This window comes from Equus caballus, chromosome 29 (assembly GCF_041296265.1).
Source record: "Equus caballus isolate H_3958 breed thoroughbred chromosome 29, TB-T2T, whole genome shotgun sequence".
NCBI lineage: Eukaryota > Metazoa > Chordata > Mammalia > Perissodactyla > Equidae > Equus > Equus caballus.
Genome location: NC_091712.1, coordinates 18,678,266 through 18,750,354, shown reverse-complemented (window position 1 = coordinate 18,750,354; position 72,089 = coordinate 18,678,266). Strand labels below are relative to the sequence as shown.

The 72,089-nt window shown below is 46.1% G+C and overlaps 2 long non-coding RNA genes across 5 annotated transcripts; both read right to left on the bottom strand.

The window, feature by feature from the left end:
* Positions 1-12,508: 12,508 nt before the first annotated feature.
* On the bottom strand, positions 12,509-27,556 carry LOC106782756 (uncharacterized). Of its 2 annotated transcripts, none has more exons than XR_001380064.3 (3): positions 27,440-27,556; positions 16,435-16,524; positions 12,509-13,246 (listed from the first exon to the last, which is right to left on the bottom strand). It is a non-coding gene; the product is annotated as an uncharacterized lncRNA (long non-coding RNA). The 2 variants fall into 2 exon arrangements; XR_002804930.2 differs by lacking the exon at positions 27,440-27,556 and adding an exon at positions 17,846-18,255.
* A 9,031-nt stretch (positions 27,557-36,587) lies between these two features.
* On the bottom strand, positions 36,588-62,093 carry LOC138921362 (uncharacterized). Of its 3 annotated transcripts, none has more exons than XR_011433875.1 (3): positions 61,991-62,093; positions 61,663-61,717; positions 36,588-37,326 (listed from the first exon to the last, which is right to left on the bottom strand). It is a non-coding gene; the product is annotated as an uncharacterized lncRNA (long non-coding RNA). The 3 variants fall into 3 exon arrangements; XR_011433876.1 differs by having other exon boundaries at positions 61,612-61,717; positions 61,991-62,085; XR_011433874.1 differs by lacking the exon at positions 36,588-37,326 and adding an exon at positions 51,411-55,163 and having other exon boundaries at positions 61,612-61,717.
* Between the last annotated feature and the right edge of the window lie 9,996 nt (positions 62,094-72,089).

Here is a 72,089-nt window from a genome sequence, read left to right as displayed (position 1 = left end):
TTGACTCTCTTCTTAGCCTCCTCTCCCTGGGCACACCTTATTGCTTCCGGCAGGAGTTAACGGACCAAAGCACACAGGCGCATAAAGACAGTGCTATGGTATCTGGTTAAGGAGTGTGGACATTGTCATCCCTCTTGGCAACCCTGAGTCCTTCCTGTGTGAGAATTCCCCCATCTTGAGTCTTGGTGGGAGACAGACGAGACCAGATTGCTGTTTTCCTTCCTGGACCATACTTTGAGCAGAAGGACACTAGAGAACAGCATGTCCTCAAGTGCTTACTAAGAGCATGGGCCTGTGACCTCGCCCTTCAGACTCCCCGTGCTAGACCTTGAAGACAGAGCCGGTTCTGCAAAGAATAGGGGCCCAGCCAACCACTCTCGCTGGAGGCGGGGGTAGCTGAGCAAGATTCCAGGGGCAGAGGAGGAGCGATGCCAGCAGAGTCAGGTGTAGGCTCCAGACCACTAGAGAGATGGTAGTTCTCTCCTGGGCTGGTCCATGATGAGGCATTTTTTTGTAGCAAGGAAGTCTCTGAACCTGATTCTCAGGTTTCCAATTCTTCCAGCTACCAGTATACTTTCAGTAAATTCCATGTCTGCTTATATGGTTTCTTTTAAGAGCACTGACTTATAAGAGATAGACGTTCATTTGTGAAGATAAGGGCCTCCTTTTCTAGATAAAGAGGGCTACATGTATTAAGGAGGCAGGAAAACCCATGAGATGCATGGAGACTGAGTGCCTGAGAATTGAATCCAAAAAATGATGTTTTCTGCTTTCCTACTACATTCTTTAAGTGTGGACCAATTGATGACTTGATTACACTGGAAGATACTCAGACAAGTCCCAGAGACCTACGGAGTATTGTACACACTGTACTTCTCAACACAGGAAGAGACAGAGCCGTAATCATTTTTTTCACTTTGGACTCTGCTTGATCTGGCACACTAGAACTCAGTCAATCCATCAAAACTATGTATTGAACACCAACCATATGGAGAGTTGGCTACAACTTTGCCCAGTTTGCTCGGCCGAGAATGTCCAAGCCCAGACTCGCATCGCCCCACAACTGGAATCAGTTAGACTGATTTGTCGTCTGTTAGAAAATTTTGAAAAATTAAATTTCTTCCTAAACCTTCTATTCACCCTGTAGTTCTTTTTCCTTCTTGTTGAGTGATGTAAGAAGAAGGAAAGAAATAATGCTCCCTAAAGGGCTTATTCATTGTGACCAGAGATTCATTGTTAAAAACAAAACAAAACAAAAACCACAGAGAAAAAAATTATCCTCTGTTGTCCAGGAATTAGCCACAATTAGTTTTTCCAGTGGAAACCTGACTCGCATTGGCCAGAGGCGTCACAGTTGCACAGCCCGCGGGAGGAGGAACTCCCTCCGGGAGTGTGAGTGATGTTGTTTTTGAGTTGGCTTGTCCTGGCCTGGAACACTCTTGTAAACTTCATAGGAATGGAATCGGTGAGTCCACGGAACAGACACTCTGGTGGAAACTGTCAGCAGGACAGCATCTAGTCCACAGTGGGAATCAGTCATCCGAGATCTGATAACAGAATGGGCCTGCTTCCCTCCTTTCTGGACGTAAATGAGATTTCCCTTCCTATAGAATGACGTCAGCTCACCTCCACAGACTGAGCTCAACTCCACTCGCCTGAGTGCTGCCGTGAGCAGAGGAAGCGGCGCGTCTCGTGTCTTTCTCACATTAGGGATTGGCTGTTTGTGGAGTTTGTGTCTTGCTGGTGCTGAGATACTAGGGTTGGCAAAATGTAGCCTATCAGAAGGATTCTTTTTCTTGGAAACTGTAGGAAAGACAGAACTACTGAATAATTTGAAAAATTTTGCTAAATAATTATATTTGGCTATTGTTGAATAACACCCAATCTTTTTTTAGTAACTTTGAAATACAGTTTATTTGGGGCTTCTGCTTCCTGGAAATTCTGCTGTAATGTTTGGCACCCTAGCAGCCATCTTTTAACCTTGAGGATGCACACCACGTGCTGAGGATGGTGAAGCGGAAAGGCAGAAGGAGACAGTGTCTCTAATGACTTCATAGAGCTGTCCACATCTGGACAGAGGAGAGTAGACCCTGTGTGTTTAAGCCACTGTAACCAGGTTTTCAGCTGAGCACAATTCTTAACTGACAAATGATTGTTTCATGACAGCATTGTTCAAAGGAGAAAAAAGAGTACTTAAATATCCAACAATAAAGCACTGACTAAATAAATTATTCTAATACATGGTTGGCTACCAGGTGGCTCTTCACTCAGCAGTCATTCGTTCATTTGTAAACGATTTCTTAAGTACCCACTGGGTGCCAGGAACAGTGCTAGACTTTGGGGATATGGTGGTAAAGAGGCCGATGTGGTCCTTGCCCTCAACTGAAGAATGTGCAATGGCACAGAAAGGTGTTCCTGCATAGGCGGAGGTCATGTCACATGGTGCTTCCAGTGCCCATCCTGTGGGTAGGGCAACTCCAGTGGCCATCCTGGAGCCCGCCGCTGTGGAGACGGGTAGTGGCATTTCTTATTTTTCTTTTCTGAAACTCATTAAAATTCAATTTTGAAATGCATCTCTGACACTATTCCACAGAACCTATGAAAGTTGCTTCCCGCGCAGCGTCTTCTCCCTGCTGTGATTGTCGTGGGCAGGCCCCACATCTTACTGCCGGGTGTAGGACGGAACGGATTGGAGGAAATAGGGGCACGCTGCCGTGTAGGAGGCTACTGTGATCATCAGGTGAAAAAGAATCACCTGATCAGTAGGGGTGGGAGTGAAGAGAAGGGGACAAAGGGACAAAATGTAACAGAAAAGGAATGTACAGCCGGCACAGACCGTGGATGCGGGCGGGGAGGTGAAGGGGAGACTTCCGCTGGGCTCCGATCTCCAGCGGGAAAGCCTGAGGTGGCCGCGCCAGCAGCTGGGACAGGGGCGGGGAGAGGAGGCACAGTTCTCTGGGGTGAAGGCGAGTTACCGTTGGAGGGAGAAGGGCGGTTTTACGTAGTTTCTTGTGCAAAAGCAAAGCAAAACAAAACCAGTTCAGTCGGCGGCGAGCAACTCGAAAGGCCCTGCTCTGCCCTTCACATGGCGTATTCGGTTAACGTCGTTATCAACCACTGTTGAGGAATAAGTTGTCTACACTCCCCCTGTCCAAACGATTTTTTTTTCTCAAATGACTAAAACTTCTGCTCATTTTGCTATTTTGGATGGAAAATTTTCAAGCCATATTACAGGCTTCCTACCTTGTTGAGAGCTCCATTTAAAACAAGCGCTTTATTCATCTGTATAATCCCCACATCGTTCATAATGTTCTGAGTACGGAAGGTGCTCAGATAGAAGGAAGGAATTTAGCCCTTCCTACCGACCCGGGGACACTGTGACACACGTCGACTACGTCCTTATGATGCTTTACAACGCAGCCAGGGCGCACAGGACGTTCTGTAGAGGCGTGCCGCGTGGGTCTCTCGCAATTTTTTATGATCCCTGGACGCACTTCCCATGACTATCCCTTCCCCCTGCCTTAGAGTGCCAAAGCCAGCCAGAAAGCGAGGACAAGGCTCATTTCAGTAGATTCAGTAGACTCCGAGGGAGAAAACAAGAACTTGTCTTTTGAGAAAAGCCATGAACTTTGGTGCCAGGAGGCAGCACCAGCACCCAGCAGCTTCAGGGAGCAGGTGACAGACTGAGCAGCCACCACACGAGGCCACCCCCAGGTGCTTCCCGAGCTTCTCGATCTGCGGCAGGTGCCGCTGTGACGCCCATTTTGCACAGGAGGAAATGAGACTAAATGAGGTCCCATAGTTAGTAAGTGACACAATCAGGATTCAGACCTCAATTGTTGGTTTCCTAAGGCCGTGCTCTGAGATAGGGTTTTTGATTATGGAGGCCCTTCCACTCTGCCTCTTTTCTCTCTTCTTCCTCCTCCTTCTTTTCTCTCTCTTGCCTTCATCTTCATTTATTTTGATATTCAGCGTTCTATTCCACAGAGACAAAGTTGCCAGAAGCCCAACCTTCAGGTAAGTTATTTCTATACGTTTTTATATTTATCCTTAAGGAGTTTAAAATTTGGTTGAGGACTTGGGGCATGAAATACAAGGTGAGAACTATAGAAGACAATTCTGACTCAGCGATCAGTTGGATGTAATATGTGTTCGTAAGTCTTTAATTCCCACCCCAGTCTGTCTTCACTCCCATTACACGTCACCTCAGCTTTCATATCCAGTCTCGACCGGTTTCCAGGTGTGTGCCGTTTCTTTCCTGGAATGTCCTTCCCTCACATCCCTGTTCATCAGAAATTATATTTAGGCTTCGAGACACAGTTCAGGTGACACCTTCTTCAGGGTGCCTTTCCAAGCTCCAGCTACAATTAGCAGCCTCCTTCTCTGTGTTCCTTTTCTACCTGCTCAGATCTCTCCCCATGGGTCTCTTCCTGTTCGTCTTCTTTGGAGTTTATGATGGTTTGTTTCTCTCCCACTAGGTTCTGCCTGAGAGGTAAGAGCAATGCAAGAGTCTAGGAGGGTGCTGCTGTCCCTTTTGCTGGCTGAAATTTTCATATGGGAAAAGACGATGTCTTCTGGCACAATCATGCATGATATCCAACACAAACAATGCCACACTGGGGAGTTTTCTTCATTCTTGTTCTCCAGCGTCACTACCAGTAGGAAATTGCTTCTAACAACATAAGCCTTGGGATGTGCAAAATTAAGTTGAATTTCTTTGTCCTTTGCATGCTACCACAGGCTAAAATGGTATGACATTTCAACTCTTCTCAGTAAGGTTCAAGATGCTTTACCATTTAAATTAATAGGCCTTCGAAAATCATTTTACTGGGACTTTACGAAGCTTGCTTTAATCTAATACAATAGTCAATGTAAGTGACTTTTTAACTTATTTGCTTGAGAACGTGACCTACACCAAAGATTACAAGCAAGGTCAGCAAAATAAATTAGTGGCTGTACTTAAAGATTTGTGGGACATTGCCCAAGAAAATTCAGCAGTAATGGGGCCAGTATTTTTTATGCTTGCCCAATCAGTATGGGAAAGGTCAACAAGAAGATCTTTCATAATTTGTACTGAAAGTAATCTTCGCTTATTCCTTTTCACAAATAACGATGACCTGTTTAATAATGTGAACTGAAAAAATACCTCAATTAAAATTTTAAAGGTTTGATGTGTGTTATTTACTTGACTAATCCCACAAACACTGAATGTTTACCATGTTCCAGACACAATTCTAGGTGCCTGGGATACAGTGGTATATAAAATAGGCAAAAATCCTTGCCCTCATGGAACCCTTTTGAATGGATCACCTAAGTACTGTGCAAGGAATGTTCACATTCCTTGAGGTGGATTTAATTGTGCTCATTTTATTGATGATAAACTGAAGCTCCGGCAGAACAGGTAGCTTGACCAAGATTCAACAGCCGGTCAACAGACGAGTCTGAACCTGCATCAGTTCTTCTGGTTGCACATCTTGCTCTGCTCTATTGTATTTCCCAAACTTGTGTTCTGTGAGAACTACTCCAGGACGAAGATGTTTCATAAGAATTAATATTCCGTGTTCCAGTAGGTTTGGGAGATTGTTTTTGTCACAGGTTGGGTTCTCCTAGAAGCAGATGCTGAGATGTAGTTTTGCATGGAAGATGATTCTTAGCGCAGGCTCTTAAGGTCAACATCAGAGGAGAGGAAGAGACAGAAACGATTAGACAGGGAGAAGTTGAGTGGCAGTGTAGTCTCAGGGGCAGCCTCAGCTGACACTGCAGGGGTTCTGAAAAGGAGATGACCCTGCAAAGCTGTCCTGAGTTGAGGTGAGACAAGCAGGCCTTTATATGCCCATGCCAATTAGTTTTTGGATGTGGTCTGTCTCCAGAAGGAAGTATGACCTTGGACAAGGTAGCTCTTTTCAGCTGAGCCAATTGCCAAAGGAGGCCAGGAGCTGAGGGGTGGCTCCCAGGGGCACTGCAGCAGCTGGGGCAATGAGCTCTTCATTCCTGAAGGGGCATCTCGGAGGCACTTCACAGCATCCACCAGACCATGTGTTTGTAAGAAAAGATTAAGTAAAACAAAACAGGTGTCTTTACTGCTGTCTACTTAGAGCTTTTTATGGACAAATATATACTGTGAATCTTCAAGAGGGGAATTTACTACGCAGACTTTCCCAACTTTATTTAAGCTCAGAATACATTTTTAGGGGGTCTATATTCTCTGAAAAAATATACTTAGGGTGCCTGTGAACCAGAAATCATAGTGCAATTGGACAAGTGCAAAAAGACGGAGATGCAAACTGCAGTAGGGTATAAAAATTGACTCAAAATGGATCATAGACCTAAAATTATAAAACTCTTAGAAGGAAGCATATATGTAAATCTTTGTGATCTTAGATTAGATAATAGTTTCTTAGGTATAATAACAAAAGCACAAGTGACAAAAGAAAAATTTAAAAATTGGACTTCATCAAAATTTAAAACTTTTGTTCTTCGTGAAACACCATAGAGAAAGTAAAAAAGCAACCTACATAATAGAACATATTTGCAAATCATGTATCTGATAAGAGACTTGTATCTAGAATATAAGAAGAATTATTACAACCCAACAATAAAAAGATAAATAACCCAATTAAAAATGGGCAATGAATTAAAATAGATATTTCTCCAGAAAAGATTTACAAATGGCCAATAAGCACATGAAAAGATGTTCAACATCATTAGCCATCAGGGAAATGCACATCAAAACCACAGTGAGATATCACTTCACACCCACTAGGATGACGTAGTCAAAAGACAGACAATACCAAGTGTTGGTGAGGATGTGGAGAAATTGGAACCCGCATACATTGCTGCTGGGAATGATGAGGAAAATGACGCAGTTGCTTTGGAAAATAGTTTGTCAGCTCCTCAAAAGGTTAAACATAGAGTTACCAGGAGACTCAGCAATTCCACTCCTAGATATGTCCCCAAGAGAACTGAAAACATGTCCACACAAAAACTTGTACACAAATATTCATAGCAGCATTATTAATAACAGCCCAAAAGTGGAAATCACCCAAATGTCCATCAACTGATAAATAGATAACCAAAGTGTGGAATATTCTTTGGCTATAAAAAGGAATGACAAAATGATACATGCTACAACATGGATAAACTTACTCAATGAAAGAAGGCAGACACAAAGGCCACATGTTGTATGATTCCATTTGTGTGAAATGTCCAGAATAGGGAAATTCATAGAAACATATCACAGATTAGAGGTTTCCAGGGGAGGTAATGGGGAGTGACTGCTAATATGCACGGGGTGCTTTTTGGAATAATGAAAATGCTCTAAAATTAGATAGTGGTAATAGTGGCACAACTCTATCAACACGCTAAAAACCAATGTACTTAAAATGGTGAGGTGTACGGTATGTATTGATATCTCCATAAAGCAATAGGGATATAAATGAGGGGGCATGAACTTTGTCTGGGGCACTGGGGAAGCTTGCCAGAGTTCTCAATGCTAGAAAGTGAAAAAAATATCTCAAACCATATTAAGAAAATTTTAAAAGGAGGGGAAGGAGGAACTTATTGGCTAGTAGAACTGGGAAACTGAGAGGTGCAGTTTGCTTCAAGTTCTCACCAGGGGAGACAAAATGGCGCCCAGAAAGCACAGACTCTCCCCCTCAGCGCTTAGCAAGCCCAGTGGAAAGACAGCAGCTTTCCTCCAGCATCCTGATAGCAATCACAGCGAAGAACTTGATTGGCACTTCCTGGGAAACAGACTTACTCCTGAACTAATCGCTGGGTACCTGAGCGCAGCAGTATTCTAATTGGCTGCCCTAGGTCATGTGCCCACCCCCGTGCAGCGGATATTTGGGAGAAGGCTTAGTAATTTGCAGTTTTCCAAAGGAACTAGAACGCGGGCTGGATGTAAAAGGAGAACCGTGTCTGCAGATGAAACAGAATATAGAAAAAATGCTAAGGAAGGGAATTCCAGTTGGAAGATTAGTATGGCACCCTTTCTTTACTTGTGATTTCTACTGCCATTCTCCCTGCCATTACTATCCCTCCTGGAGGACCAGTAGTAAAGAATTGACTATAATTAATGGTGCCACGGTAATTTTATATTCTATAGTGAAGATTAAGAAATCATATTCTAATAGGCAATTATTGGTATAAAACATTAATACAGGTTCCAGCCTAGGATTTAAGCCTTACTCAGAATTTCCTTCTTTCTGGATATTTTGGTTCAGCTAGCCTAGTCTAACCCACCCCATGGTCTTTTTTCTGTCTTTCTTCTCATAACCCTCCTTGGCCATCAAAGAAATAGGCTCCTTTTCCCCACAAATCTGCTCTTCCACATTCCAGGGAGTAGAATGAAAATTCTCCGGTTGGCCAAGACAGAAACTTGAACCACCTTTAACTGCTCCCTCAATATCCAATCTATCAGCAATATCTATCATCAATGACTGGAAATACCGCCTTTTAACGGTCTTGAACACTGCCCTCTCATCTCCATTCCCAATGCCAATGCAGTAATTCACCTCTTCATGATGTCTTGCTCGGATTATCCTGATGGCCTCTCCCAGTCTCCAACCTCCATGCCCTCAGTCCATCCTTTACTGTGGCCGCAGTGAACCTTTCAAAATGCCAGTCTGGGGGTGACTCCACCCAGGCTTAAAATCTTGCTCTCAAGATGTAACCCAGCGTCAGTTCCCTTGGATGTATGTTCCCAAATCTTCTGGACGAATAAAGTCACCCTGACTTTTGGTATGTAAATAAAAATGCCTCATGCCCCATCCCACAGTGATGGAAACCCCACATTCTCTTCATTTCTCTTCTTCATCTTAGAAACCTGAATCGGGCCTGGATCCAACCTCGCCTTAATTTGTCCGTTTCTTATTTGGTCTGAACGCCTTCAATTTAACTATATAGCATATTAAATTGAAAGTTTTGACTGAGTCACCAAGATACAATAAATATCAATTCACAAGTGAGAACTCTAAGAAGAACTAACCAAAAACTGGTTATAAGACTCTCAAGTTCCTCCCTCACTTTGAGACTATAAAAGCACATATGAAGAGGAACGATTTGTGAGCACGATTTCTTTGGCGAGAGCTGTGCTAGGAGGCCGTCCCCTCAAAGCAGGAAAGATGGGGGATGAGTCCCTATCACCTCCAGTAGAGAGCAGGTGGCTTCAGAGACTATAATAGGTGTCCCTGGATTTGGGGTGGGTGGGTAGACTAGACTGGTGTCTAACTCTCTACTGGGGAATCTAAATGGGTGAGTCAGGCTGGCTAGCTGCTGACGGGGTAGAGCCTCTGGGGTTAGCCCGCCTGCCTAGAGTTTGTTTCGATGGATGAAAAACAGGCGGAGGCTGGAGAGAGCTCACGGGCCGTAGCTTGGGGATCCCTGCCCTAGACCGCAGGCTTCCTGAGGGCAGGAGCTCTGCTTGGTTACCATTGTATCCGACATGCCTGCACATTGTAGGTGATAGCGACTGGATGAAAAAACAGCAGCAGCTTATCCACTACCTGTAATGGAGATTTGGTTCAACTCAATTATTCAATTAATCGCTTCTGTTATCTTTTCACAAAGTCTCAAGAGAAAGGAGCTGCTGGGATCCTTAGGGAGAAGAATGAACTAAAAGACATTTGAATACAATCAAAGCAAATCCTTTCTGTGAGGCTGAGCCATATAGAACAGTAGCTTAGCTCAGAGTAGGTAAACTTACACAGGTTACAAAGAGGGCGTATTCTAGCACATTAAATTCTATGCACAGGCTTATAACTAGATCACTAAAATGTAAGCTTCCCATTGGACATGCCTCATCTTCTTTATCTTTTTAAGACTGACCTGGCATGATGTCCTATACATAGAGAATAAAGATAAATGGAAGATAAAAGAAGAACGATTCAATTCAGTGAACAGCCCAAGGAATACCCAGAAATGCATGTATGATTGAAGACAGATCTTTACGCAGTAGATTCTGTTGGTTAGAAGGCATGTTAGCAGAAGGAATACAGATGTTGGGATCAAGCTGGCAGAAAGAAGCACCATCTGATGCCCAAAAGGTAGTTTTATCATTTGAAGGCTATTGTGAATTTATTTTAGTCCAGGTGTGACAGCATGACATCCTGTTAATGATGTATACTTTTTATTGAGGTATTTTTCATTGATTGTGTTAATAGCACAGATATTACTGGCACTGAGCTGCTAAGTTCTCTGGGCTATATAGAAATGCTAGGTTTGTGCTTGAATTGTTCAGATCCAATTAATATTAATTGAATACCCACTATGTGCCAGGCATTGTGTTGGATACTTCCCCATGCGTCATCTGAGCAGGGACTACAGCGTAATGCTGGGTGTGCAGCTCTGAAGCCGAACTGCTGGGAATTGAATGCTGACTCCATCCTTTACTAGCTGTGAGACTGAAGCTGGGTACCTGAGGGTTACTGTAAATAGTCAATAAGAACATGGTTACCCTTCAACCTGTTCCCAATGCAGACAAAGATGAAAAGAAGTCAATCTTGTTAATTTGCTATTTTCTTGTTTAACCTGAAGGGTGACTCAAGGCTCACAAGGATTTGTGAGCTTGTTTTGCAGAAGAAAAAGAATGCCTTTAAGGAAGTTATGATCACCAGGTAACCAACCCCCAGCTGCTGTTGACACCCAGAAGTGTGATTGCCCAAGGGCTTATCTGGAGTGAAAGATTTCCCCTTTCTTTCTCTGAAACTCTTCATCCCAAGCCCCTTAGCTCTACAAAGACCTCCTGCTTTCTTCCTTCATTAACGAGGATTTGAGAGAACCTATCCTGCCACCTTCTCATTTTGGCCAATTCAAATAAACCTTTCTCCACCTCCACGCTCCAGTGTCTCAATGATTGGCCTGTTGCGCATCTGGCACTCAAACCTGAGATTAAGCAGTTTGGTATCAAGGCCTCAAGCAAGTACTTAACCTCTCTGTGCCTCAGTCTCCTTATCTGTAAAATGGTGAGAAAAAATAGTTCCTCCGTTGGAGATTGTTGTGAAGGTTAAACGATGGAATATGGATTAAGCCCTTAACACAGTGCTCAGCACATAGTAAGCGCTCAGAAAATATTATATATTAGTATCACCCAATTTAGCTAATCTTCACAGCATTGCAGTGAGTTTGGTGTGATTATCCCATCTTCCCAAAGAGGGAGCCGAGGCTCAAGCAGTAATGTCCCCTAGGTCACCAGGGGCCAAAAGTCAAGAATAACTGGGTTACGTGCATTACACCAGGAGGTCTCCTTGAGGAGGGCTAAGTCAAATCCCATTGTACATGCATCTCTAGCTTTGGTTCCAAATTTGCTTTAGAAAGGAATTGAACCCCTGCCCTGCACCATTCCCAACTCCTCTAAAAGTTAAAATTATGGTTATGAGAATTTCCAAGTCGATGTCCCATGAAAGTATTAGATTTTCCTCTATAACAAAAAATAAACTATTTTTCAAAAATAACATTGCTTTTTAGGAAGCATAATAATAGTTCTTTTTGTGCCTTTTTATGTAGTGTCCCTGGCTAGTAGTCAAAGCCAAGCCCACTGTCCTTTCATTGTTTTTTCTTCTTTAGATCAGGAAAGACTTGAAATTTGGCTCTTAAAATTTCCTTAATTTGTAAGAAGAAATATTCCCCTGGAAGCCCAGTTGTTATGACCAAAGAGGGAAAACATAGCTGTAACAAGAAATGACCAGCCTTTAAATCACGGGGTTTTCAGAATTAAATTGTTGAATTTATGTCACATCCTTTCTTGGCCATTCTCTAGCTATATCTGCCAAAAGTAACAACAATTGTTGCTCCAAGCGAAAACTCTTCATAGGTAGTGACACTGATAATGCCTCCCCATGCAGAGCCTCAGGGAAGCATCTGGATGGAGCTTAAAGGCAGGGATGTGCTGAATCATCCCCCAAGGAGGGGATTTCTTTAAAGCAGTTCCAGACAGAGGAATAGTCACCCTCTGACCTCTGAACAGCTTTCTCTGACAATTTCCAGAATGTCTGCTTCCAGAAACATTTCTTCCTTTGTTTCATCCCCATCAAAAAGTACTTACAAGGCACCCATTTGCCTCTGGGGAAGCATCAAAGATGCAGGGGAAAAAAAAATCATACATATGGTCCCTATAGCCTTGGGAACTTATAGTCTAGGTTGCAGAGATACATTAAAAGGATACACAGATAGGAAGAGGTGTGTTGTGAATACATGGCCAGACAGTAAACTACAGTATTTATACCATATCCATCTAAACAGTTATTCTTTTCCAGCCTCAGTTTCCTTTTTATAACTCAGGAAGGCAGGGGTTCTACTGAGCTCTGACATTCTGTGAGTTGAGGATGAGTGAACTTGGGAATGAGTGCAAGCCACACAAACCCAAGTATTCTCTGTCCAGGCAGGTAAAGGAAATCTGTGACCTTCACAGATTACAGCAGAGACAAGCCTGCCTACACTGTCAGAATGATAGGGGAAGAGATGGTTTCTGGACTTGAAGTAAGAGACAGGGAAATATAACTTTTAGAAGTTTAGAATAAACACATGTCAAAGCTTTATTTAACTCATTAATGAGGGAACAGTAGAATAGTAAAAGCCAGTTCAAAGAATATTTGAGAAATTGAGTTTTTATATAGAACTGAGGCACAGAATTTTTGTATAAGATTGCCAAGTTAGGTTCAAAAGTGGTTCATGCCCCACAGGACAATTAATCATAACATGTGGAGTTGTCTTTTCTACAGCATAGAAATAATTTCTATCGTTATCAAAAATCTATAAAGTAACACATAACTTCAGAGAGTTTAGGCATCAATCAATGACCCAAACACAGGGGAAGCCCATCAACAATTAAATAATCCTTGGGTGGGCTTGCTAGACATGCTCCTATGGAAGGACATGAGGCCTTCTTTTTCCTCATTCCCAAGTTTTGGATAGAGCTGGTGATCACAAATAATCTCCAAGAATAATGTTTGATCACACATACGAAAAAAAGGCTGTTCCCCCTGTGTTTCTGTCTTGATTAATTTATACAAGCACAGCAAGAGGAAGAGGTGTCAATTACACACATCAGCCTCCTTGAGGATGGTCAGCGAATATAGAGTCGTAGAGTGACACTCGCAGAATTAACTTATGTCTGCAAACTTCACAGGCAATTTGGTTGCTTTTTCAGTAACTTCCGTAGCCTCTATTATTTCAGAGTTTTTCCTTCGTTTTGTTTTGAGATTTTTTTCTTTTTTTCTTTTTTGTTCAGTGGCTCTTCTCTTCCAAGCTAGGAAAACAAATATAAGAAATTAATCTCTGCCTGTTTCACATGCAGTAGCTACACATTTGGGTGAATTCCTTTCTCTCTAGGTCCCCAAAATCTGCTAAGGTTTTTGGCTGCCAAGAAGTGACCTTCTTTATAGGTGGGGACCCTGAAAGCTATAGAACAGATGTTAGAGCAGTTTCTTAGGAAGATTTTGTGGGCCTTAGTCCCATATAGGAAGCACAACTCTTATTCCCTAATTATGAGTTTGACACATCTGATTAAACAAAATCTATTTGTAAAGATTACATTCCAGGTATGACCTTGGTTGTATAATTATTTTGTCTAATTACATCCTGGTAAAAATTAGGTCAGATTCCTAATGAACCTATGCAAATAACTACACTATTATGAGGAATAAAGAAACTCAACAAAAGAATTTTTTCTGAATTCTGAGAGGTCAAGGAAAACAATTTAAATATTTCATTTCAATTATAAAAGCATAGTCTACTAAACTAAGCACTAAAGATAGATGTAAAAGAAGTAAATAACCAAAAAAAACCAAACAATGTGATTAAAAAAAGGGCAAAGAACTTAAGTAGACATTTCTCCAAAGATAAACAAATGGGCAATAAGCACATGAAAAGATGCTCAAGGTAAAGAGTCATTTGGGAAAATGCAAATGAAAACCACCATGAGCTATAACTTCACACCCATTAGTTTGGCTGTTATGGATTAAAATAACAAAAACCAAGGGCTGGCCCAGTGATGTAGTGGTTAAGTTCGTGTGCTCCACTTTGGTGGCCCAGGGTTCACAGGTTCAGATCCTGGGCATGGACCTACACACTGCTCATCAAGCCATGCTGTGGAGGTGTCCCACATACAAAATAGAGGAGGATTGGCACAGATGTTAGCTCAGAGCCAATCTTCCTCAAGGAAAAAGAGGAAGATTGGCAACAGATGTTAGCTCAGGGCCAATCTTCCTCACCAAAACAAAAACAAAAACAGAAAATAACAACTGTTGGTAAGGGTGTGGTGAAATTGGAAGCCTTATGCACTGCTGGTGAAAATTTAAAATGGTGCAGCTGCTGTGGAAAACAGTATGGCATTCTTCAAAAAATTAAACATATAATTACCATATTTCCAGCAATTCTACTCCTGGGTATACACCCAAGAAAAATGAAAGCAGAGATTCGAACAGGTATCTGTACACCCATGTTCATAGCAGCATTATTCACAATAGCCAAAAGGTGAAAGCAACCCAAGTACCCAATAACAGTTGAACGGATAAACACAGTGTGACATAGCCACACAATGGAACATTATTCAGCCTTAAAAAGGAAGCAAATTCTGACTCATTACCACATGAATAAACCTTGAGGACATTATGCTAAGTGAAATAAGGCAGTCACAGAAGGACAAATACTGTTTGATTCCACTTATAGGTGGCACCTAGAGCAGTCAAATTCATCGAGACAGAAAATGGAATGGTGACTGCCAGGGCCTTGGGGAGGGGAAGTGGAAGTTACTATTTCATGGGGACAGAGTTTCAGTTTGGGAGGATGAAGACTTTCTGGAGGTGGATGGTGGTGATGGTTGCACAACATTGTGAACGTTACTTAATGCCACTTAACTGTACACCTAAAATGGCTAAAATGGTAATTTTATGTTATGTATACTTTACCACAATAAAAAAAGAGAATTTCCTCAACAGCCATCAAACAATGAAACATTCAAAAATATTTCAATAATCTTCGGAAAAAACCCAATTAAATTTCTCTCATCGGTTCATTGAATTCTAGTTCCACTGGTTCTTGAATCACTGATCTGCTTTTACGAAGTTCTTTGTTCTCGGACGAGAGAGAGCTGGGAAACCTGACTCATCCCCTGGTGCCAACTGTCAGAGCCACCTTGAGCAAACTCCCAAACCTGTGCGCACGAGGATATTTCTTCCAGTATCAATAGTGTAGAGCGCCTGCTAGAGGATTTCCCACTAAGGCTTCAGGACTGTCCTTCTTTGTTAAAGATCCACTTGCTAACCTGGATGTTATAGGAAGTTCAGGTAAATTCGAGCGGAAAGTGAAAACCTCCTGTTAAGAAAGACTCTGAGGAGCTGTGGTTAATTTATCACAGTTACTAATCATTTCAGAATGAAGAAAAGTGAACACGACCCATAACTAGCCGACGAGGCTCTTGATGGTTACCTTGAGAGGGGGACAGTGAGGGATTGACGGATCTTCAGGGCTTCCTGTCAAACGTAAAATCTCTGAAATAGATTTACATTAACAACATGCTACCTGTTTAAAATTAACCTTGGAAGGCTCAGTTCTCTTTTGATTTGACAATCTTCCCCTGTAGTTCTTATAATAGTGTTGGCTTATTTAAAAAATAGAGCACCCACAAACAAACCATTCTTTCTATCATCCCTCTTTTTATAAGATGAAAGAATAAATCTTTGTGATTGCCCAGGGACCTCTTGGGAAATATTATACATGGTTTAGGTGTAAAATATATTTTGAAAAGGAAAAAATATTTAGTGGTGGGGAGGGGGAGGCAAAATTAAAAGCTATTAGAGGATATTTTGAAAGGATCAATACCTAAGAAAAATGTGGTTTTAGCTGGACTCCTTAATCAAAATGAAAATACGACATTTGAAAATACACTTAGAAAATAACACAATTGTTAGGAATCTTCGTCCTTTCAGATGTGAGGAACTTCTAAATTTTTTAAATAATCAATATAAAAAGTCAACACAAAGCACAAAAAAATCACTTTTACTATATGGCGGCTCTGTTGTTTAGAAAAATTATGATCAAGGTAAAGAATAATCTTTTACTATTGCTTATTATGAGCAGACTATTCTAAGACCGACAGTCATTTTAACAGAAAGGAAACCAAATTCTAGTTTTACATTAACATGTTACCAGAAAAGGAGTAACAAAACTTTTATTGAAAGTATCTTATTAATAAACCCATCTGAACTGAGGAAACCTCGGCAAAGTTTAACATATTGTCTTAATTTTTTTTGAGATTTGTTGTTTGCCGGTATTATAACCCAAGACAAATAAATTTCCCTCCCTCACGCCTTCCACAACATGCTAGCCCCTCAGGTTCTGTCCTTCACTAAACTTTTTCATACTCTGGAAACACCTGACGCTTTAATACAAAAGTATTCTCTTTTTCTCTTGAAAAGCAAAAACACATTTCCTTACCTTGCATATAGAGTTGTATTTATTTGCCGTTATTATTCTTCATACAGTCTCATGTTGACAGAGTATATTAATTGAATATTCGTATAAGTTCTGTTATCAGAGAGAAAATTCAGACGTGAGTAATTGAAAACTCTCTGTCATACCCAATATTTTAGCAGATCAGAGACTTCACAAACACACACAATAGGATCCCCTTCAGCTGCATACATCCTTCCATATTTCCATATGTGGCAGAAAATGAACATGTTTGATAATAAAACCCAAGGAACAGCTTCTGTATAACATATAACAATAGTAAGCAAAGATATGTATACACATATACATGTCTGTATGTGTGCATACGTGTGCATGCACACATGCACATGCATACTTAGAGAACTGATTATATAATTTGCAGGGCTCAGTGCAAAATGAAAATGTGGGCCCTCTTTAAAAATTACATATATACATATACATATATATCTGATTAAATAAAATTTGCTTTTAAAGATGACCTCCCACATATGGACCTGGTTTCATAATTATTTTCTCCAAATATTCTGGTAAAACGGAGGTCATATATTCTAAAATGTAGTTGGACCAATGTTTCAACAGGCTACCTTACTTAAACATTTTTCAGGTATCTAACAATTGTCTACTAATTACTTTGACTTAATATTAATCCAAAGTTTTAACTTAATTAAGAATTTTGAGAATTATAGTATATTTAAGCTCATACACTACAGATGTGGTAATACTTGATATAAAAAATTTTCAGAACTCTAATTCAAATTAGTTGAACACGTAATTTCACACTGTTCTTAATTTTAAACATTACATAGAAGTAATGCTAGTTTATCTGTAAACCTGTGGGAAAAAAAAAAGCTCAGAATGTTCACATTGTAATTAGTCTCTTCATGGGAAAACAAATCCAAATCTTAAAATAAAATTAAATGCATACTTGTATTATATTCCACACTTACAAAATCAGGGAAAAGTCATGTAGCTATTTTTTAAACCAAAAATATTAAACCAGTTTGATTTATTGACCAATTCACCCTGCTTATGCAAACTTGGATTCTTAATTAAAAAATTTCTGAACTAACAATTTCTGTAAGAGGGCCTTTTTTCCCCCTTAAAAGACCAGCACATCTAAAGTATTAGAAGTTCAATTTCTTTATTTTGTAGAAATTTGGGGAATATTATATATGGGTAAATGTTTATAATTCTCCATAGAACAATCTGAATAGAACTCCTTTCAGAGACTATAACATCCAAATTGTTAATATTCTCCAGAAGTCAGAATGTTTCCCCCTCGGGACACAATGCGAAGCAGAGGTTGTCAGTTACAGACTCACAGACCCACCGAGAGCCCGCAGCCCTACAGTCCGAGCTACAGGTCAAAAATAAGCACAGAAACAGTAACACTCACCCATCCAGATCTCACAGAGCTTTTCTCTTCCACAGCGGGCATGATTATGTTTTTAATTCATTTGACTCCAAATAGATACACAACAAAGAAGAATCACAAACTAAATTCTCCCGTCATCTACTCCATCTAACAGACCACGGTGTCACCCTGTTTTCAGCCCATAAACCCAGATTTCCAGTCCCCACTCCCACCAAGGGGGCTTAATTTAGCGGCTGTGCACAGACCAGAGCCACACACACACAGGGTGCTCTCTCAGTGCAATGGAGACCAGCCTCGTGGTCAGACACCCACGGGTCTTGAAGACAGTGTAGCCCCGACCATGAGTTTCCTGATGCCCAGGATGACTCGACTTTCTGTCAAAGCCGGCTAGTGACCCAAGCCAAGAAACAAACCCACCAGTGCCTGAAACCAGCTGTGAAAAGAGATTGCAGGTTATACAGACGGGCGGTGTTGGCTAAGAACCAGAAACAAAAGCAAAAACACACAATCAGAGTTTGAAACAAACAAAAAACCCAGAGAAACCGAGAGTCAGCAAAGATGGAGTTCTGCTGCTGCTGGAGACTCACTTTGGGAATGAGGAAAGGTCACTGTGGGGCCCTGAGCACCACATGGGGTTTTTTTGGGCAACACAGTTTAATTGGCTCCAAGTGAGCCCATTTGCGTCTTTCTACGGAAAAATCTCTAAAACTGTCAAATTTCCAAAATGTTAAAGACATGAATGCATAAAAACAGAATAAACATAAGTCAAAGATTTATTTAACTCATTAATGAGGGGACAAGCTGATTCAAAGAGGATTTGAAGTACAGTATTTACAGCCATTGAAGAAACCATGTGAAATAAGACAGCTACTAGGTTAGAGTTTCTAAACTGGTTTATGTCCCCCCAGAGCCATAGCCTTTGGAGTTATCTATTATACCAGAACAGAAATAATTTACATCTCTATCTGGCATATATCTCCAAGCAACTTCAGCGAACCTGGGTCCCGACCAATGATAAGTGGTGAGCCAAGCAAAAGTACAGATCACTGACGAACCCTTGGAAGGGCCTTTGGCTCAAACTCCAGCATGACATTGAAAGGACACACATTTCTCCTGCTGCCTTATTTTCACATTTTGGATAACTTTTCTTAGCAAGGCAGATGGTGCAACTAGGAGAAGGGGTATTTGAGCAGGTGAGCCTGGTGCGAGAAACAAGATGGCTGAGAAGTGACAGAAGATGCAGAGTGTCCTCTCAGAGAGTTCACAGTAAAAGGTGACCTGCAAGGCCAGGGCAGCAGGGTTTCCTGGAAGAGGCACTGGGCTGTGAGGGGCCGACAAGGAGCAGGGTGTAGCTGGACCTGCAAGCTGACTGGCACAGAGCTCCCCAGGCAAGACACTCAGAGCCACCTGTGGAGTTTTCTTACTCTGACCTCCTCTCCGGCCGGAGCAGTTGATGCAGTTCTATGTCACATGGCTTCTAATGAAGGTCGAGAAAACGCATTCACAACACCTCACTCCATTGCTCTCGGTGAAGGGACAAGCAACTGTTGCCCCCTTGGCGGTGACCCCACGAGGCTTCCCTTTCTGAGGAGGGCTGTCCCCAGGCTCTCTCCCTGCACAGCGAGCTTGCTTCCTGGTTCTGTCCCACACCTCTAGCCTCACCACCATGCCTGGAGCCTGGAGCCAAGCAATACCCTGCAGTTCAGAGTCGCCAGCACGGTGCCCAAGAGGCGACTCCCCGGGGCTCCCCACCACATCGCAGCCCACGCCCCACCATGCTCTCTGCCTGCTTGTCGCATACTTTCTGTCTTATCTCAGTCCACAGTCCTTGCCCTCGTCGCTCTCTTCCTGACACTGCTCAGCCTGTGCCTTCCTCTCCCGAGCATCCTCAGCTGCTTCTTCCCCACCACCAGGCATCTCCTGGCTCGGGGTAGCCCCCTCCTCCAGCTACCTCCGCGCTCGGTGTAATGCCACCCCCACATGGCTGCACCCCACTGTCCTGAAGTACTCCTCTTTCCGCTTCTCTGTGTTCTAAATCTTCCTCGACTAAGCCTCAAGGCTTGTCCCTGCACTCTGCTGTACAACCACATCCCGCCCTCTCCGAGCATTCGAACACGCACCAGGTGGCCTGTGGATTAGAGCGACTGTTCCCTGGGGTGATTCAGGACTTTGGATCACGTCCAGACTGTCTTTACAGCTACAGCTTTCCCACGTTGGCTTCAAGATCCACACATGACCCAAGGCTGGGTGGGATTAAATGTGGAGCCCCTCCCCTGGCCCCACGTCCACCTGCATCTGAGGGCCCTGGGACTAGGTCCCTGGAATCAGCTTGTCCCTTAAGTTTGGGAAGCCCAGAACAACTCTAAGTGAACCTTAAGACAGTTTTAAAACAGATCCAGGTTCTTTCAATCTGTCTTTCCGGTTTGGGAAAAGCTGAGATATAATTAGGGGAGGTATTTGTGTCTATCCTCCAAAGTCTTTGGAAAAACTCGCTCAGGCCAGAGCTCTGTGCATTGCTTCTACTGGCTTAGCAGGGACCACAGAGGTGAATGTGAGGGAACGAGAGTGCCTTTCTGGCCTCTCTCCTGCTCCTCCAGCCATCCCCAACTCTTCGAGTTGAGAGGGGAGCCCTCAGGGGCACAAGCTCCAGCCATCCCTTTTGCTTTGGCTCTGGGCAACACGGTAGGCCAAGCGCCAAGGCCCCAGGGTGCCTTTTCACTGCTTCTTCCACAAGGAACCCAGATGACCTGGCCCTCCTGCTGATCTTCGCCCAGAAAGGGCAGCCAAAGAGCTGCTGGCTCTTCCTAAAGTGGGGGCCAGACTCTTAGAGCCCAGGCTTTGAGTCCCAGCTCCAGCATCTACCAGTTATGTGAATTCGAGCAAGCCAACCTTAACTTATCTCATCCACAGGCTGAACAATATTAAGGCCCACCATATACTTCATAGAGCTTTTCTGAGGATCAAAGGAGATTTGAATAACCTCACAAACAATAAAGCATTAGAGAAATGTTAGTATTACCATTCATGGTAATAATACAGTAAATAATAGTAAAATTTTAGGTGTATCATGAACGCACCTCATCGTAATGACGTCTCTCCTAGTAACACCTGTCCTCATAACAAATCTTAACAAATCCTCAGTCTCCCCATAAACTACCTTTTCTTCACTTCACACAGTACAATACTATTCTCCCCATCTCTCCTGCCCAGGCAAGACACGCATCACTTCCTGAGGAGTTTGCGACCCTCGCTTTCCCACCTGCCCCACAGCTTCCTCCGCAGACTCACACCTTGGGCGGCAGGGCGGAGTCGAGTACCGTCCGGGCAGCCCACCCGCTCCGCCCCTCGTCCAGTGAGGGCCGCGCTAAGACATCCTCCAGCTCTGGCAGTTCCTTCCTCAGCCAGCTGGGCGTCGACTCAGCTCCAGTGTCACCTGGGGCATGTCCCATGACACACAGCAGTGAACAAGAGTTCCGTGACCCAGCACATTTGGGAGACGCTGGACAAAGTTAAAGTTGTTTCGGTTTGCTTGTGGAACTGCAGGACTTTTCAGACGTTAATATACTGACGTATGTTACAAATTCGCAGGTGGGGAAGTGGTGTGCTGCTTCCCAAACCTACTGGGCCAGGGACCCCTTTTTTCTGGCACAGTCTTTGGCTGGGTTGTGTCCTGGGGAACACTGTCTTTACCTGTCTTTTGGGGTCAGCACACTGAGGCGCCCTCCGCAGGGCTTCCAGCCCGGGGTCAGAGATGAACCCTGGCTGAAGCGTTCGTTCATTGCAGACAGCTCCTTCACCCCGTGTCAGCGCTCCTCCCTGTCAGTTGGACTCACCCCTCCCATCTTCTCGCAGACACAATGGCATCCTGCAGAGAGCTTTCCTCCTCCCCTCACCTCCCGGCACTGCTCCCAGCACTGCAGTTCTGTCAGCTCACAGGCTAGGGCAGAGTACTCATCTTTCTGCTTCTCACAGGGGAGAGCACTTGGTCCATGACCACCATGAGGAACAGCAGGGAGAGGCCTCCCCGGCCAATCTCAGCAAAAAAGCCAGGGACAAGCAGGGTTAAGCCTGCAAGTCGCTCCGGAACCAACTTCTCTAGAGAGAAAGATTCCTATCTGCCAAGGAGTCCAGGCCTGAGGGCCTTGGTGGCCCTGGAGACCACCCCAGAGAAGCCCCCGTCCTTGACAAACAAGGAGAGACTTGTCATCTCACCCCAGGCCAGCAAGAAGACACGTGTCTCCTCGGTTCAGGAAGGGCTCTCTCCCTCCCATTTGAGCCCAGTTTGGAAATTTCACCCTCCCTCGGGGACCTGGGTGTTTTCCTTCAATTTAATTGTTCGCAGGCCCTCTGCCAGGCCCTGGGGGAGACAAGAAAAGTGTCTCTGGGGAGCATGATCTGCACTAGAAGGAGTCAGGACACACGCCTTCCAGGTTTCACCCTCTGTAACAGGGGTTCTAGGAGCAGCCGCGGTGCTGGGGGAACCAAAGCCTGCTCAGGCCTCCGAGGACCATTGTCCCTGTGTGTTTCAACCACATGCCCAAAGGGGAGGTTTGCAGCAAACTGCTCTCTGCTGATAGCCCATGGCAAGGGGCAGAGGTCACTTACTGTGAAGTTATAAGAGCTTCAGCTTTGGAGCTTCCACCCTGTTCAAGCGCCTTCCGAGCCCCCGTGCCCAACCTTGCACCTGCACTTTAGGATTCTCTTCCTTATTCCCAAACTGAGTAAGTCTTGGCCGCATGAGTCCTGGATCCACTCTTGGTGGGTGAGAGGCACATGCCTCCATTAGGTCCCATTCTGTGGAAACTTGCTGGACCAGAAGATGGTCCTGAACTTGATAAAGCTGGTCCTGAACTGGATGTCACATGATAGAAGTGCCCGTGACCAGCTCTCAGCGTTGGTGCATTTGTGGAGAAGATCGTTTTTTGGGAAGGCGCTGGCATTTCCGGATCTGAATGGCTGAGATGGTCCCGAGACAGCCATACGCACCATAGGACACCTGAAAACCCTGCTGCTGATGGCCTTGATGATGCCACAGTCCAGCAGGCCAGTGGGCCAAACTAGGGGATGACCCACTTGTTTCCTACTCAACTTTATTTTTGGGAAAATTCTCGTGACCATTAGCATCTTCCAGCAGTCTCAGCTTGTTACTCTGTGTTTATTTCCTCCAAAACTTATTTACCTTTTCTAGAAATCAGTGCAACTCATCATGAACTCCCACATGAAGGCAAATAACAGCCAGAGACATAGATAATGACCAGTATTCCCAATGATGGGACTTGCCAGTCAAGTAACAGTTGTGTCTGACCAGCTTTGGGAGCTCTGCCCTTTGGCTCAAGCACTCTCACCAGAGTCAGCTTTCTGGGACCCAGACCCCCTTTGTGCTCTGAAACTTCAAAGCAAAATGCTTCCTTGTCTCAAGGCTGTCAGAACTCACTGGATTCCCTTTAAAGTTCTCTAGAATCCCCTTCCCATACTTATTGCTTCCAAGATAAAACAAAGTTCTGCATCCTTTTGCTGTAAAGAATGTTGGAGAGGAAAATCCGACTGTAGGCTCAGAGCTGTAATTTATTTGTGCTTTTCCCATCCCCGTGGGAATAAAGAAAAGCACACGCCATTGCCCAACAGAAAAAGCCTCCCCTGGAGCATAGGATGTGCTCCGCGGGTGGAGGAACCATGCCAGGGAGACAAGCCGCCCTATAAAATGGGAGGGAGCCCCAACAAAAAGTCTGGCTTTGAAAACGAACCCCTGAGGCCAGACCCACTTGGTGGGAAACAGATGTGCCTGTGACAGAAGGAGGAGATTTGTGGGCCTCTCTCTCTCCCTCGCAGTCCAGCCACGTTCACGGTGAGCTCCGCGTGGAGCAGCCCCCGGGCTTGCTGGGATTAGAATTGCTCCTTTCAGCTTTCAGTCATGGCTGGGTGATCAGAAATTCCCAGGACTTGTGATAGTAATAAAAGTATCACCAACAAAAAAAAAATAATCTAAAGAGGGAAGATGGAAGGGACTCCAGATCTAGTACTCTGAGAGAACAGTCAGGAGAAAGTGTCTTGAAAATGTGTCCCTCTCTGTTTTGGGGAGAAAAGAATTGATAGTTTTCTCTTTTTACCATTAAAATCCTCTCCCTATAAAAAAGTAAAAAGGTTTCATGTACAACTTCTCACTACACGGATCACCTCCCGTCTACCCCTTCACTCAGCAGAGGGTGACATTCAGCCTCCTGCCCCCTTAGGCCACCAAGAGATATGGGGGCTGCTTCCCAAGTCAGTCCTCAAGGGTCTGGGTCCTCTCACATAATGAGACCCAGGCCACCAGGCATGCCAGCAAACCCTTGTCACTCCTTCAGCTGTATCCACCTACGATAGGCTTCACTCGGGTTCGTGTTGTCTGTATAATAGATTATATTTTGAGAAGAATGTTGACACTCTCTTGATTTTCTCCTAGTGTTACACTGCTGAGATGAAGCCTGGGCCCAGTCCTGTCCCAAATCCATGAGACTACAATCTTTGTGCCGATTCAGTTCAAGCCAGACTCAGGATGCAGGTTTACGATCGAGGCCAACTCAGCTCGTATTAAGGCTTGCAACCAACCGGCAGAGAAGGAGGTGCTCTGAGCCCAGAGAGAGGCCGACTTCTAAGCTAAATGTGTGCAACTCCAGAAGCAAAGCTCGAGCCGCTGCCCACACTGCCGTTCTCTCAGCCGTCGCCCACGTCCAAGCATAGCAGAAGGAATAGAGCTATTTGGAGAGGATCGTAAAATGTTAGCGCTGGAATTGACCACTGCGCTCCCAGACTAGCGCCATCTCGTTATTCAACTGGAGCGAGTGAGTGCCAGACCGGCCTGCTCAGGGTCAGCCAGCTTATTAATTGAAGACAGAAAGATAATGTGGAAATCAAACACTTTTGCCATTTTGTGACAGCTCTGGGCTAAGATTTTATGAGGAAGATGTTGGAACCGTAACTGAAATTTGGGACTGAGAATTTTATATGGATTGAGTTTTTCCATGCTTCTCCTTCTCGCACATGGTGGAAATACTGAGAGCTGACTACACGCAAGCGCCCCGTAAAAATACGGGATTCCTACATGGAAGGCGAGTGAGGGCAGAGGCTGCTGTCTATTAGCCTGCCGACTTTTCACACGCTGTCTCCGCAGCTCTCCTTTCCCTGTGCCGCCTCGACAGCTGAGGTAACAAGACTTCTATGTCACCTTGAGGCTCAGGCAATTATCTGACTCATGGTAGACGTGTGGGTTACACACAGCACTGGGTTAGTGTGGCCAGAAATCAAAGCTCTGTGGCGTGACCGAGATACGCCTGGACCTTCCTGTGTCCTCTCTCTGCCCTCTCTCATGGGGACACTCGGGTCCCCTCTTCCGTAATGCTGACACCCCACGGTGGGGACGCTTGGAGTGGAAAAAGCTCTATGTTCAGAGGAGAAATGCATGGAGCCCAGACATGGTTGAGTTACCTCCCTAATCTTGGGTACAATGTCTGAGGGCGCACCCAGCCTCCCCTCCTCCCTAAGCGGGTCTCAAGCTGTCTAGTCCTTAAGGTCAAGGTCGAGTCCTTCCTCTCCTTGTTCCTGGACGCTTTGTGATAAGCTGGCCCCAGGAACGTGCCCTCCCACCTCCTCCAGCCCTCTCAAACTGCTCCGGCATTCAGCCTGAGCTAGCTGGCAACTTGATTTTATTTTATTTTGTTGATTTGATTTTATTTTTTGGCAGCTCCCATCACCCCACCTAAATCTGGAGCTCCTTGAGGACCAGAACCCGGCATATGTAAATACGTGGTGTGTTTAATACCTAGCACAGCTCAGAAAGGTCCTTGGGGACCATCCTTCAGTGACAACAAAGCCATCTGTGCTGCGGTTCCTGTCTTGAAAGAGGAAGCAGTGACACAGGTTTATAAAGAGTTTGTCTCTCACTAGAACATTGGCCCTTGCTGGGCAAAGAAAGCTTTTTCTAGATAAAGTGGAGCTGCTTGGGGGCTGGCCACTGGGGGCTGGGCCAGGTGAGGAAGAGAAACACTTTCCTCGGCCTAGGTGATGGAATTGTTCTTGTCACTCTAGCCCATGGGGTGGGGAAGGGTGTTCACAGCCCTGTCAGAAGCTTCCCTGATGGCCTCTGACTGGAGCAAGCGGGCGAGCGGGCCTGGAGCAGCGATGACCTGCCCCTCCCCAGCCAGCTGCCCGCGGGCGGCCGGGCCTGCTGCTCAGGCCTGTCGGCTGGGCTGTTGGTCCTTGAGCAAACAGTGTGATGACTCTCACTCCTGCTGACATTCGTGGAGAAGAGCCCCAGGCAGGAAGGAACGCTGGTTGGGCTCGAGCCACTTCTGAAAACACAGGCAACTGCACAAAACCCCCGAGGGTTCCTGTCCTGTGACCCAAAGGATGTGACAGGCTGGGCTGGGGAGTGGAGGTGCACGGGAATGGGGGTGGGCAGTTCACGAGGTGGCCTCTGGCCTCGAGGCGTGCTTCAGAGGGGGCTCCTTGTGTGGGAGTAAAGGAATCTGGGATGTTCCCAGTACAGCTAGATTAAATTCTTTTGGCTTGTTGGTGTGCAATGAGCCCAGCACGATGTCAGGTGACACTCACAACCAAAAAAAGTGCTGATCCCTGCCAGAATAAGTACTTCAGAGGCGGGCTCCTTCGGGCCTTCACATGGGAGAGATGGTTAAAACCGAACGTGGTCAAAAAAGACTGGTGGAATTTTCGTGTGTTTAGGGGTGCATCTCAGAGCCAGACGATGGCATGAAATGCACAGGGGAAAGCAAATGTGCTATGTTTGGGGTGTCAGGTGCTGTGAGGGCTAGCCAACTGGGGACAGAGGTGGGATTAGTAGCAGATAGGATTAGAAAGGCAGAATTTGTCATAGCAGGGCCTTGAATGCCAAGCAAGAGAGTTTGGTTCTTCTCCCACAAGCAAGGGAGACCCACTGGAGGCTTTGGCAGAAGCAGTGGAATGGCAAGGTGGGTATTTGGAGAGCTCACCTGAATGGAGGGGCCAGAGCCTGAAGGCAGAGGGTTATGACTCAGGCAGGACATTGGGACCACCCTGCACTGCTGGCCAAGGGGATGTCCAGCAGGGGACAGATAGAGCAGGTATTTTGGAGGAAGAATCCGTCTCCTAATGACCCTTCCTGCCTGGACAAAGTGCCTGTGCCTTTGACAAAGCGGCACTGTAGCCTTGTTACTCTTCTAGCCAAATCCCCGCGGCTTCCCCATGGCTCGCCATATAAAGCTCTAACTCCTCGGCTGGCCTTCAAGGCCCACACCAGTGATTTTCATGCTTTTTTAAAGCAGCAGGATTCTTCTTCAAAGGTGATCTTACGCAGAAAACCAAGATGTAAAACAGACAAAAGCAGAGCAGCTCTACTCAAATCTATGCACAGGCCCCGCCCATTCTCCATTCAGCCCCTCCCCGTACGTTTTAGTGCCCAGTCCATCACCCCTGACACCGGATCCCTATCCCCACCTGCAGAGTCTGAGACCCCTCCAAGCAAATCCTAGCCCTTTAAGGAGCATAGTTGGAGCCCATTTCCCTACCAGGTCAGTTTCAATTTGCCTTTCTCTGCTGCTCTTCATGCCCATCAGTGTTCTTGACCTTCTGCTGTGAACATACCTTGGTCCTTGGCATCCTGCTGCTGTTTGCCCTCATCTTGACATGATGTCCTCATAACACCTCACACGCTTCCAAACATCACCAGGTCCAGCTAATGCTTCTCCTTTACTGTTGTCATCATCACCATCATAAACACCATCATCATCATCACCATCACACCATCATCATCACCATCATCACCACCATCATCATCACCATCATCACCACCATCATCATCATCACTATCACCATCATCATCATTATCATCATCATCACCATCATCATAACCCTTCAGCCAAAAAGTATATTGAACACTTACTATATTCATTCAATAGAGATTTTCTCTTTTTGTTTTTATGTAGTTTTGTTTGTTTGTTTGTTTGTTTTTGTGAGGAAGATTGGCTCTGACCTAACATCTGTTGCTAATCTTCCTCTTCTTTTTTTCTTTCTTTCTCTTCCCAAAGCCCCAGTACATAGTTGTATATCCTAGTGTAGATCATTCCAATTCCTCTCTGTGGGATGCTGCCACAGCACGGCTTGATGAGTGCTGCATAGGTCCGTGCCCAGGATCTGAACCAGTGAACCCTGGGCCACTGAAGCAGAGTGCATGAACTTAACTGCTCAGCTACCGGGCCAGCCCTGGAAATGTTTTCATTTAATGCTCACATCAACACACCCAGGTAGGTATTATTATTTCTCTCACTTTACAGACCAAAACTAAAGTATAAAGAGGTTAAGTAAACTGCTCGAGGGCACCCAGCTAGGAAGCAGCTGAGCCAAGATTCAAACCCGGGCAGTCCAACATAAGAGCGCCACTCCCAACAGGGTCCTCCACAGCCTCCCCAAGTACATATACGTAGATTGGTTGGTGGATTAATTAGGCTGATGACAGAGGGAATACAAATTATGAAAGAGAAAATTCACTCAATCATTTAGCAATAGGTACTAGTTCCTACTATGTGCCAAGCCCTGTGCCAGGCTCCAGACAGATGGTGGTGAAACAGGTGCGACACTGCTCTGTCCCCTGTGGGGCTTGCAGTCTTGGGAAAGGAGTCAAAGATGATCATGAGTTTTCCAGTGTGAGTGAGTCAGAGACAAAATGATAGTACCCTTGGGAGAAAATTCAGGTGAAGGAGTGAACTTAGAGGTAAGAAGATGATTTTGGGAAGCATGGAGCTTCAGGTGCCAGGGTAAAGCAAATTAACAAATGAAATTATTCAGATGGTAGTGGACATACTGGCCGGGAGCTCAGAGAGAGACAGTTGTGGGAGACATGGACCTCGGAACTACGTAAATAGTGTTGACAGCCAAAGACAGGAGCCTAAGCCAAGATTCACATAGAGAAAATTAAGTCTAGAAACAGGAGCCAAGCCATGGAGAATGCTCCAGAGGGGATGACACAGCTGAGAGAAGAAACGGTTACAAGTGGCAAAGGCGCCAGGGGCTGAGGAGGTTTGAAGGAGAGGGAGAGGTGGTTAACAGTGCCAAAGATCTCAGGCGGAGCGACAAAAAGAACATGAGGTCTGTCCATTGGACGTCCAGCGAAGTTTTTGCCGATTTGTGAGAGCACAGTTTCAACAGAGGGGTGAGGCTAATTGATAGATTATGGGGGACTTGGGAGGAAAATGGGTGACGGGAAAAGGCAAGAGCCGCTTGCTAAATACACCTCACGTTGAGAAGCTGGCGTGATAGTAATGGTCGGCTAAAGGAATAAAATGCTGAACGAAATCAGTTTTACTGCTCATGTGACCTGACCCAAATATGACTATGTTTAAATGTGACAGTCACTGGATTTAAAATAGACTGCTTAAAGTCATGCCAATGAAAACAGGACCCTCAAAGTTGACCTACCTGAATCTCAGGAGTTCCCACCCAAATGAATGGTGGTCTCTGCTCTCCATTTCCTGTTTGGGATCATGACCAAGTTTAGTTCGGCAGATTCTTTCTTCCTTTTATAACTAAAATTTTAAAAATAAAAGAAACAATCTAGTTCTTCCCCCAAATGTATTTGTCCTTGGGGAAACATTTACATTCTTATGACCCCAAATGCTAAGCCAATAAAAGCAGCAGCAGAAGCCATTATTCATTGTTATCAGCCAAAAAGCAGAAGGAAATGAAAAGCTCAGAGAATTTCAGTGTTTTGGGTGGAGAAAAACGACTTTTTTGTCTTTGTATTTTTGTCTTCTCTGCCACTATAATTTAGACAGACAGAGAAGTGGCCTGGCAATCGGCCGTGTCCATAAGGCCAAATAGCTCATTTCCCAGAGGGCTTGGAGAAAGACCGTTGGGGCATCTTTACAAAAAGTGTGGCAGGCTCAGGCCTGGAACTGGGGGAGATCACGAGAGTGAGCTGCTTCTTGCTGAAAGAAACTGCTAAATTCAACACCAGAATGCATTAATTTTGGAATCATAAAGATACAATCTTCCTAGCATACTCATTGCATATTGACCTCTGATCCAATTCAGGCCCGGAAACTAAAGCCGAGGGCAAATCAGAAATAGGGAGGCAGTGACAGCCATGGGTCACAACCACTTTGAGGAGAGGCTGAGACAACTGAGGTCATTTTGGCTTGAGAAAAGAGGAAACGGAGAAAAGATATGGATCACATGAGTAACTATTAGCTCTTTCTGTTAGGAACAAAACACAAAGAAAGAGTTTAAACTCTCACAAGAAGGCTTTAGTTGGAAATTAGGAAAGAGTTTCTGACCAATTGGTTTGTAAATATTTAGTGTCTTGCTAAGGGTCATTGAGATTACCCAGGTTCAATCCTATATCCTCCGATGTGACCTTGAGCGAGTTACTGAGCCTCTCTGTGTCTCAATTTCCTCCAAAGTGGGATTTAGCAGTCCCTAACTGTGGAAAGGATTTTGTGAGTTAGCCCATGAAAATCGCTTAGCAGAGAAACAGAGCATCATAGACGCTCTGTGAATGGTAGTCATCCTGGTCTCCATCATGACCGTTACCATCCTCATTACAACCCAGCAACACTCATCAGAACCCACAACGTCAGATGAGAAGGAAATGTAACACCATTTTTCTAAACCTGAATTTAACATCTATTTTGAGCCCCCACTTGGAGGAAAATACATCTCTGGCAACTCGGGGTTACCTCCTTCCTTGTAGGGGGAGGATTGACTTCTGTATAGCCCAGGGGTTGAGGAGAGGGGGGATCTAGGGTGATCATTAGTCCATATCGGCATCCCCAGAGATCTGGGTGTGGTTTCAGGTCTCAGTCCACACAGGTGGCTACCACCTTCAAGGCCTCCATAGGCCCAGCTCTCTTTTAGCTACTTCAATGGTCTTCTTGAGGACAGATGGCCATGGGAATCCTGGGAGGCTCCTCAAATGACTCTAGACCCAAGCAGCCATTTCCCTTTGGGGATCTCATCACCACCCCAGGGCCAGGCCCAGGAGAAGTGAGACCAGGATCCCTCTGCCAACTGACTCCCAAGACATTTATTCCCTTCAGTAGGCCTTGGCGCCAAGAGGGCAGGGTGTGGGACCTACCTTGCTTGAGACCCAAACCTCTACACACACACCTTACTTCCCCTCTGAGTCGCTCTCCCCTGTGGGTTACAGGGGTAGATGGGGGACTAAAGCTTCGATTAGTTCACACATTATCCCACTGCTCCCTGAAGACATCAATCTCTCACTTCAGCCCCCGCCCAACAGAAGGCTCCTTATGTGGTCGTCTTGCTGCTTTTCTTAAATAACTTCCTGCTGTCTACACAAAAAGACTGCAAAAGGCTCCTCCAAAGATCCTGTGGCTGCCCTCTGTGCCCTTCTCTGTGCCCTTCTCTAAGGTCCCTGCAGCCATGTGCTATCAAGACAGGGAAGTTCACGGCGCTCGCCACAGGCAAACAAGCTAACGCATCACACCTCCATCGAGTGAAATGGCTCAGGTAAACCATGGCAGGAAATAGCTTAATTCCATTCTATATATTTATCTAAATAACTTACACAAAACACATAAGGAACAAGACAAAAATAAAGGGTAAAATTGGTCAAAAAAGAAAATAAAGGAATCAGGAGTCAGGAAGGATTTGCTCCACATGCCAGGGAGCCCCAACTTGCTCCAGGACCGTCACAAAGAGGACTCACCTTCCCAGTAGCCAGGGCACGGAGTCTGCCCAGTGCTGAAATTCTCCCCACAGGCCCTCGGGAGGGGGACCCTGTGTAACGTAGAGAACTAAAGCTCAGTGATACCTGCAAGGGCACTAATACAGTGAGCTGCCCCAGGCTGCTGCTTACAACTCCTCGGCCATGGACCCAGAGCGTCTTGACAAATGGAATACCAATCAAAATAATTTCCCAAGGGCCAGTACTGTGCCATCCACACACCCATCTTCTTGTTGTTTAACTAAATAACAAACAAGCTAAGTAAGCCTAAATAAGGTTTAGCAGGTTTAAGAGAGGTGAAAAAACTGCATATTATTCAGGCAGTCAAGTATTTAGCAACAGGAAGTTCAGGTTGGGGTGACCAACTGTCCCATTTGCTGGGGACTCAGGGCTTTGAGTATTAAACAGTTGGTCACCCTGGTTCAGAGCGACACCTCCCACCTTGTACCTGGATCATAGCTCTTCTGTGTTGCTATGTAGGTGCAAAACTTTAAAATTCAGACAATCTGAGGTGGAGTTGACGCCTTCTGAGAAGAACTGAGGATCTAACAGGAAGGAGCGAGCAGCGGCCAGACCTCCACCAGGAAGGGGTGGAGGGAGCTGTGCAGGTAGGGCCCAGATTCTCCTCCAGAAGCAAAACACCCAGCCTTGTGGTTTGTTCATTCGAGGTGCTCAATAAATAGTAGAATCAAGTTGACTTGGAGGGACTCTAGGGGGTACGTTGTTCCTCTGCCTCTTCCAGCCCCTTTTGCCTCGTCTTCCCATGAGCGCCTCATTGGGGCACGCATCTCGTTTGCTAATCGGCCCTTGATCCCATCCTCCGTTCAGGGCCAGGATGTGTGTCCTGGTCGCGGGGCCTCTGGTGACAGAGAGGAGAGTCCTCTTCTGCGGGTGCCTAATGCTCTTCTCCTGGCCCCTGGAGACTGGCCTGACAGGATCCGGGGGAGGATCCTGCTCCAAGAAGTGTCCTCCCTGGTTTCCCCTTCCCTGAGAACAGAGTGTGACCAGTCTCTGGGCTGTTTCCTTCCAATCTCACTTACTCCTGCTTCTTAGGCACCCCGAGGATGCAGAGCGCTGGGGTACGGCACTGGGGTGTCAGGCAGGAAGAAAACATCATCCTTGCCCACGGGGGTTTTGTGGTTAGTTACTCAGACAAATAGGTAAATAAGTAAATGAGTCTTCTCAACTTCCTTTTGGAAAGTTTGGAAATGATTAATAATTAAAACAAAACACAAAAACAACCACAACGATAAAAATGAAAATTAAAAAACCTCCAAGAACTCAGCTCTCATGCCAAAATTAAACCAAAACAATTGAGGCCTCTGAAAATTATCTCCCACTCCCTCCCTGGAATGATACCTCTTCCCTGGGCTTCTCCTCCACTTTCTGGAAGAGAAACAATTAAAGAAATAGATTCTCTAACTCCTGATTTATTTATCCATACCTACAGGAGGGTCGCTCATCTTTTCTGGGCCTGAGTTGTTTCATCAAGAAATAAAAATAATAATATAATAGCAGTCATTTGAAAAGTGCTAGGTATATATCAGGTACTGTTCTAAGCACTTTGTTTATATTAACTAACTTAATCTTCACAATAATATTGTGAGGTACATCCTATCATGGTCTCCATTTTATAGATGAGAAAACTAGGGTGCAAAGAATTTAAATAACTTGCACAAAGTCACACAGTTGGTAAGTGAGAGGGCTGAGATTCAATCTAGACTGGCTTCAGGATGCGTGCATTTAGCATTACTCAATGCTGAATGATAAACTGAATGGGTGGATAGTGGATGGATGGTGGATGGATGAATGGGTAGTGGATGGTCGGATGGATGGATGGTAGATGATGGCAAATGGATGGATGGTGGATGGATGGTGGATAGACAGTGGATGGATGGATGGTTGGTGGATGGTCAGATGGACAGATGGATGGATGGTGGATGGATGGATGTTGGGTGGTGGGTGGATGAATGGGTGGCAGATGGTCAGATGAAGGCACTGGCATAGCAATCGCAGATACCTCTTTTATCTGCAGTATATGGCATCAATATTTAAAATTCATGCTCTTAACATGAATTGTGGTTCTTAACATTCTTTTATTTCAAAATGAAGTGGAGGAGTGTCCCTTAGGAGGACAACAGACTCTGAGCTGAGTACGAAGGCAGCCTCTATTGTATGACACCTTCCTTGGAAAAGGAGCATCCCCCTCCAGGACTCATTTAAATCTCTGTGGAATAGAAGCAAAGAAGTTGTGTTTCTCCAAAAAGAATTAGTCTCAGAAGAGTTCTCAGAAAATCTTGGACACAAATTTCTCCTTTGGAGCCAAGACTCACACATATCTTACATGAAAGCGAAAAGAATATTTGCAGTTACCCTCAAAGAAATAGATTACTACATCCAGTCAACAGAGCTTGTCTTAAACCTCCAAAGAATTAGATGAGCTCTCCTTAAATATTACTCTTTAATTAAGGGACCAGTTTGAAGCCAGCCAGATCTGGGGCTTTGGGCTAGCAATCACCAGACCTCAGTGACAGGTCTGTTTTCTCTCTCAGTGATATTAATCTTTTGACCACCAAACATTTTCTTTAATAAAAGCATTTTGTGTGCCTTACTCTTAGCAGACTCCTAGGGACTGCTTAGATACGGAAGGAAGGAAAATTCTGTGGATCCAGAGAACCAAGTATGACTGAGCACTTACTTTACCCTAGAAGAGATCACATGCCACGGGAAACTATTATGCTTTAAAAACTTACCCTTGGCACAATTTTCAAAGATATAGAGATTTGCCTTTTTCTGATTTTGTTTAGAAGATAATAAAGTTTTATTTTCTTTTTAATTGTTTGATGGATAGGTCTGATTAATGCCTTTCGTATTTTCCATTGGTCTGGAACTCAAATGGGCCTATGTGAATTTAACTCTTACACCTCCATTTTAGTTAGCTCATATTCTGAAGAATTCTGCAAGGCGAATAGCATTGGGCAGAGACTGGTATATTATTTGGGCTCTATTATTCCTGCAAGAGTCACGGAACCCTACTTAGACTCAGTTTCTCAGCCTGACCAGCAAAATGGAGATACTCTTCTCCACCCTACTATCTAGGCATTGACAGGAATGCACCATCATTGAAACTAGGGGTGTTGTGTAGTGGTTGACATAGTTAGGTAACAGATAAGAATAGTCATTCTGAAAAGCAGAAGAAATAGTGATGAAGCAACATTTACATCATTGTATTAATATAATGGGCTTTGAACCTACAAGTTAGGTTGTAACCAAGCATCATGCACTTACAGACAAATTCCTCTGAAAATTCAATGACGCAAACAGCAAAATTGTTTACCATCATATAAAGGTAATACTAAAAATGAGATTCTAACACTAGTACTGTTATAGTCTACATGCCCCACATTTAGATCTTTTGGTTGTATCACTAAAACGCTATCTTAAAAAACATAGCCCGTGCTCCTTCTGGAGAAACATACCTTCTTTGCTTCCATTCCACAGGGATTTAAATGAGTCCTGGCGGGCGATGCTCCTTTCCAAGGAAGGTGTAATACACTAGAGGCTGCAGAAGGGAGGAGGCTGGGGCACTGTAGTATTATCGGGTGGAGTGGGTGTCGTTAGGGTGCCCCTGGTGGCCTTTTCTCAATTTCAGTTCTTTACAAAAGATAGGGAAATAATAATTTATGAAGGTGTGGGAACTGAGATTTATGGTAGTTGTCATCTCCAAGGCAGTTTAGAGCATCAGAGAATCCATAAGCTTTAACGCCACCCATCCCGTTCCCGACTGTGAATAAAATTCTCCCCAGAGATGGCTACGAAAACCGCCAGGAGCAAGGATGGTCTTAAAGCCATGAGCTTTGTTTCCTGGTACTATGTCAGAGTGCAGCCTCGCCTTCTAGAGACTATTCCAAGTGTCCTGAGCACTATTTAGGGGCTCAAATACCAGCCAAAAGAGCCCTGACCTCAGAGACCTCTTTGACTCTAGATACTCTTTGTCCACATCCTAATGGCCAAAGGAGAAGCCCCAGCCCCCCTTCACAGCCTCTTGTCACTTAAGGCGTGTTTATTAATAACTCTTCCCAGTGACCCTTAAAGTCGTTCAGCCCATTAGCTTCCAGTTTCTCTTGCTCCAGCTAGGAGAGCAAAGGGTTTAGGAACCATAACACAAGAAGGAAGGCTGAAAGAGAAAGAAAAACGTCTTAGTGGTGACAAGGTAACTGATTTTAGACACTTAAAGGCATTCCTATGAAAGAGGAATTAGAATGTTTATCTGGCATGACATCAGAGAACAAAGCTGGGCCCAGTAAGCGGAAGTTATGTGGAGGCAGATATCTGGCTCAGTATTGTGAAGAACAGCCTTTAGCACCAGAATGGGCTCCCTTGTGAGGTAGAGAGTTCCCCAGCACTGAAAGTATGCAAACAGAGGTTCTCTGACCACTTATCAAGAGGGGATCTTGCACTGGATAGAGAGTTGGTCTAAGGTTTGGACTCAAAGACCTCCAAGGCCCTTTTAAATGGAGATACCAGGATGCTGAGTTCATTAGTGAGTTTTCTCACACCTGGGAATTGCCCCATCATTTCTCAGGCCCTACCTCCCCCTTTAGTCTCTGCACAAAGCCTGGAGTAAGGACCTTTCACATTCCCCAGATATCATCTTCCCTACCCAATTGAAAAGGTGAGCAGGACAGAAATCCACCTGTGGGATGAGGTTCTCATTGCTGTTTCTCAGGGCAGAAGTGGGAAGCCAGTAGACTTTGCGGTCTGCAGTGCCTCATTTTCTCAGAAGCCCACTACCCTTACACCACCTCCTTTCATCTCTTAGAACAAAAGAGAAGACATCACATGTTTCCAGAGAGTATATAGTGATTAAAACAGGGCCTGGGACACAGGCACTCGATAAATCTTTGTTCAAGGAATCGATGGACACATTTTAAAAGAAGAGAAGAGAGCAGACAATGCTTGACCCAAAAGGCAAATATCTTAGTCCTTCCAGGCCCATCTGTTCAATAAGGATGAATAAACTAACAGTGCCTTGCTTTGGGATTGTTCTTAGGATCAGAGGATATAATGAAGGTAATATGCTTAGCAGAGTGTCTGACACATAATCCAGGTTTAATAAATGCTAGCTCTCTTCATTATAATTATAAACTATAACTATATATTCATAATTCTAATTCATATAATTATACATTCATATCATTCATGTAATTATATATTATAACATATAATATATATCCATATATTATATGTAATATATAATAAAATTATAATTATATATTATAGTTGCTATTATTACTACTACTGTTATTTTTTTTTAAGACTGGCACCTGAGCTAACATCTGTTGCCTATCTTTTTGGGTTTTTTCCTTCTTCCTCTTCTTATCCCCAAAGCCCCCCAGTACATGGTTGTATATTCTCGTTGCAGGTCCTTCTAGTTGTGCTATTTTAAACAATATGATCAGGGGAAGGGATGGAGAGGACAAAGAGATATTTAATATTGGAACAGAACTTCTTTCCCGTCATCCCTCACAGCTCATCACATCACATCCTGGCACACCATCAGGAACCGGCAAGCGATTTCATGCTGATTTTAAGGAGGAAAAATCAGGATTTCAGCTTTTTCTTGCTTCAGAGGGTCGGACTCCTCAGAGCACTGGGGACAGACGCTTGTTGTCTTGGTAGTCATAGAGCACTCTGTGAGACTGTAGATGGTGGAATTACAGATGGAAACGAGCCTTGGGCTCCAAGGGGGCTGGGGCAGTCTGAGAAGATTTTATACAGCGAATACCTGTAGAAAAAGGTCATGAAAGAATGAGTGTGTGATTTAAATTTTCAAAATACTTACCAACAGATGAGAGAATTTGTCAAAACCAAAACGGAAGTGCCCCCGTATCAGCAGTTTCATGTTCTACGGTTTAACTTATCCCTGGTCAACTGCAGTTTGAAAATACTACATGGAAAATTTTAGAAATAAACAATTCATACGTTTTAAATTGTTCTTCATTCTGTGTAGCGTGATGAACTCTCACACTGTCCCATTCTGTCCCGTGGGGATGTGAATCACCCCTCTGTCCAGCGTGTCCACACTGTATATGCTACCCGCCCGGTAGTCACTCAGTAGCCATCTGGGTTATCAGAGCGACTGCCTCGGTATTGCAATGCTTGTGTTCAAGCAACCCTAACGTTACTTAATCATGGCCCCAAAGCGCAAGAATGGCGATGCTGGCAATTTGGGTACGCCAAAGAGAAGCTGTAAAGGGCTTCCTTTATGTGAAACGGTGAAAGTTCTCGACTTAATAGGGAAAGAAAAAAATTATATGCTGAGGTTGCTAAGATCTATAGTAACTTTTATGACAGTATCTTGTTATATTTTGATATATTTTAGATATATCTGATCTATTTTATTATTGGTTATTGTTGTTCATCTCTTATGGTGCCTAATTTATAAATTAAACTTTATCATAGGTATGTATGTACATATAGGAAAAAAACATAGTATATATAGAGTTCAGCACTATTTGTGGTTCCAGGAATTCACTGGGGGTCTTGGAATGTATCCCACATGGATAAGGGGGGACTACTGTATTTTTAAAGTGTTGTCAATTCTAGCTGTGTACCCTGCCAGTCAGTCTGGGTGGGGCTGGACCCACTAGTCAGAGCTTCTGTTGACACCACCTGTGCTAGACCCCGAATGAGAAGAGAAGAGAAACCACATGGCAAGAGTGAGTTGTTTTCCCCAATGAGAAATCCGCACATATATTTAGAGTCTGTAGTCCTGAACATCTTTCCTTAGTTCTAATATCTTAGCCGAGGACCTTTCCTCATTGTAAGCAGTAAAACTCCTAAAGTACTCTGCTAGGTGGGTGGCTGGGGTGGGGGCTCGATGATTAAAGACTTAGTACGCAGTCAAATGATTTATCGTCATTTTATATCAACATACAAAGGCCCAAAGAGATTCTATTACTTGTCAGTAGCCACAAATGATTCAGTTGCTAAGTGGTGTGAGGGGCCTATAACTCAGGCCCCTAATTAACCATGAAAACATATGCCCTGGTGGCTGAACCTCAGAAATTAGCTACTCACACTAATGAATATAAGCATGGATAGAAGCACTTGATAAAAGCTGCAGGACAACCTGGATGTGACTTATTAGAAAGTCATAAATCAAGTCCCTTCTCAACAGGCAAGTAAGCATAGCCTTTTTAAGCACCTTCCCAACATAACCGAGTCCACCAGGCCCTGCTGAGACGTAAGCGGTGAGCGGCAACTCACTGCAATCGCTCAAGGCAGTTTGCAGTCCTTTCCTTGTGCATTCAGGATGGTTCATAGACAGCAATTCTCAGAAGAGACTTCTAGAAAGGCAAGCTGTGTCCTCCTCATTCTTCAAATAGAGGAAACTGAAGCATGAATATAAGTCAGTCACTTATTGTTAGAGTCGGTTACATAACTAACGGCACATCCCAGAGCAGATCCTGGGTAGTCCCCTTTTACTGAGTGTAGGTGGTTATAACATTATTGTTGTAAAAAACGGAAATCGTCTTTGCTTAAATCTGAATTTCCCAAAGATTGCTTCTCAAAAATCATTACTTCAGTGTTCCCCAATTGATGTGAATGGAGCTTGTGTTCTAAATTCTATGATGAAGAAATTCATTATAATTTGCAATAAACCTTTTGCCTCTTATTCACTCAGGATGACTACCATCTGACATCTTTGTTTCCTTCTTCTGGACGTTGGCCAGGATGCCAGTCATTGTCAAAATAGGACATCTCACTTATAGGTGAGTTCAGTGACTGACTGTCGTCAGATGGTCATGAGGTTCATTGTCATACAAACAGAAAATTCTGGTGGCTATACTATTACGCAATTATTGATTAAATGGAGTACCACAGGTGACTTAAGGTGACCCCAAGATTAAGCTCTCATTTGGAGTTTGTTTGATGAATGCTGGCCTCTGCCACCAATTTGGAGGCATTACAACAAAACGCTGCTGCTGACAAAAATATTAACCATAAATGACGAGAAATTTTCGGCTGGGACCAGAAGAACATCTGGAGGCCATTAGAATAGGAGAATTTTCCCTCTCCATGCTGATTGCCAAAGTTCGAACCAGCCACCCAGAAACTGTGGCCCTCATGCTAACTCAATGTTTATGTTTCATTAAAAATGATTTCAAGGATTTACATCCTGCTCTCCATGGCCCAGTTCCCATGGTTACAGGCTCTGTTCTCCCTGGGCACGTCCCGGGGTGCAGCGGCCTGCCTCGGGTCTGGAAGGAGCAGCTTCTTGGGGAATAATTCCAGGTTCCCTTTTCACGTCTAGTGGCCCATCAGGAGTCTGAAGGACACACCATCCTGAGATAAATGAGAAGAAAACTGGGATGGAAGACCCTACAATGAAAATATTAAATTGAAAAAAATACTATGTTAGGATTTGCTTCTAAACATCCAATAAATCTACAGTATGTGATAAAGTGACTAACAGAAATTTACATAATTGCAGCTACATGTTAGTTTCCTAGGCAGCCCTGGTGGCCTAGGAGTTAAGACTCGGCACTCTCACTGCCACGGCCCAGGTTCGTTTCCTGGGCAGGGAACCACACCACCCATCTGTCAGTTGGCAACTGCATGTCGCTGTGATGCCGAAAGCTATGCAGGGTCCTGCTCTGCTGGACACAGGGTTGCTAGGAGTTTGGGACTGACTTGACGGCACTAACATTAGTTTCCTATTGTTACTATAACAAATCACTGAAAACTTAGTGGCTTAAAACAACACAAATTTATTATCTTGCAGTTCTATAAGTTAGAAGCCCAACACAGGTCTCACTGGGCTAAAATCAGGGTGTCAGCCGGGCTCCATTCCTTTCTGGACGTCCTAGGGGAAAAGCCATTTCCTCGTCTTTTCAAGCTTCCAAAGGGTGCCCACATTCCTTGGCTTGTGGCCCCTTCCTCCATCTTCAAAGCCAGCAACGTGACACCTCTCTGACCCTTCTTCTGCAGCCGCATCTCCCTCTAAGCCCTGCAGGGAGAGGCTCTCTGACTTTACGGACCCCTGTAATTAATTTGGGCCCAACCAAATAATCCAGGATAATCTTCCCACCTCAAGATCCTTGGCTGAATCACATTTGCAAAGTGTGCTTTGCCTTGGGAGGGAACATATTCGCATACTCACGGGTCCTGGGGCTCAGGATGGGGACATCTTTGAGGGCCATTATTCTGTCTCTCACAAGCTATTTCCAGATTCCAGGCAGTAAAGAGGTTTGAAATCAAAAGTTCATCGATCACTTCCCTCATTATTCTTTTCAGAATTGAATTTTGCATTAGGAACTAGGACGGAGGTTTTCGACGCAAAAAGCTTTTAAACATGGAATACTTGCACACATTTCGCTAGTCTACAATGAATCTCTTGGCTGAAAGTTTTTCAAAATTTTCAAAGAGATGATTTCAATATTACTGGTAAACATGAAATCTATCCAGTTTTACTGTTGTATATTCATATGAGACAGCAAATAATGGTTGTTGTGAAATGGTAAAATATTCACTGAAAGCATAAATCATCATATCGTAGAATCTGTGGAAGGTTGGCAAGATGGATTTCTTAACATATCTTTCCACCCTGAGTTCACTCCTAGTGTGGGTTTCTGGACATCGCAGGGCACACAGCAGCCTTGGCTGGTGCGTGTGTTCACCTGAGTGAGTGAGTCTATTTCTCAAGCCCATAATTCCTACCCACGCCTGGCGAATCCCTAAGTTCAAGCCAGTGTGTCCAAGAGGTGAGCACCTCCCACTGCTTTTCAACACTGGCGCGATTTTGGCTGATGCTAGGCCAAGGGCATTTCTTCTATCCTGGGAACTGTGGGTTTGTTCATGTTTTTTAACAACTGGGAGCCCTGCCCAAGTTAGAGTCTGGATCACTGTTACAAACAGGCTGAGCAATATCAAAGTGTCCAGAAATGGCTTGATGGGCCATTTTCTGTCTCTAAGGAGGGGGTTCTTTTTGGCAAGAATAGGATTTTTTGGGCACTGACCCATGTTCTCGCAGCACTGACTGTACTCCAGGCCCTGCACTGAGAGTCTTAAGTGCATTATCTCATTTAACTTTACAAAATCCTATCAGATGGGCTGTATCAATCACCTCATTTTACAAACGATGGAAGCTGGCTTTAAAGTGACTGTCCAACCTCACAGAGCTGGTGAGTGAGTGGGCTGGGCAAAATCAAGATGAGGGGGGAAAGTGAGGGGCTCAACTTGGGTGCAAAACATAAAAGGGAGCCCCAAAACTCAGTAATCAGGGCAAAGAACATGTTACTGCAGTAGTTTAGAAAATCAAAATTAATGAAAAAATCCATAATGAACAAAATATCGAAATTCTAAATGAGGACAGGATCTGACCTGTATTTGTAGGACTCAACCTTACTCGCCTGCCCCTGATCCCAGCCCTGTCCCATTCTGTCCCCGCCCTGGCTGGGGTTTGGACTAGCTGAGACCACAGCACATGCTCTGACTCACTTCCCTGCTGGCTGGGGATGCACCTATATCGCTTGTCAACAGTGTGACAAACTGAGCTGATTCTCTCACCCCACACACCACTGGGGAAGTCATAACCAGGCTGGGCTGAGAGGGACATCTGTGATGGCCAGAAATCACACGAAGTGGCCCCTGATCCTTGCCATGAGCCAGGAGGACGCTTGGTAGAATAAATCCTAGTTTAGGGCAACGGCATTTCCCTGAGCGAATCAGTATCAATCAGCCTATGGGCAGATTTGTTCAGTGAAAGTGCTGTGACTCGGTTCAGATGGACCGAGGGCCCTGGCAATCGACAATTTCCAAACGGCTGGTGACCACCCCTCCCTGCCCAGCCCATTCCCTGGGTGCCACTGTGGACTCAGGGCCTCTGCATCTCCCAGAATAGAAATGCCTTTCCCCGATTCGATTGGAAAGCCATCCTCCTCTTTGACTTTTGGCCTCCTGCAATGTCAGCAGCTGCTGAGCAGCTGCCAAACAATGTCCACTGCTCTCTCTCGTCAAGCCTCAACTGCGGCCCTGTCTGTCCAGGAGGAGGAAGCAGCCTCTGTGGCCATGGATGGATGCTAGAACCACATAGGGAGGGTAGAGTGAACACACTCCATAAAATTGTCATTTCCCCTGCCTCTTTTTCCTTTCCCAGCCACATCTAAACCTAATATCATACGAATTCTTTAAAGCCACAAACACAATTTTCTCAAGGTTTTCTTCTGCTAGGAATATTAACAAATATATTATTCATGTATTCATTCAACAAACACGTGCTATTTCCTGGGGGCAAGGTTTAACACTCTCTTGTGGACTTTCCTTCCAGCACATCCTCCTCTCTGAGAGTCCAGCTGATACTCTCCCAAAAACTCATCTGACTTTAGCCATTGACACTAGTCAAGGGGGATCTGGGTAGCTAAAAAAAGAGAGCATGGCCTGATCTGTCCTTAAGACAGCTGAACTTAACAACAACAACAAAAATGGAGCATGTCCTCTTCTGAAGACAGCTGAACAGTTGTTCCAGCAAATTCCAGTTCTGCTTGCCATGAAAAATAACCCACGAAAGGAGGCACACGCGTTTCTAGATTGGATTTTAAATTAGCATTTTCTACAGACCACCTAATTGTTGTTTCTACTTAAATAATAATGACCCTCAAAACAGAAAATTTGAAAAACTCAAACGAGCATTAAAAAAACCAGTCCTGACGACCTCAATAAAATAAAAATCTTTTTCAAAAGGTGCCCCTTGGTGATGAAAAAACATAATTATAATGTACTATTTGGGGATGAATTAGTTAAATTTCAGGCACATGGCATTAATTCTGTATACTGTAATCGATATAATTATTGCTAGTTAAAAATCACCTAGTACCAAAACTACATAATTTGCCTTATTTTAAGCCTGAATATTCTGTTGGGCACAGCAGTAATTATTCTTTTAAAAATTTCTCTGTTTAATCATGATCAATTTCTAATATAAAGAGGCATTATTTTTTCTCTATGTAAAATAAGCATTTGCAAATATAAAATAAGAAAACTTATATCAAGTGCTAAGATTAGCTTTAGCATTATATTACTACACATGGCATATGACTTGTTTGCCAGCTATTACAATGACTTACCATGAGACACTGACGCCCCTGGGCTGACTTGGTGTCACGCTTAATGCAATGAGCTGTAGTGCAGTTTTGTGTGAGTAAAATGCATGTAATAAATATAGTATATAAAGGGTGGGGGTGGATCCAGTCCAGAGCTGCACTCTTCTTACTATTGGACTTTTTGAGAAGATTGCTTATCACATCCCTTTCCTCACCAAACTCTGAATCAATCGAGAGACGTTGGTGTAAGACAGAGGGCTGATGAAACAGAGCATTGAAGGGAATAACTTGCACCATGGCCAATATGGAGGCCATAATATTTATTCCAAAGTCTAAACCTTGGGACCTGGGTTAGGACAGAACTCGGTCCATAGAGAGACACTCCCCTAGCTCCCGAGAGTGAGCATGAGAGAAAAGCACACACAACCCAAATGCCCGTTAACAGATGAATGGATAAAGAAGATGTGGTGTATATCTACAACGGAATACTACTCAGCCATAGAAAAGAGGAAATCTCGCCATTTGTGACAACATGGATGAACCTTGAGGGCATTATGCTAAGCAAAATAAGTCAGATGGAGAAAGACAAATATTGTATGATTTCACTCATATGTGCAGATAAACTAACAAACACATAGATAAAGAGAACATATTGGTAGTTACCAGAAGGGAAGTGGGGTGGGATAAAATGGGTAAAGTACATCTGTACAGTGATGGGCGCCTACTAGATTTCTGGTGGGGAACATGATGTAGTCTATATAGAAGACAAAATATAAAGATGTATACCTGAAATTTGTATAAGGTTATAAACCCACGTTACCTCAATAAAAAATGAAAAAGAGAAAAGCACAAAAATATCAGTCATGTTATATGTCAATTATATCTCAATAAAGCTAGGGGAAAAAGACAGTCATAAACCAACCATGCGAGGCAACAGCTGATAATGTAATATTTCAATATCTTTCCCACACATATGAAAAATGCATATATTTTTAACCAAAAATTGACTCATACTGTTCCTACTACAGCATTTCCTATGCTGGTTAACATGAACCTAAATAGAAATCGAAAGGTTATGTTCTCCCATTTGAATATGTCGTAGCTTTTTCACACAATCACCTCGAGTATTGGATACCTAGGCTGTCTCCAAAATTTGCTGTCATAAATAATGCTTTAATGAACTTCTTTGTAGACATTTATTAATTCTTCTTGGGATAAAGTCCTAAAAGTTGAACTGCTAGATGAAGGAATGAGCAGTCCTTAAAGCTTTTGATAATATGGAAACAATTTACCCTTAACGAAAACTACACTATTCCACATCTCCACGCTACTGTGGAAAACCACTGCGGAACCCTACCCTCCACAGAAGGGACCTTGGTTAAGAATGAGGCGATGTTTCTTGGAAAGTGTCAGAAATTCAGCATTGGAGAGGATTATGGAGGAAGGCCATCCAATCTTTTTCTAACCTCAGCAGTTATACACTAGCCTGGTCTGGTGAACTTCTAAAAACTGCCGTGTCGGGCTCCATTCTCCGAGACTCTGATTTTATTAGTCTTGGGTGGAGCCTGGGTGTGGTATCATTTAAAACTTTCCAAGTAGTTCTAATGTCAGCCAAGGCTGAGAACCATCGAACTGAAGGGTTTTTTAAGCGAAAGACCTTTGCAGAAGTCCTGTTGGGTTCAAGTGCGTGTCTGCTCCGGCGATGACCTAAATAAATTCTTGAGCCTCCTCCCTAATTCTTTGACTTTATGAAAAATATTTCTGAGAAAACTGTGACAAACTGTTTTAAACCTCTGACAGGAAATCATGAACATGCCCAAGGCAGGTATTTTAGTGATGTCCAGGTGACCAATAAATGGTGGCCTGCACGGCATCACCAAGGTTGTAGTCGCAGGAGGAAGCAGGACCCCAATGAGTGGCTTTGCTGTTGCACGTTGGTCAAAGATGGAGAGAGCCCTTGTGTGGACTCAGGCCAAGTCTCAGAGGACAGAGCATTGTAAAACGGGGGGAGGGCATGGCTTTGGGGGCGAACAGACCTGGGACTGAATTCGAGTTCTGTCATTTATGTGTGTCTGATCCTGAGCAAATTCTTTGCTTTTCTCAGTCTCAGTTTTTTCATCTGTAAAATGGGGCTGTATTGCAGCTTCCTCATAGGGCAGTGGTGAGGTTTACACTGAGAGAACATATGTACAGTTCCCAGGCACTGAGCGAAAATAACCGCCTTTCTTTACCAGCCCCAGGAGGCTTCACGCATGGCCTTCTGCACAGGGCACTTGCTCCTTGATTTACTTTCAATATAAGGGACCCACCTGTCTGACTATACTCCAAGTCAGGACATGTGGGTTCTAAGACCACTTTGCTGCTTCCTAGGGGCATGACCCCATGGAAGTCACCACTTTGCAAAGCCCTAATTTCCTTGTTTAAACCCTGAAGGCCCCTCCCAACTTCAATAATCTCTGAAGGAGATATTCTCCCTTGCTTGGAATTTTTGATATTCAAATTAAGTGCACTATAAGAGAACATTCCATGGCATGATTTCTAAAAAGCTATAATTTATGGAGTGCCTATTATGCTTAGTATGTGCATGTTATATTATAGCATTCAAAGTTCACAACAACCCTGGGAAACAGTCACTCTTAGCCTCATTAACGAGTGAGGGAACAGATTCAAAGAAAAATCTTTTATCCGTAATTACACAGTTGGCATTTGGCACAACTGAGATTTGAACTCAACTTGATTCCAAAGCCCTTCTTCCCGCCATGCCTGATTCCGAGGTCCTGCTGTTGAAACAGGACTGATTATTCAAAGATAAACTGTTCATTCAGGCTTTTTCATTTTCCTCTTCTTTCCTACTCTCCTACTTCCTGAGAATTGTTTGCTGATTAACCCATCCACCAGGGTTTTTGTGGGAATGGGAAAAACCCAGAAGCCCTTAGTGATTTTTCCAGAGTCCTTGCAGGGAACCACATGAATGTATCCTGCTAAACTCAAAGTAAATGCATCCCCAACTCACCTTTTTTATCTGGATCCCAAAAATGCCCAAGACCACCCCAACCTCACCCAAGAGAAGGGGAAGCATGAATGGAAGGAGCTGGCAATCCTAACAAATTGCAGCTAAAATACCATGCTTTTCCAGGTTTGCAAAGTATATGAACACTAGTCAGATTGCTGAGGCCCCTCCCAGGGCCTTGGAAGGGCCCATTGAAATGAGGGGTCCTAAGCGTTAGCCCCATCAGCTGTAGGTCCATCCACCGCCAGCCCTACTGTGCTCAATGGAGTTTTAAAGTGAGACTCGTTCTCGTTCGTACATGGCTACAGATGTATTGGTAGTTTAAGTGGAAATAAAGATTGCTGTTAAACATGGCCCAATTTTTCTATTCCTATCATACATGATGGATTTCTCTTTTTACCTCAAAATTGAGAATTAGTTGATTCTAATAATTTTCATCCATCAGGTAATCAAAGAACTTCCGTACTAGAAGGAAACAGAGCTCTTCTAACCCACAAACCTGGATTTTCAGGGATCAGAAAACTGAGGCCCAGAGAGGCTGCGACCCGGGCACACCACAGCGACCGGAGACAATCATCTCAGCCAGCACTCAGTGAGCATGCGCTCTGCCAGGGAGAGGGAAGAGCGTGCGCATGCTTGGCATTCCCTGGGAGTATCGCTCTGGCTGGGAGGTTTAAATATATCTAAGACAAGATAGTATCTGATAAAAGTGGAATTATTGTCAGAGGCAAGAAGTGTGACCTCAACCCATTCAACGCTTTTAACGTTTAATATAAAAGTTGAACGACTTCATCAAACCTGAGGGTCCCACCCCTTTGCTCCCAGACTCCCCTGAGCCAATGGGGCTGTCAGGTCTGCCGAGAAGCCCTTCGGGGCTTGAGAATTACATGGTTTGAAGAAACCTCCAAAGACCCTCCCTTTTTACCCAGACTTTATTGGTTTGGGCCAGAAGCACTATAAAACCTTACTGCAACAAGACAAGTACGGTGTTCTATAAAGTACATGTGTGCACGTCTCTGTGTATAAATAAGACAAAATACGATGTTTCTCGGAATAGAAATACGAAACAGTTGAGTTAATCCTAGGAGGAAAATGATCCACCCTATATACTGCTTTTAAAATTAACAGCATCCTCTAAAATAATTTTTTTGGATGGAGTTTTTGAAGAAATCTTCACAAATACAGAATCTCCAGATGATGAATCCATGTTGGTATTTAAGTACAAATGATTTATTGCTCTGGTTATGGTCTTTAGTGAGAAGGAGTCTTGTCCAGATGACTTCCAGGGGACTACAGAGGGGGACAAAGGAGAAGTGGGGTGGGTACCCTCCCTCCAGGCACAGTTTTCAAACTTTTCTTCTTTTGAAAGCCATGGAATCTTTCTTCAAATGAAATGGTACAATCAGCTCAATAAAGAAAAACAAAATGGGAAGCTGTTCTAGTCAAAGCAGGGGTGCAGGTCCTGTACCCCCATCTACCCACGGACACGCAGACATGCTGCTCTGGTCCCTGTGGCACCTCTGAATCCCTAGGAGCCTTTGAAGTACAGGTTTTTAAAACCTAGTTAATTAGCACTGTAAATAAATATAGATTACAGAGCTCAAAGAATCCGATATGCCAACTTGCCATCATAGCCATGGCCAAGATGTGGAACAAGATTTTTGCCAAAGCTTATTGAAAATTGGGAAAGATCAAAGACTCTAGAGGAGCCTTCCTAATAGAACTTTTAGAAATGTTAATAGAACATTTTGGAAATGTTCTAAATCTATACTGCCCAATACATTAGCCACTAGCCATGTTTGGCTATTGAGCCCTTGAAATGTGGCTGGAGGACTGGGAACTTACTCTTTAATATTATATAATTGTAATTAATTTATATAGCCACATGCGGCTAGTGGCCAGTATGTTGGACAGCACAGTTCTACAGCATTTCTCTTCTGTAGGTAAAAACACAAGTATAGACTCGGCAATGAAATCCGTGTCCACCCTCCTCGTGGGACCATGTGAGGGAGCAGATGATCTCACTCCTCTTCTCCTCTCTACTGCACCCAAAGGGAGGCTCAGACAGGAACGCTTCTGCAGCAGATTTCTATTGCTGCTGTGACAAATTACACAGACAGGGGGCTTCAAAAACACAAGTTAATTCTCTCACAATTCTGGAGGTCAGAAGCCCACAATGAGTCTCCCTGGGCGAAAATCAAGGTGTCGCAGGGCCGCATTCCTCCTGGAGGCTCTGGGGGAGAATCCGTTTTCTTAACTTTTCCAGGTTCTAGAAGTTGCCTGCATTCCTTGGCTCAAGGCCCCTTTCTCTGTCTTCAAAGCCAGCAGTGTAGCATCTTCATTTCTCTCTCTAACTCTGTTTCCATCATCACATTTCCTTCTCTGACTCTCCTGCCTCCCTCCTATGAGGATCCTTGTGATTACTTTGGACCCATCTGGAAAAATCCAAGATAATCTCCTGCCTCAAGAGCCTTAATCAATCACAGCTGCAAAGTCCTTTTGGCCATGGTGGGTAACATATTCACAGGCTTCTAGGATATGAGCACCATTATTCTGCCTACCACCTCTTTCCTGTGGATTAACTTGAATTAAGGTCGGCACCTTTTCTTAAATTCATTAAAACTCAGCTTCTAGAAGGGAGCCTTGGTTGGTAAGGCTTCACCTAGTTATCCACAAGTGAGTTAAGGGTTTTTTTTTTTTTTTAGTGTTCTTTAGTCTAACCTAAAGTGTCTCTCCAACTTTAACCAGCATCAAAATCACCCAGAGGACTTGTGAAAACATTTCTGGACTTGAACCCCAGACATTTGAACTCAGTAGGTCTAGATGTCCCAAGAATTTGCATTTCTCAGCCAGGTAACATATTTCTAACATCCATCCACAAATTCTTTGACACTCCTCCCTTCAAAAAGTGGGGTCTTGGGGCTGGCCCCGTGGCCCAGTGGTTAAGTTCGTGTGCTCCACTGCAGGCGGCCCAGTGTTTCATCGGTTCGAATCCTGGGCGCGGACATGGCACTGCTCATCAAACCACGCTGAGGCAGCGTCCCACATGCCGCAACTAGAAGGACCCACAACAAAGAATATACAACTATGTCCCAGGGGGCTTTGGGGAGAAAAAGGAAAAAAATAAAATCTTTGAAAAAAAAAAAGTGGGGTCTTATTTCCTTCCCTTTGAGCATGGACTACATCTAGTGACTCCCTTCCAACCATGCTTGATGGACGTGATGGCATGCGGTTTCAAAACAATGTTCTAAAAGACATGACAGCTTCTATACTCTCTCTCTCAGATCACACACTTGGGGGAAGGCTGAGCGCCACATCCTGAGGACACCCCAGCAGCTGACGGAGGAATGATACCTGCCGCCAACACCCAGCACAAGTGTGCCAGCCCTGTGAGTGAGCCACGTCGGAAGCTGATGCTCCAGCCCCAGTCAAGCCTTCAGGTAACACTTTGACTGCAACCTCATGAAAGACCCTAAGCCAAGATCTCCCTGCTAAGTCATTCCTAAATTGCTGACTCACAGAAACTGTGAGAAATAATAATTCTTATTGGTGTTTAAAGCCACTAAGTTTTGAGGCAACTTGTTACCGAGCAAAAAATAACTAATACGTCAGGTAATGCTGACACTCCTGGTCTGAGGACCACATTTTGAGAGCCACTGGCCCAGCCTACACACTGTGGAAGCTACAGGCATTTCTCCTGCCTGCACTGACATGCTCCAGAGAACCAGAGGAGGGTGAAGTTCTCAGGTCTATAGGGACTGCATATTCGTTTGCTCTTTTCTGCAGACACATTCAGTTCCCCCAGTTGCTCTGTTGTGGAAGTGCTTTTACTGGGAAGAATAACAATAATATGTCAACTGATAGCTGGGCTCCAGAAGCCCATTTCTGTCTACTCAGTCATAAAAAATGTCCTGCACATGAGCGAAGAACCAGACAGGTTTAGGGAGAAGAGGAAATGATTAAAAGACTAGACCATCACACTCTCTCACACTTTTTTCAGTCTGGAGGTGAACAAGATGAAGAAAGAAAACAAAACTCTTGACAAGAGAGGGAAAGACAGCACGAGGAGCCAGGAGAGCAAGCGGGTGTCCAAAAGTTAAATAATGAGAAACTGAAGCTTCCCTCGCTGTATCAGAGAGGCCAGTTCCCGAGCCAGCTGCACAGGAAGTGGGGAGTTTACACTATCTGGGATGTCAGTAAGAACTGAGGGGACACACTTCCTGTCTGGTTCTACCCAAAGATTGGCAAACTCTTCAGCAAAGATGCTTTTCCAGGGGTATCATTTGTTGTTTAGTTTCCCGGTTGGCAGATGTGGGCCAAGAAAGGAAATACAGCTCCAAGAGTGAGGGAAGGGAAGTGGTAGTGAACACAGTGCCCCAGAGAAGGGGGCCTGAGCGAGAGCACGAGAGGAGGAAGAGCATGATGCTGGCCCTGCAAGGTGGGCTGTCTCCAAGTCGGGCAGCACCAAGGCCAGCTGGCCAAGCAGATTCACAGCAGTGAGCCCCATTCTGTTCAATGGGCTTTCTCTGGCTTTTCCATTTATTTTATAGAGACTTAAAACACAACATATGATTCCATTTATACGAAATTCTTGAAAAGGCCACGCTAATCTAGAGTGACAGAAAGCAGAAGAGGGGTTTTCTCAGGTCAATATTGGTGGAGTGGGAGAGGCAATTTCAGGGGGTCCTGTAGGAATCTGGAAGGTGATGGAAACATTCCACATTTACATTACACAAGTATATACACTTGTCAAAATTCATTGAACTGTACACTTAGAATGGGTACACTTTATTGTATATAAATTATGTCTCAATATTGTTGATCTTAAAAAAGTGTGACAAATGAGGAGCCCTCTGATGGAGTTGTCAATGATTGGTTTGGCAAAACAAGAGTTATCTGATAGAAGACGGATTCAACTAGTTCTCTGTGGCCCAAGGAAGGGAACCAGAACAAATGCTGACGTGTTACAGGAAGCAGATTTCTACTCAACGTCTTTGTTTCAATCATCTGTTTAACAAAGTTTTATTGAAAGCACTATGTGTAAAAAGGTTTTGACTCTCAGATATGCAAGAAGGATAACTTAGCTTCTCTATTACTCAACTTAGTTTCTATTTAAAAAGCCAATTTTGCAAAGAATGGAATATCTATTAAGTTGAGGTTTTCCCATTTTCCCTGGGGTTGTGTCTGAGTTCTAGTAGGTTCTGTTAGCACCAAGTATTTTGAGGGGACGTCCAGTCCTCAAGGCATATGTCCATGCAGGCATCTCCTGCAATAGCCATCCTTCCGTTCTGACCCTTGGCCATGACCCTCCCACATGGCTACAGAGCTGGCCCTCTCTGCGGTCCACGTGACATCCTTGGCCTTCTGCACCATCTCTGGGCCACGTTAAGGGCAGGTGTCATGGTGCTGCTTCTGTGACATGGAGGTATGGGGGAGACCACACAGAGCTCTCGGCCAGTCTGTCCCTCGCCCCATTTGCCTAGACATGTGACAAAGGCACAACATGCATGCGGTGTTGCTGCTTCCAGAGACCCGACCCTGCAACATACGCCACAGGGCTCCTCCACTCTTGGGTCCCCAAAATGCTCTGAAGCTGTGGGGAGTCCTCATCAGCATGGTGGTGGAGGGCAGGAATCCAGATCTAGACCCCGTGGGTTCAAGTCCTTGCACTGTCAGTTGCTGGCTCTATCATCCAGGCACGTTATTTGAACTCTCCATCTATATCTCTGCAATTTGAAGAGAATCCTGACTCCTAGCCCATAGGGTGCAGTGGGGATTCAGTGGGCTAAGCTTCCAAGCTCTTAGAAGAATGTCGGGCACGTAGGGCCCTCAACAGAGGCACAGAGCCTGGAGTTAGGACTCCCCACGCCTCTGGAGGCTCATCACCGTGGTCTTACCTTGTCACTACTTCTCAGTCTCTTCTTTCCTCCTACTGTGTGGAATAAGGCTCAGGCTATCCTTCCCTCTTATACTTCGAGAACTTTCCTCAGGTGCTCCCACCCTCTTGGGCACCTGGCATAATCTCTTTGGTGGTTCTGCTTCGGGGAAACACAAAATCCAAAGGCTTTTCTTATTTGATTTTCTTTCAGCTTTCCATCCTGTGAAGGCCTCTCCCTTGAAGCAATGAGGAATGAATACTTGAAAAGGCATGCAGGAGAACAGGAAATCCCGAAAGAAAAAGAGTTGGTTTGTTTATCTCATCACATCTAAAACTATAGCAAATGTATCTCATTTTCATTAAAATGAGGTAAAGGTGCATCTTACGATAAATGAGATGTTATATCTCAGAAATATTATCCTCTCTACACAATACAATGTAATATCCATTCTAAGAGATACCATGATAGAGACAAGCAGGCTCCCGGATCCCTGGGGCTCATACTCTAGGGGGCAGACACTGAGCAAGCCAACCAGTAACTAGGCTGAGTACCGGTTTCTAAGATGCTGCGAGGAAGATGAGCAGGATGCTGTGATGGATTCAGGGCCCTACCTGAGGCGGTGTGTATGCCCAGGCACAGTCTCTCGCGGGACTGATATTTAAGCCAAGACTTGAGAGAACGACCTGACAAAGAGCAGATGGAACTCCAAGTGCAAAGGCTTTGATGCTTTCAGGGGAAATGCTGGACATTTTCAGGGCGGATGGGGCCGCGTGTGGAAGGTGTTCAGTCAAAGCCGTCTGAGGATGGGATGGGTCCTGTTGGATGGAAGTAAGTTTCCAGCCTCTAGATGTATTCAAACAGAGCAAACAGTCACTCGGAGGGGATTTATACAAAGCACTCAAGGATAATTTGAAGAATGGAGTATGTATTGGTTTCCCAGGACTGTCATAACCAATTACCCTGAACCGGATGGCTTAAAGCAACAGAAATGTATTCTCTCACAGTTCTGGAGGCCGGAAGTCAGAAATCAAGTGTCGACAGGGTTGACCCCTCCTGGAGGCTCTGAGGGAACATCTGTCCCCTGCCGCTCTCCTAGTTCCTGGTGGCAGCAGGCCATCGTTGGTGGGATCTGGCTTATAGCTGCATGACTCCAGCCTCCGCCTGCATCGTCAAAAGGCCTCTTCCTGTCTCTTTCCTCTTCCGTCTGAGTCTTCTCCTCTTCTTATAGAAACACGTGTCATTGGATGTAGGGCCCACCCAGATAATCCAGGATGATCTCATTTCAAGATCCTTAACTTAATTACCTCTACAAAAGCCCTTTTTTTAAAGAAGATCACATTCAAAATTCCACGTGGAAATATCTTATGTGGAGCCAACATTCAAGCCACTCTGGAATAGATGAAGTTTAAGGTCTTTCCAACCCCGAGATTCTAGGATCTTACATTATTTATACTAAAGAGTATGTAGCTGATGGTCCATCCTCTCCTAAAAGAAGTTTTTGAAGAGCAGTGAACATTTGCTACTTGGTTGAAAAATAGAAGGAGAAAAGATGGGCCAGAGACTCAGAAGAAAAGTGTAACTTTGGAACTTTCCTAAATTTAACTCTGATGTCCATTCTATATAATTTCTAAACATTCAACTACGTGTCATAATCGACCGTGGCCTCGGTCTTTCCATATACACAGAAACAGAGAGAAACTTGACCCTGGCCAGACAGCCACTCTCCCTATGAGGCTCAGGAAGCAGAGGGGGACATTTCAGTCCTACAGGTTTCCAGATGCTTCTGTCAACAGTCTTGCTCTGCCCTGCCCTGTCCCAAATCTATTTGAAACTGTGATCTGAGTTGTTTTTCCTGCTGCCTTGGAAGATTCTCAAAGGTGTGCATCCTTCAGCCTGACCGCAGCAGGAGCTCTGGCTCCATTTGAGCCCCTTGGGGAATTGTAAAACCTCAAACTAGTCAGAGAGGAAAGTGATCTGATTCTCAGAGCCCCTCATAATGAGGACACTAAAGTCGAAGGTTGACAGTTTCAGCTCTTCTGGAAAGGTAGGTGGGGCATATCATGCACCAATCAGGATGCTTTGGGTTGGAAGTAACAGAAATTTGAACTCGAAATGGAGTAGAAATTAAAAAGAGTGCATTAGGCCTCCCAAGGGGAAGTCCAGAGGCACAAGGGTTTCAAACTGGGATTGCTCAGGGCTCTGGTCCCATTTTCCTGCAATCCTTGGTTCTCTTCTCTTCCACATGTTGTCTTGGCCCTTAGGCTGGCTTCCTTCATGTAGCAAATGGCTGAAATTATTCTAGGTCTCATATCAACATACCTGCCACAACACATAGAAGATGTGAAATCTTTTTCTTTCCCCAAACACTAAAAATGAGTTCTGAGTTTCAGTTCAATTGGGAAAATTCAGGCCAGGTGTCTTCCCCTGGACCAACAGGCAGGATTCTCCAGACTGGTATTAGTCACTTAAGGTCCACCCTGGAGCAAGGATGGGGTCAGCCCACCAAACCAAATGTGGCGCCACCCAGCAGGGGAGATGGATGGCTGCTGAAGAGGGAGCACCCAGTGTTCCTCTGCTACCCGCTTCAACCAAACCAGCCGATGTTCCTTCTAGGTGAGAATGTCTTCCCCTAGGAAGAAAATCACACAGTTGATTTTGAAAATCACACAGTCAGTCACACACATATTTACTGTTGAGACAGAAAAATGACCTGACCCAGTGACCTTTCAGAATTAATTTCCTCTGGTCTAGATCAATGGAGCCATCACTGATCAACGGATCCACGGATCAATGATGATAAAGTTAGTGGCAGGAGGTGGATTACAATTCAGGTCTCCTTGTTCTTTAGTCAGGTTCTCCCTCCAAAAAGCACATACTACCTTCTCAACAAAATAAAAGAAAACGAGTTTTTTGTCAATAGATGGTTTGATGGTTAACTTTATGTATCAATATAGCTGCGTCACAGTACCGATATTCTATCTATCTATCTAAATAATGCCCATACATTATTCTGGATGTTTCCGTGAGGGTGTTTTGGTGTGAGATTCACATTTAAATTGGTGGACTCTGAGTAAAGCAGATTGCCCTCCACACTGTGGGTGGGCCTCATCCAATTAGTTGAAGGTCTGAGTAGAACAGAAGGCTGACCTCCCTGAGCACGAGGGGATTCCCCAGCAGACGGCCTTCGTCCTTCATCGGCAGCATCAGCGCTTGCTGGTTTCCCAGCAGACTGGGTCTGGACTTGACCTACAACTCCCTGAGCTCCAGGACTTCCTGAGTCTCAGTTTGCCAGCCTCACCCATCGGATTGAGGCCTTGCCAAGCCTCCACAATTGTGTGAGAAATTTCTTAAATTAAATCTCTTTCTCTCTCTATATATATATATTACACATCCTCTTGGTTCTGTTTCTCTGGGGAACCCAGAGAAATACAGATGGCAATACACACAAGTGTCCCCATTAGAGGTAAAATTAAAAGATCTGTCCTAAGAACTAAGTTGTTTGGTTATTATTGCTGTATAACAAACTACACCAAAACTTAGCAACTTAAAACCATAACTATGTTACGCCAGTCATGAGGCTCATAATGATGTTTCAGACAACGATGGACCTCATACACGACTGTGGTCCCTTAAGATTAGCGCCCTGTAACCTAGGTGTGTAGTGGGCCACCACCTAGGTTGGTGTTACTACACTCTATGATGTACGCACGATGAGAAAGTGCCTCACCACGCATTTTTCAGAGCATATCTCTGTTGCTAAGCGACATGTGACCGCACTTCTCGTAATTCTTCACTCTGGGCTGGGCTCAGCTGGGTGGTTCTTCTGCGGGCCTTCCTAGGGGTCACGTGTGTGGGAACATTCAGCTGGCAAGGCTACCAGCAGCTGGGCTCAGCGGGCACACTGACACAGTTGGACTTCTCTCTCTATATAATCTCAGGGCCTCTCTCTGTCTCTCCATATGGTCTCTCCACAGGTCCCTCTGGTGGTCTCTCCATCAGGGTACTTTGACCTCTTACACAGAAGCTCAGGGCATCCAAAAGAGCAAAAGCAGGTGCTGCAAGGCCTCTATAAGGCCAGAGCCCAGAATTAGTGTAGCTTAGATGCCGTGGCAGTCCATTGGTTAAAACAGATGATAGGACCCGTTGGATTTAAGAGAAGGGTACTGCCCAAGGGCTTGCATCCTGGAAGGCATTCAGCGTATTGAGGGCCATCACCTTACTCTATCAACACCTTGGCCTGAGTGTGCCCTTATGCGCACATATCCTTCAGCTCTGTCACCACAGAAGAGAAGTTGATACCTGCTGGTTTTAAAACAACGATATGTGGTGGCCAATGAAAAACCAGTGTGATGGGACCATTTCCTCTCTGATTCAGTCTCGTTGAACCCCAACGCTCTGCTTCCTCATGAGCCCTCATCAGCATCTATCATCTCAACAGGTGTCATTTTACTCTCCCGGCCCAGGTAATCTGGGCGCTCTTACTACATGATTGACTATAAGCAGAGGCACACTAAAATAGGAACAGAGAAGTAAAGTAATTGACCCGATCCTTCAGGCAGGCTATGTCCTGCAGTAGGTGGTAATGTCTTCATTTTAGCACTCAATCAGGTGAAAGCTGGATCTTTGGAGACAGTATCCTAAGATGGCCTTCACTCCCCATCGGCTTTTGTAACTGGGCTCGCCTGCCAGGTGTTGCCAGCAGAACCCCATGTAGTTTTCCATTCCCAGAGAGAAGCAGCACATCTGAGCCACCGTGAGTGTCATCCGGAGTCCTTGAGAAGAGCTCTAGGAGCCACGGGCGGCCAGGAGAGGGCAGGACAGACCGGCTGGGGAGCACAAGCCGTGGGGTATTCCAGGCCAGGCTGCGGGATCACCGGGACGCTGGACCTTCCAGGCAGCCTGGGTGGTGGCCAAAAACCTGTGCTCAACCAGAATCTCCTCCGAGACTCCAAGCTGCAAGGTGCCCTGGACTTGGCCACTGGGCCGTGCCTCTGGGAGCCCAAGAAAGAAGGTCAAGACCTGAGGAATACATTTCAAACCCGTTCCCCGGCTCCTGGCCTAAGGAAAGTCTAAATTTAGATCTCCGAGCGACAGGTTCGTACAGGACACAAAGTAAACAGGTCTCCAGGAGAGAGGGGCCGGCTGCTCACTCGTGCATGTGTTGATCACGAGGGAACAGATGCCTGCCGAGCACTGCTGACACGCCAGGCTCTGGGGAAGAGGAAGGAGAGGCCACTCAGAGGAGGAAAGACGGCCCCTGCTTTGAGAAGCCCCCAGTCCAACAGATGTGGACATTATATACGCTGCCAGGGTCCAAGCTGCCTTCATGGCCAGAGGGGGACGAGTGTGCCAAAAGGTCACGCTGCGCTGAAGACCAGAAGGTGATACTGAAAAGAAATCAGGGACTGCAAGATAGTGCTTGGGGGTGCAGTTTTGGGCAGAAGGGAGCCACTCTGAATGGCCTGATGAAGGAGACTAGCTCCACACTTACAGTTCTGCCATCTTTCACCTTCTTGTCTCACCTGACCCTCATGGCACCCCTCACCATTGAGCATTATGATCTCTATTCTGCTGATGAGGACATTGAGACCAGAGAGGTTAAGTGAGTGGCTTCAGGCCACACAGCCAATTCAAGGCAGGGCTGTGCTTGCGTCTCAGCAGTCATCTGCAGACAGCCCGACACAGGGGAGGCTGGGAGGAGGGGCGCGAGTCTTGTCGCCCAGCACAGACATCCTGCCAAGTCCAAGAAGCAAAGTGCTCAGAGGCCGTGCCGCCTGAGGGTGAAGGAGCGCCCTGACCATCTGCCCGGGGGAGGCAGCAGTCGCTGACCTGGGGGCAGTGGCCACTCCCTCAACCCCCGCCCCCCCACCCCTCCCCATCCCCAGGCAGAAGAAGCAGGAATGTCCCGGACACTGCCTGCGCACCGAGTGGGGCCCCGCAGCCACCGTGCCACCCGGCCTGCAGGACCCCGCAGGAGACATTACTGGCTCCCCCTCGCCGCAGCCCCGTGGGGACAGTCCCCTTCCTGTCCCCTTTACCAGGCGAGGCGCCTGCTGGGGAGACCGAAGCCGGCGGAGACGTGAGTTTCCGAGCCGGGCTGCGCCCTCTGCTCCAAAGCCCCCCGACAGCCCCACGAGAGCAGGACACCGGGCAGGTGACCCAAGTGACGGAGAGTACCAGCCTTTCCAGGGCGGGGCGCTCAGTCTGTTTTGCTCGCTGATAGAACCCAAGCTTCTAGAACAGTGCCGGCCACGTGGTAGACTTCTAATATTTGCCAAGTAAAGAACCATAAAACCAGCCTGAGATGCAAAGGCTGAGTTGGCCAAGCAACTTGCCCCCACAGGTAGGTCTTGCCATTTGAAATTCAGACTTTCCCTTACTAAGGCCTAATGGTAGAGGACTTCATGACGTGATTTTACATACCATGTCCTTGGCCAATGAACCCCAGGTCCCCCTTTCATGCTGGAGAAGGCCAGGGGAGTAAGGGGACTTTCTTGTTGGCCCCAGCCAGGTGCTGGCCCAAGGCGGACTCTGTCTGGCTGGACCACTACCGCCTCCCCCTCCACCAGCTGCACAGGCTCACCTCCCTGGGTCACTTCACTTAACCTTCAATAATGCATCCCTTCCTTTCATGAAACAAGTTTTGGGCCCCACTTACTAATTAGGGTGAGATTTTCCATATCACCCTGTGTCACGGATCTTAATCTCTGCGTAAACAATAAGAAACGAAAGTGTCCATCCACCGTGGTAGAGGCCCGGGGCTCTCAGAGGCTTTCCAGCCTTGCTGCCTGCTCCAGGCGGGTGCTAGCCTCACCTGCCCCTGTGTGTCCCAGCGACAGTGAGTGCGGAACAGGCTGGAAACCTACATGCCCGAGCGCGGGAGGCTTCTCCACAGGGCCTCTCGCTGGACCCACAATCTGTCAAGTGAGTTTGTTTTGGTCTCCAGATAAATGAGGAGCCAAAGGGTGTTTTTCGGACTGTGAATTCCTGGCATTTTTTCCGACTTCTAAATGAGCAAAGTCCACCCTGCCAGCCTTCCCTGGCACCGCTCAGCCTGGGACAGCAGGGCCGCGGCCGGGCAAGGGGCGCAGAGGGCGCCCGGGCCGGAGCTCCAACACCTCAGGCGGTGGGGTCCCTCCCTCCCTCAGTGCCAGCCTCGAGGACGGCCCTCACAGCACGTGGTGGCATCACGGCCTGTCACGTGCTCTAAATGGCCGCGCGGTGGCCGGCCTCCCTGAGTCTGCCCTGGGCCCTCTTTCACCCTCCTCTGGCCAGCCCGCCCAGGTCCAGAAACTGGTCTCATCTAACCCCCGCCTGCAGAGGCCGTGGCAGAGGGCGAGAGGGGAGGGAACTTGGCCAGCTGCGGTCCCACAGCCATTAGTGACCAGGCTACCCGCCCGGCCGGCACCCTCCCTCCCTCCCTCCCACCTCTCCCTGGGGCCACACGCGGGCCTGGGGAGGACAGGGAGGGCTCCCCGCCCAGTCCCCAGGCCCTGGGCAGGGCATGGATGTGTGGACACGCTAGTGACTACAACTGGGTGACTCTTGAAACGTGTCGCTTGTGATAGAGACCACTTTCATGTAAGCCCTGAATTCTGGGACTGAGTGCCCTCGACTCCAGCCCAGTGTAGACACCTGACAGGCAACAGCGCTCCCCCTGGCCTTGCCTCCCCGTCCCTCAAGGAAACTTCAGTCCTCAAAACACGCTCTCTGATGGCACCACCCCCCCACACACACCCCCTCAGCTCCAGTCTCTGATTTGTGGGAGGCGATCAGAGCCAGGCCCTGCAGAAAGGACCCCGGACAGGGCGGTGCTGTGAGCCCAGCGCTGCCCGGCCTCCTCCTCCTCTTCCTCCTTCTTCTCCTCCCCATCCCCCTCCTCCTCCTCAGGATGGAGGAGAGAGGGGACACCTGGCCAGCCCCAGCCCTGCTGCCGGCCAAGGGCGCGCCTTGAGAAGAAACGCTCTGACAGTCAGATACGCACACTCCACTCTGGAGATGCCTCCCAGTCCTTCAGTCTTCACCTTCTCAGTTAGCTCCCTCCCCAGCTTACACTGCTTCAGAAAAGCCAGGCCTGAACCCTGGAGGCCAGGCGTTTCTCCTTGGCCCTCTCTCCTGTCTGCCCTGTCTCAGCCAAGAGCCTGGTGCCTGGGAAGCTCCCCTCCCTGCACCTACCCCTCCCCCCTGCACCCTCCCCCACCCCTCCCTGCACCTCCCTCTCCCCTCTGAATCTCCCTCTCCCCCCTGCACCCTCTTCCTCCCTCCTACACCTTCCCCACCCCTCCCTGCACCTCCCCCTCCATCCTGCACCTCCCTCCCTCCCCCCTGCACCCTCTTCCTCCCCTCCCTGCAAACTTGCCCTGCTTCCTCCACCCTCCCTCTCGCCACCCTCCTGCACCCCCCTCCCCTCCCTGCACTCTTCCTCTCCTTCCCACACCCTTCCCCCTTTCCCTACACCCTTCCCCTCTTCCCTGCGCCCTTTCCCTTCCCTCCCCTCCCCCGCCCCCTCCCCCAGGAGCTGAGGAAGGTCACATGGAGAGTCTCTGGCTGGAACACTCAGTGGTGCTCAGAAATCCTAAACACTGGCCCTCGTGCCCTGCCAGGGAGAACAGGGAGTCCTCTCTCAGGCTGGACTCTGAGCAGGCGAGATGGAAGTAGCCTTATTAGGTCATCCAGCCGGTTGGTGAGCCTCTCTCCTCTGCTCCCAGCCCACGAGAGTGAGACTCTGCGTCCCTCCGCCACCACCTCCCCCGGGCCCCCTTGGAGGAGTCTGCCCTCCTCCAAAGATGGACCAATCCCATCCGGCTGCATCCCGTTCCCCTCCAGCCCTGGAGAGGAAGCCCAGGGAGCCACTTGGTCCCCTAGAGGCCCAGTGGTGTTCCTTCCAGTCCCACTGTCTCCCCATCCCTTGCTTTTCCCACACACTTAGCACCTTTTAACATTTCCTCTCATGTCCTCACTGGTTCCATCTGTCATGTGTCACCTGCCTCTTGCACTAAATGAGAACTCCTCAAGGAAGGGATTGGCTCCGGCTGGGTCGTGCATATGTTTCAAGTGTGATTTCAATAAATACTTACTGAACGGATTTCTCACGCACAAAGGTAAGCCTCAAGTGCATATTCTCTTACCAGATTCCTGCTTCTTTTCCTCAACTGTTTCCACAGATAGAGCACTTTATATTCACTGCAGAGAGGAAGAACGTTATCCTTATCATTCCGCTATCTGAAGTCACTGTCTCCCTCCATCCTCTCAGGGAAAGGGGGCTGATCTGTCAATCCTTCGCTTCCTTCCTCATGCCCTGAGCAGGCAAGTTTCCAAAGGCTGCAAACCATTGTCACAATTCCTGGAGGATGAGCCAACATCAGCACCGAAGCCCCCCTGAGAGCCCCTGTGCCAGCCGGGCCCCAGCCTCCCATCCCCGCACCCAGGCTCCTTGAACTGTCGCCTCCCACTTACCAAGATTGCTCCCAACGAAGAATCTTACAGTCTCTGCCACTGGAAGGCATGAATGCTTACCAAGCCTGGACATGTTCCTTCTCCAAGAGCAGCTGCTGAGTTCACAGGCAAACTCTAGTCATAGGAATCAATACCCGCTGGTAAAAGGTCAACATCCGTAAGAGGGCTGGGGGCTGGCCAAGCAGACAGCCTGGAGCTTCCATCTTGGAACCCCACAAACCTCCAATGCTGGGTCTACTGTTTAAAAGTATTAATTAAAGTAAATTAAAAATATTAATTTGTGTTTTCTGATTATAAAAATGGTTTATGCTTATAGAAATTTCTTTTGACATTTTACGCTGGTCAGTTTTTTTTTTTTTTTTTGGAAGATTGGCCCTGAGCTAACATCTGTTGCCAATCTTCCTTTTTTTTCTTCTTCTCCCCAAAGCCCCCCATTACATAAGTTGTATATCCTAGCTGTAGGTCCTTCTAGTTGTGCTATGTGGGACGCCACCTCAGTGTGGCCTGATGAGCTGAGCAGTGCCAGGTCTGCGCCCAGGATCCGAACCAGCGAAACCCGGGCCACCAAAGCAGAGCATGTGAATTTAACCACTTGGCCACGGAGCCAGTCCCTAGAAAATTTTAAATTATAAAATCGTGTTTAAAAAAACAAAACATTTAAAGCCTCTGCCAGCTCACCATTCATAGATAACTCTATACACATCTTGGAAATTTTCTTTCTCTCCTCTTAATCCAATCATTACCATTTTTCTCATTTTTTCCTTTAGGAAAAACAAAATTGTTTTTTCAGCCCACCTTTCCCATTTAGGAGACTTGCAGCTGACTCCCAGACTTCCTAAAGAAACATGGAAGAGCTTATTTGGGTGGTATAGCATGAAGATGGCGTGGGTCCCTGACAACATGGCTTATATGTTTCACAGAATGGGCGCTAAATCCGCACTGTGGACTGAACACACATCAGGCCCAGTCCACAAAGAAATGCAGAGAGTGGGCAGCCCTGTGTGATTTCAGGGACCCCAGGAGGCCTCCTACTCAAGTTAGCATTCCTTCTCTACCCATTTGCTAATACCTACAATTCCATCGTAAGAACTGCATTCTTGAAACTCAAATTCTATTTACAGGTGACAAAACGGAAATCCCAGAAGGGTGAAGTGAATGAAAGGCTTTGCAATATCTTCAGATGTGTATATCCATCCAGGGAAGGGAAATACTTGGAATCATTACTAGGAAATACCCAGCAACCGCAATGACTGTGAATTGGTCTTTCCTATAGGGCAGCAGGAAGGGGAGGGACTTTGAGGCCACAGAAGCCCAGGAGGACTGAGCGGGAGAGGGGACACAACCAAAGAAGTAAATACAGAAGAGTGGAAATGCCAGGGACACCAAAAATTGAGTTGATATTTTCCCTCTTCTCGGTTATTTATATTTAAAAGAACATACCCCAGGAGTCGACATCCAGTTCTGGCCCTAGTTAACCGCGTGGCCACAGCATGAGATAAAGGGAGTGTACCAGCATCAGCGGTTCCTTGGTCTTTACAGACATCAGAATCACCTGAGTAGCTTAGGGACTACAGCTGCCCGGGCTCCACCCCCGGGAACGTCTTATTCGAGCGGTCTGGTTTGCAGCCCAGGCATTGGTGGGTTTTGTTTTGCTTTTCAGAGCTCCTCAGCAGATTCTAACATGCAGCAAGGTCATGTCTAAAGTCTCTTTTTAGTCCTAAATTCAGACTCTGTATAATGTGGGAGCCAAAAAGCCTTGTGTTTGCTCAGCTTTCACCGCCAGGACAGCTGCCCCGTCCACCGAGCGCACCTCCGGTTCCTCGCGGGTGTGCACTCGTCTGCTCACACTAGGGCCCGGCTCACAGAGAGCCGGATGCTTCCATGATGCCCTGTCATGAGACAACCTCCAATGGCAACACTCTGTCACTGTTCGCTCTTCCTTCCTCTAAGGGTTTAACAAAGAAGGTGGGGGACAAGCTGTCCCTCCAGCCGTGGGGCTAATTCTTGATTGGCCTTTTGAAAAGATTGAGTATATTTCCCAATTAGTACTCGCCGAAAGCTTGTCCATTAGGTAAGACACTATATATGGCATTTGTGAGGTTGGATCTTTTCTGAGGCTATCAGAAATTCTTAAAATATCGAAAAGCTATTTTTTCCGTTTTTTTAATTTTATTTTTTATTGAGGTAACATCACTTAATAACATTTATGTAAATTTCAGGTATACATCATTATATTTCAGCTGCTGTGTAGACTGCATCGTGTTCCTCACCAAGAGTCTAGTTTCCATCTGTTATCCTACAAATGGGCCCCTTTACCCCTTTCATCCTCTCCCCACCCTCCTTCCCCTTTAGTAACTACCAATCTGTTCCCTGTATCTATGTGTTTGTGAAAAGTCGTTTTTAAATGAAAAAAAAGAGTTTGGGGGTGAAAGTAAGTGCAGTTATAATTTATCATGTCTCCAAGCCTCATAAACCTCATGTCAATGTGCTAATATCAGGCAATGAAGACAGCAGGCTTCCGTCTTCCTCTCAGGTTATGAACAAAAGTAGCAGCATGAGCACAATCTACTGATTTTTCTGATAACCTCTGAGGATTCGCTGTACACGTGTCTACCAGACCGATAATGATCCATACATACGCAGTTAGGGAAAGTGAGTCACGTTCCCAGGAAAGGTGGCCTTGGAAGGATTGGGGAAATTTTTATCCAGCTCTGCAGGTCCAGAAACACCCGAGAGCTTTCTTAAGTTTACACAAAGTTACGTATTTTCCTGTTGCCTCAGAAAGTGTACGTTTCACAATAATTAGCATCTCAGCCTGAGGACATGTGCATCTATTGTTGTTATTTTCCCATCGCTTAAGTACAACTCCATTGGCAAACTCCCACTAATGACTTCAAACTCCATCTGATTCTCATCAGATGTGCTCTTTGCCGTGGAAACAAAAGCCAAGTCGAACTTTTACGAGGTCAGCACAGATATATCTTTGCAGGTGTCACATTGTGTATATGAAAAATAATAGAGGTACAATTTCTAGAAAATAGCCAGTTTTTATAGCTGCTGTGAGTTTTATAGAGGAATGAGTATAAGAAGTCAGCCCCTGAGCCATCTCAACATCTCATCGGGTATAAATAGGAGACCTTGAGCAGGGCAGATGTTTGAAACATACAAAGAATCACAGTCCAGGAAAAATGAATAAGAACGTGGGCTTTCTGCGCACCTGACCATGTGGAAAGTGAGTTAATTGTATTCCAATTGCATTACAGTCGAATGAGAGATTGTTGTTGCCAATGCAAAAAGCCAGAACCTCAGTCTGGGCGCAACAAAGCTATTGATTTATTATAAACCTTCAAAACGAAGGGGGAAAAGTAATCTAATTCTGGGAGCGGAGCCATCCTTTCGTTACTGTGGGGGCAGTAGACAGCTGCCTTTGTGGTCTAATTTGATGAACATTGCAGCCTGCCACAGCACTTGAAATTTCCACCATTAGGGATCCTCCTTTTGTTCAGATATTGTCTCTCCCTGGATGCCAGACCCTCTTCTGCAATGTCCCTAGGTGGTTACTTCCAGCGATGGGAAGCTAACTACTATATAAGGCATTAATTTTGGCAAATTCGTCCTGTAGGGCATTGAAGCCCTTCTTGTGACTTCTATCCATTCATCCTGCTCTTGGCCCCCCTTGAGTGCCATAGACTAAATCCATTGCCTTCTCCGCATGATGGCCCTTCACATACTAGAAGACAGCTAGCAAGTCTCCAAGCCTTCTTGTTTCAGACTCGAAAACTTGAGCTTCTGCAGCCCATCCTAATTAATGCAATTTCCAGAGTCGTCATCACTTGAGCCACCTCTCTCTGGACCTGGTGGTTAAAATACGGAGCCAAAACACGAGGCATGTCCTCCAGAAGCGGTTTGACGAGAGCAGAACTGCTACTGCCTTCACTGAGGTATTTGCTTTATTTCTCTCAGTGCGTTCTAAAGTGTGGTTAATATTTGGGGATAACTATATTGTGGGCTCCTACGGAGCCTGCAGTGACTAAATAACCCTCAGTTTTCTTCACTTGATCCCTTTCCTAAATTGTAGATATGTAACACAGAGCACTGATCTCAGTTAAAGTTCCTGTGGTGTTCCGTTCCTTTTGAGTCCTGATTCTTCTATTCAGCGTCAGTGACCTGCCCCCACCTCCAGCTTCATGTCACCTGTAAAGTGATGAGAATCCCTTTGGTTTCCTGATCCAAGTTGACAATAAAAATGAGGACCCGAAACAGAGGCGTCAGAGGTGCCTTCCAGGAGGACAGTGAGTTACCTTTGAGCACAGGGCTCACAGCCAGATGTAAGTCTACCCGCTGTCACTGTCCCCTCATCCATGTCTCCCCATCTCACTCACAGGAGACGACGTGAGGGAGTTCTTCAGATTCCTGCCGCATCCGGGCACAGGTGGTGAAGGTTTGGTTTCCCTCCTTAGCCTCCTGCTCTCCTGGCTTTAACTGTCTCATAGCTTTCTCGCTCTTCTCCCTGGACAAGGGAACTGATTTCCCTGCTCTGCGGAGCTTTCTGGGCAAGAGGGCAGATCCGCCAGGCCACCCGCTGTCCCCCAGAGCAGGCTGTTCCTTGCATTCCTCATGGGAACGTGGCTAAAGAGGCCTCTTTGGCTGGCGGTTTTCCTGAGCCTCAACTTGTTCTGGTCCTTCCTGACGTTGTTCCTGCCAGACCTGCCACTTTGGGTCTCTCTTCTTGGATGGAGAACCTCTTCCCATCCTTTTGTCTTTTGAAACGTATGCTCCTCAGAATTCGCAAGTGCAGCCCCACCACTTCTTTGGCTGCGTCGCTCCCACTAGGATTATGTCACCTCAGGGGGAGTATGTCGGATCGACACCACCCCAGATCTAGACTGGAGGGGCCCAACTCTGGACCCCCCTGGAGTAAGAATTAGCCTTTCCTTAAGAGAGGTCCGGTCTCTGCCTTCGGCTACTGGGAAGTGATCTCCAAACCTCTGGAATGTTCTGCCTAATAAGAGGGTCTTCGTTTGCCTGGGGACTTTTGCCACTGCACTTCACAACAATGAAGTACGATAGGGACTTGGGGACGCACCATATCGGTTCCCACCTCCAGAGGTCTTCACCTGAGCCTCCAGGAGGGGCTGCAGACTGAAGGTCAGCCGCATGGGCAGTATGCGTCTGAACCCCAACCGAAACTGTGCACCGAAGGCTCCGGTGGGCTTCCCTGGATGGCAGTGCTCCAAGCAAATTGTCACGGCCAGGAGGAGGTGATGCCGCCCATGCCTCCATGGAGACGACCGGAAACTTCCTGTTTGGATCCCTCCCAGACTTCACCCTTGGCATCTCTTCCCATAGCTGATTTTATTTTGTATCTTTTCATTGTAATAAAACTGTAATTGTAAGGAGAGTGCTTTCCTGAGTTCTGTGAACCATTCTAGAGAATTATCAAACCTGAGGGTGGGCCTGGGGACCGCTGAACTCGTGGCTGGTATCGGAAGTGAAGGCAATCTTGTAGACATTGTCCCCTCAGACTTCGCAGTCTGCCCATCTCCGCAGCAGCCCCTTCCCTTGCGGACTGGACCCCGCCCCTCATCCATTCTGGCCCCTCCCCTGGGACAAGACGTTCCCAGGGCTGTGGGAGTGCACGGTTCCCCTTCTAGATAATTCTCCTGGTGGTGGGGATGAGTGGAGCTGGGATGTGTGTCCTGGGAGTTCCACACGTGTGTGAATGAGGCCCCCAGCAGCATGGAATGGAGCGACGGTGAGAGGACAGAGCGGCAGGCTGTGGCACAAGGGCCAGGGGCCAGGGCCAGCTCTCCCAACACCACCATACTCCAACACGGAATTCCAAAGAGTCGAGAACTCCAAATTTGGACTTGGCCTTCAAGATCGTGGTGAAGGTATGTTTTCAAAGCAGCTGATGGAACATATTTTATTTCATTTAACAGGTCGTCAGCCTGATTTATTGCGTTTAAGGATGGAGACGCGTGGTATGTGGGTCTCTATATGCACTCTTGCCCAGGGCTCTGAAATATGAGGAGCCAGCCTGTGGCTGATTCTCAGAATTTTGCTTTTAGGGGCTCCTTCCTGGTGATAGTATCTTTTAAGAGAGGCTCCTAAAGGTTAACAAAGCATCACCCCTAATTCTCCTCAGAATATCTTGAAATGGATATCTTGTAACAGGATGTTAAAATGTGCTTTCGTTCATTTTGTTTTCTGCTGAGGTTCCAAAAAGCTGAGAATAAAACAGTGCTTGTGCAGTGTTCCCACATTCCAAAGCGACGTGTGAGACCCCTGCTCCAGGGGTCTGCTGCTGCGCAACCAGACACACCAAAACTTAGCACAGTAAAACAACTAGTTTACTTTCCCAAAATGCTTTTCATCAGAAATGCATACAGGGCATGGAGGGAATGGCTTGCCTCTGCCAGTAGTGTCTGGGCCTCGCTGGAATACACAGAATGCCGGGGTAGGGGGTGCCTGGCTGAGATGGCTCGACTGGGGTCATGTGACTGGAGCCTCGGTTCTTCTGTCAGTTTGGCTCCTCAGTTCTCCTTTGGGTGCCCTCCCCACACAGGTAGCTTGGGCTTCCTCACAGCATGGTGGTCCTGGAAGTTGGCCTTCTGACATGGCTGCTGAATTCCTCCCAGGGAGAAAGGAAAAGATGTCAGGCCCCTTAAAGGCTAGGCCCAGAACTGGCACAGCATCACCTCCACCACTTCAGTGGGTCAAGCCCATCACGGAGCCAGGCCAGGTTGGAGGGGCAGGACTGGAATAGATCCCACTGTCCTGATGAGTGGAGGTGGACGTACGTCCAGGAGGGAAGGCAATGATGGTGACCACCTTTGGAGATGATGGACAGCACCCAACTGTGCAGAACTTCAAAGGAGAGACCTGAAGACTTTTTGTGACCTTCGGTTCTATACCAGCCAAGGGGTCAAGGTGTCTGAGGTTAGAAATTAGAGTTTCTCTAGAAAGAGTTGCTGGAATGCCGAGTACTTTTCTTCCCTCACTTCTCCTTCACTCTGAGCCTAGTGAGAGGGCTTCAAGGAAACGTCTCCGTTCCACTCATTTTCCCAGTTTTAACGTCAGCACTTGCCCAAAATACAACTTCAGTATTTACCCCCCACTAAATATAGTTAAGTCACCATAGTTAAGAAGCGCCAGCCTTTGGTGCACCGCGTTCATAAGAGCATTGTCACAACAGCCCAAAGGTAGAAGCAGCTCACACATCAGCTGATGGATGAATGGATAAACAAAATGGTGTATACATACAACGAAGTATTATTCAGCCTTAAAAGGGAGGTAAATTCTGACACGTGCTACAACACGGGTAAACCTTGAGGACATTACGCTAGGTGAAATAAGCCAGATACTAAAGGACAAATACTGTATGATTCCACTGATACGAGGTACCTAGAATAGTCAAATTCATAGAGACAGAAAGAGAATGGTAGTTGCAAGGGGCCGAGGGGAGGGGGAATGCGGAATTAGTGCTTACTGGCACAGTGTCAGGAGGGGAAGAAGAAAAGTTCTGGAGATGGATAGTGGTGATGGTTGCACAACAATCTGAATGTACTTAAGGCCACAGAACTGTACACTTAAATGGCTAAGATGGTAAATTTTATGTTGTATATATTTTACCACACACAAAAAAGGCAGCACTAGCCACGGACAAGAGAGAGCAAGCCCCTGCCAGGAGGGACTGGACACGGTGTCCCACCTCTCCCCAGCACCAGAACTTCCCTACCAGGGGAGAAGGATGGGCAGAGAGTGTCTTAATTCTGGGTCAGTTTTGTGATCTTCATGGCAGAGCCGTCAGCCTCATCTCTCATAAGCTGTGGAACCGGGTGTCACGGTGGCTGGGGTCCTCAGTCAGCCTGTGATGTCACTGAGGAAGGAGCTGACCTGGCTGGTGCAAGTGGCCTTTCAGGGGAGATGCCATCAATTGCAATCATAAATTCAGAAAGATAACAAAAGCGGCTACGAGGCAGCCTATTTCTCCCCACGGGGTCTGTATCAGTCAGCTTTTGCATCACATGCTGTATAACAAACACTCTCAAACCTCAGTGGTTCACAGGCATTTACTTCACTTATTTCTGGGTCCGCAGACTGGCTCTGCTTTAGGTTGCAGGTTGGGTTTAGGTTGGTTCCTCGTGTCTTTCATTCTGGAACCAGAGTACAAGAGAGTAAGCCAAACCACACACACACATTTAAAGACACATCATATTCTCCCACATTCCATCAGCCAAAGCAGGCCAGGTACCCAAACCCAACATCAATGGGATGGGGACGTGTGCTTTGCCAACTCCAGTTGTGTGTACTGTAAATTCACACAGTAAGGGACTAGAGATAGATGGTGGAAGGGAGGGAAAAATGGGGACAACTCCATTCACCACAGGGTACAAACTGCAGGAAAGGCAAGACATAAGTGACAGGAATTTTAGGCTAATCCAATTAAAGATATAAGAGAGTTTGCTTGTGAAGGACTGAGAGAGGCTTATAGCGCCAGTAGACCAGGCTAGGATATAGAATTGAGCTCCGCCAGCCACAGAGATAAAGTAGGTTCAACGATTGTTGAGAATGAAAACTCAGACTATATGCTTTGTTTTACTACCAAAGTAGGAAACAGGCATGCAAGAACGCATGGCGTGTGCAGGGGTCAGCAGCCTGTGGGGAGTTACCCACTGGTCAAAGGAGCCCGGAGCTGCGTGCTTGAGCCTGCACTATAGTTGAGGCTGCGAGCTGGGAGGCCCCCTGCACTCAAGACCTTATTTGTGTAACATGAATGTCCTGTTGAGCTTCAGTGCTCTTCTTGTGTTTTATTTTTTTGGTGCATAATTGCGCCTATGGGAAATGTCAGTGCAAAAGGCCAAGCCGTGGCCTTTCGCGAGAGTCCAGCTCATTTTATGAGGGAGTTGCAAAGAGCCAGGAACTGGCTCTGGGGACAGTCACACCCAGGGCCCAAAGGACTGACGGCACACTGCTCTCTGGAAGGGAGAGAGCCCTGAGAGGTGGCCAGGCCTGCTCGGCTTCAAGGGGCTCAGGGCCCCCCCGGGCTGAGCAGGTACTGACCTGTGCTCCTCGGTGGTCCCTGCGGGATTCTTCTGTGACACTTATATTCCCTCACCTGGAATTTCGTTCCTCCATGCAGGGATTTTTACCATTTTTTTAAAGCTCTGATGGTAACAGAGAGCCCTTCTAGAGAGCGTCAGCACCTCCAGCCCATCCTCACACGAACTCACTGTTTCCGGGGCTGACCAGAGGGACTAAGCTCAGGCTGCACAGATTTGTCACAGGGACTGAGGTTATGGGGCTGCAGACCCGGCAGGCAGAGGCCACAGGAGGCCCAAGTCTGGAGCTGCTTCTATGAGTCTGTGTATGCTGGGGTCACACACCGGTGGGGGGTGGGGAAGGGGACAGTCAGGGCTGGGTGGTGAGGTGGGGTGATGGGAAGGAGAGAAAGGACTGGTCTTTCCCATCTCACTCTTTCCTAGGCCCGGCCCCATTCCTCACCACCGGGGCTTCCTGACTTTGGAAAGTATAGAGTGTCTCCTCATCTGGTCCTGCGAGGCTTAGCACTCAGCTGTGGCTGACCGTGCTCCTCAGACCTCAGACCATTGCACTTGGCCCCAGCAGGCTGCAGAGGGAGCAGAGCGAAGTCTCTGAGAGCTGCATTTGGACCCAGGTGAGGGAGTTGTGTGTGGACACTAACAGTGACTGAATCCAGGCTCCCTCCTGCCCTACAGGCATCTCTCCTGACAGTCTTTCTCCAACCTGTGGTGATTTTAAACACGGCTCCCAATTCCTTGACACCCCTCCCCTTGATTCAGAGCCAGTTGGTGGCCCATTCCACCAATAGCACATGACAGGAGGAGGCTGGGTGCGCTACAAAATGCAGGAGGTGGGCTGCCCCTCCCGGGGCTGCCATGCTGGGCTCTGCAGCTGCGATCTTGCTGAGCTGTTCCTGCCCCAGGGCCAGACGTGCATGACCGTCTGAGCAACCAAGCCATCTCAGAGAGCATCCCATGGTGCTGCTGTCTAGCCTCAGGGCTTTGAGTTACTCTACCTTTGAGTCAACCCCGGCCGAGGCCACAGGCACCGTGGA